This window comes from Scardinius erythrophthalmus, assembly GCF_964197995.2.
Source record: "Scardinius erythrophthalmus genome assembly, chromosome: 12".
Lineage (NCBI taxonomy): Eukaryota > Metazoa > Chordata > Actinopteri > Cypriniformes > Leuciscidae > Scardinius > Scardinius erythrophthalmus.
In genome coordinates this window covers 21,757,601-21,829,689 of record NC_138232.1, presented here as the reverse complement: position 1 = coordinate 21,829,689, position 72,089 = coordinate 21,757,601, and the positions used below count along the sequence as shown (strand labels likewise).

At 37.6% G+C, this 72,089-nt stretch overlaps 2 protein-coding genes across 5 annotated transcripts in view; one reads left to right on the top strand and one right to left on the bottom strand.

Moving 5' to 3' along the window:
* Window positions 1-34,681, bottom strand: part of ntn1a (netrin 1a) — a 69,868-nt gene extending 35,187 nt beyond the window's left edge. The window contains exon 1 of one of the 2 annotated variants that reach the window (XM_081381761.1): window positions 33,078-34,681. In XM_081381761.1, coding sequence (XP_081237887.1) covers window positions 33,078-34,095 — 1,018 coding nt within the window. In that variant the 5' untranslated portion in view covers window positions 34,096-34,681. The remainder of the gene's footprint in view (window positions 1-33,077) is intronic. The other variant, XM_081381760.1, reaches the window with a different exon arrangement.
* A 2,940-nt stretch (window positions 34,682-37,621) lies between these two features.
* pik3r5 (phosphoinositide-3-kinase, regulatory subunit 5) lies at window positions 37,622-71,492 on the top strand. Of its 3 annotated transcripts, none has more exons than XM_081381555.1 (18): window positions 37,622-37,846; window positions 52,387-52,497; window positions 54,389-54,489; window positions 56,130-56,198; window positions 57,345-57,483; window positions 57,817-57,886; window positions 59,221-59,395; window positions 59,828-59,996; window positions 60,885-60,953; window positions 61,162-62,024; window positions 63,593-63,718; window positions 64,017-64,148; window positions 64,386-64,479; window positions 65,588-65,664; window positions 65,780-65,873; window positions 66,341-66,423; window positions 66,959-67,074; window positions 69,699-71,492. In XM_081381555.1, exons 2-18 carry the CDS (start codon window positions 52,398-52,400, stop codon window positions 69,844-69,846), a joined length of 2,625 nt encoding a protein of 874 aa, XP_081237681.1. In that variant the 5' UTR covers window positions 37,622-37,846; window positions 52,387-52,397; the 3' UTR covers window positions 69,847-71,492. The 3 variants fall into 3 exon arrangements, with proteins under 3 accessions (XP_081237681.1, XP_081237680.1, XP_081237682.1); XM_081381554.1 differs by lacking the exon at window positions 37,622-37,846 and adding an exon at window positions 50,345-50,404; XM_081381556.1 differs by lacking the exon at window positions 37,622-37,846 and adding an exon at window positions 50,400-50,453.
* The last annotated feature ends 597 nt before the right edge of the window (window positions 71,493-72,089 follow it).

Here is a 72,089-nt window from a genome sequence, read left to right as displayed (position 1 = left end):
TCTTGCTGTTTGCTTCAGTTAAAGCGGCTGTTGGAGATCTGGGTTACAATTTATTTAAGGTGTCCATGTTACAGTGTAATTATGCATTCAAGCACTGTGTAATAATTAACTTGGCATACATGTACTTACTATAGGGATAGGGTTAGAATTGGGGTTTGGTTTAGGGTTAGTTGCATTTAATCATGCATAACTAATAGCCTAGTTATTACCACAGTAACTACATGTAACATATGTAACAAGGACACTGTAAATAGTACACTGCTTTCATAGTAGAACAAAGTATGAAGAAGTCTCATACATAAAACAGTTTGGTTAAACTTTATTTTAAGGTGTCATTGTTAAAGTGTAATTATATATTTAAGTACTGAGTAATATTAAGCAATTACATGTACTTACTATAGGGTTAGGGTATGATTAGGGTTTGGTTGAGGGTTAATTGCATATAATTATGCATAATTTACTGTTATTACTATGGTAAGTACATGTAACACATGTAACAAGGACACTGTAAAATTAAGTGTTACCAACAGTTTCAATATGCTTCAAATATATACACAGAAAATGAGTGTATATAGCTATAATCTAATATCTACATTCAATTATATTGAGTCATAAAAATCATATTACACAATACTTAACATGTGCAAAAAATATATGTTTTCAAAATACATCAAGTTGGATTAAAAGCAATACTGGAGTTTTCCCAAGACCCTGACATTTTGTCAGTCACGCTGTCATTTTGTCGACAAGAAACATACCTGTCTGAGATTATTTATTCTTTATGTAGACAGCTGTCTGCACCTTTGTGAAGGAAAATGTAAACATAAAAAATTCCTCTTAAAAATATAAACAGCTATTAGCCAAATCATGACTCAAATCTGGAATGCTTTTAATGAGTCCCGAAAAAAAAAATGAAAACCTTTACAAATCACATGTTTAGAGAGTGAGTTACCACCTCTCCTCCAAAGTGAACGAGTGTTGGATTTCCAAACTATCACCTTGGCATGAAATAAACAAATAAAAGATTAGAGGAGTTGAGGCAGCCAGGAAAAGAACATGTTACCATTGGAGTCTTTGATCAGACGAACTGGTGTGGACACACTGGAGAATAACAGCGGGGGGGATCACGTCCCACACGTCAACAGTATATTTCTAACAGGACACACATTTCAGGCAGTGCCTCTCTTCTCCACCCAGCATGCTGAGAGAGCTGAAGAGCGTTGAAGCTTTTGTTTCCACCTGTATGTGAACCCCCGAGTCAAACGGACCTCGCTCAAGCCCTTTGAGTCCTAATTCAACACAAATGTGAGCGCTGTCAAACAGAGAATCACTCCACACGACAAAAACTCTCACATGCGCATGCACCCAAACACGCACAACAACCTGTCTTCGCTTTGTAAGAGCAGCCTTCATCCCCCCAACCCCCCAAGAAAAAAAAAAACATATTTATATGTATGCTGCTTGTTAAATTATGACATGAACTTTAAAAATCGCTCTAAATGGGTTCAGCCTATGTTTATCAACATAAACTCCCAGATCAGTAACACACTGACATTTAAATGAATAAACTGCAAATGTGTACATTTTTATTGACAACCAAACAGCGTAACCTTTTAATGTCATTCCAACTCCTGGGATGATATCTGCTGCATTATTCATCACTGGCTGCAGAATGCTGGGATTATGATTTATGTACCTCCGGTTCTTCATAATTATAAATTCATCCACATGGGAGCACAAGAGCACTGCTTTGCCTGACTGCTGGTGGTTAGTAATAAAACATGCTCAGTTTTGGCAATGAATTTAAGAATATGTGGATTTTGGAGGTTTCGAATAAACATATGCTTTAATACACTTCCAGCCGCTGGCTTAACATATCATATCAACACACACATTTCATCCTAAAATATTTCCTTCTCAAAACCTTCCAACCTCCGAAAGATGAGTGGTGGGTGAGCTGAAATGAGGAAACGTCCCCTCTCTAGTTTTGTATAAAAAATCATATTCCATTTTATCTTATACTTATCAACAAGAAATCAATAGTATCATTTTGGATTATAGATTATATTATTTTGTTAAGAAAAAGTCACATAAATGTATATTTTTAATGTATATTAAACTTATTTTTTAATTAGCTTGCCTATTATTTTAGACTATTGTATAGTGAATAATATTAACCTAAAAATGTCTACTGTTGAAATGTTCTCAGGGTATTCAAGTCACAAATATTATTTGGACCTCACTGTGTCACAGCATGGTTAACAAATGCTAGGAGATGGAGATCTATAGTTGCAGCAGTAGAACTTTAAAAAAGAAGCAAAATACTCAGGATAACAGGAGAAACGCCGGAGAAACAGAAAGCAACCATTAACGCAACCAGAACAGACAAAACAGAACTGAAACTGAGGACTATACACGCACGAGGCTAAATGAGGAACCAAACAAGACGCATGTGAACGTAATCAATTAACAAATCAGAAACCATAGAAACAAACTAGCAAAGGAAACCAAATCAATAACTATAGGCGCGTTTCCATTACAGATTTGCGCAAAACTTTTGCGATTTTTTCTAAATGTCGACAAAAAACTATTTCGAAATGACGGCGTTTCCATTAACTGATGTTATGCGACTAAACCTTCATTTTTTCCTCTCGCGATAAGTAAAATCATTCCAAAAACCATTGCAACGGACGTTGGGTTTGTATACTAATCCCAGCCACTGCACTGGCCATTATTATTAATCGAAGGAGATGTACCGGTATGTGTGTTTTCAAAGCATTAATGGTAAGGAACGACCCTTATTATACTGGTGAGCGGCACATGTGAGGTGTTTCTGGGTGTTTCTCCCTCATATCTGCTTCGAGGTCTTGATTGTGGCATTTATTTGAGGTTTAGAATCCATTATTCCTGTAATTATTTTGTCTTGAATATGAATTTAACAAATAACTCTGTCTCGTATTCTGTCCAAACACACCGCGTCATCTACGTCAGGTGACCTGCAAATGCGCAAAAACTGTTTTGCGAATTATTTCTTTTTCGAAATGCCTGAAAAACCACCTCATGCGAGTGTAAAAACTTTTTTGCGATAAATGCGAGTTTTTGCGAAATTGACGTGTTTCCATTGGGCGTATTTTCAATTCGCAATTTCAATTTGCGCAATTTGAAGGGTAATGGAAACACGGCTTATGACAACAAAGGAACTGAAAATACTCAAATTAAGAGTACTTGAACAGAAGCAGAAAATCTGTAATGCACTGAATCAAGGGGGCTGTTTACACCTGGTCACTTCATGCGTCCTTTCTGATCGGATAGTGTAACGCAAGTTGGGATGTTATTGCCCAGAGAGAGAAAAACAATATGTGGTGTCAGAGAAAAAGATGCACGAGAGAAAAGAGATGGCGTATTTTCCCCCGGTTTAATAAAATTACTTAAACGTCACTCTCGTCCGCATACATGGGGATTGAGTGAGAAAAAGTATACAAATAAACATTCAAGTCTGGTCACAAATATAAAAGGAAATAAAAGAAAGAGTACAAAAGTCGGTAGAGCAGTTATCTCTTCTCCTCACCTGTCAAATCTATTACTGACACTGTGCAGTTCTCATTTTACCTCAAATTACCATAAAAACACAAAGTGACCATTACAATATCTGATTTTCTAAAATAGTTCAATTTACATGCTCTCACATGTTTATTTATTAACATTTTGGGAGGAGTAAAATACATATGTAGTTTCAACAACCAGATGCATTTACACTTGGCCAGTTTGATCTGGAATGCATCTCTTGAGTGAACGCTTTATACATGGTTGTGGGCATGAGGTGCACTTTTAATTCATGTTTTAATTCTATTTCAGGTTATTTCAGTTTGTACATTACCAAAAGTGGTTATATCCGAGTGGGTGAGTTATTTACTTTGTAATTAGTCTATACAATTCTATCAGTGTGACACATTCAAGTTGATTTGTGGCACAGTTGTGACGGGATAATTAGCCAATTACAGTGATGCTAAGGCACTCCTTCTCTCATGTGAGCTTTTGCCTGTTTGGTGCTCTTTTCTCACATTCATGCAGGCTTAGCCTTAAACGAGTACACCAAAGAAGGAAAAAAGACACAGCTTTCCTCTGAAATTCGCTGATGTCAGTGTTGGGTCCCAATTTATGTTAGGTAGGCCTATGTTTAATTACTAACGTTTAAATCAATCATTTGATACAATGCACTTGCATGTTGTTGTTTTTTACATTATACTTGTATTATTATTATTATTATTACCTGCATGCATTAACATCTGTAATTAATTTATGTAATTACAGCTCTAATTACACTGTTGACCCTTTTAACCCACCCTTAAACCTACCCATACCACTAAACCTGTAGCAGCAAAAGCGTTTTTCAATACAACATTAACACAATAAGTACATTGTACTAATATTTTTGATTGAAGTATAGTAGTTTAAGACACCAAATATAAAGTGTGATCCAGTGTTGCTTTTGAAAACTGAGTGGTTTGCATATACATATATATATATATATATATATATATATATATATATATATATATATATATATATATATATATATATATATATATATATATATATATATATATCTATATCTGTTTCTGCTGTACTCTAAGTGTCAGGGGCTTTTTGTTCTTTATGCATAATGTTTTCTCCATCTTTATCTCACTCTTTCTCTTTCTTTCTATCTATCTGTTCTTTTGTTATGAAGATGTTAAGTAGGGCCAGTGTGATAAGAAGGATGGCTCCGAATGCTTGGAAACTAATAAGGGTTTCAGGTCAAGAGGCTCCTAAGGGTTTTATAACCACAACAAAGAAGACTTAATGGCCTCCACTTTCCAGTATTAGCACCCATTTAATGACCAGCTTGCCCCCTCGTTAGGGATGATCAGCTGTTCCAAACCGTGCACCACCCCTTGCATCAGAAGAGATAATCCAACTCCATGCTGTGATGTAGGAATACATAGTGTGTCAAAAGGTAGTGTGTCAATGTTGGTGCATGTATTTCCTGGCTAACGGAGGCATTTTGTATGACTTTGCATCAATAAGTGTGTGTGTGGAGGAAGAGAAAGAAAGAAGACAATGACAAGGAGAGATCAAATCCTGCAAGGACAAAAAAGGGAAAAAGCGAAAGAACAGCAAGGCATAAACAAAAGAGATAAACACAAGAGAATATTTCATTTCGTTTCTTTGCCTTGAATGAACTTTTGAGGATGTCTGTTTTGTGTGATTCACATTGTGAGAATTTTACAGAAGCAGAATAAAGCGGCCACCTCTATTCATCCCAGCTTGGTGAAAGCCTTCTGGGATTTATGTAGATTCCCCAGACTGAGCAAATCCAGACACATAAAGATGAGAAAAGATCCAGCTTTTGGGCGACGGCAGCACAGAAAGCAGAGTTTACACAACAGTACTGTAATTTCACTGCACATGTGCTAAATGAAATTGCAGAATCTGAATCATTATTTGCCATGAAAGCAGTTAGATTGGATGCTAATGGATGAAGTGTTACACTGAACATGTTTCCATCGTCCAAGACTTATGTTAAAAGGAAATTTATTTTATTACCTTGTCTGTCTTGGTTCATTGCTTTAAACATCGTAAAATTCTTCTTGAGCTACGATCATGAGCAACAAGACTAGGTAATTCATCACAAGATCTGAGGCATTAAACAAATCAACTTAGCATCAGTCCTGTTATATTGCCAACAACAACAATAATATATTTATGCTTCTCTCTGAAACGGTTCTTGTGTAGCCTTAAAGGAGAACTCCGGTCAATTTTAACATTGAGCTCATTTTTTTGTACATTTGGAGTGCTGTCAATACAGAGAACAACGACAAAAATCGGTGTTGCCTACACCGAGTTATTCTATTTTTAAAATTTGCACCCTGTTGACTTCAATAGGGCAAGTAGTAAGCCTGCTTTTTAGCCTCTTAACATCCTTTAAGTGTCATTACAAGTGCACAGAAAATGTGAGTGATTCCTTCCGAGTGAACACGGGTGAATCTGACTGCAGTAGATGTTAGAGATATTAATAAAAACGAAGTTAATTCAGCCAGCGCTCATACCTTTGTATGACGCGCGTGAACTCGACAATCGATTACTATGGCGTTCCACCGAAAACAGGATGTAAACAAAGGTATGAGCGCTGGCTGAATTAACTTCATTTTTATTAATATCTCTAACATCTACTGCAGTCAGATCCACCCGTGTTCACTCGGAAGGAATCACTCACATTTTCTGTGCACTTGTAATGACACTTAAAGGATGTTAAGAGGCTAAAAAGCAGGCTTACTACTTGCCCTATTGAAGTCAACAGGGTGCAAATTTTAAAAATAGAATAACTCGGTGTAGGCAACACCGTTTTTTGTCGTTGTTCTCTGTATTGACAGCACTCCAAATGTACAAAAAAATGAGCTCAATGTTAAAATTGACCGGAGTTCTCCTTTAATAGTACCATAGTCCATTGAGTAAAACCTACCGACTGAGAACCTGCAAACACTGTTAGCCAAAATGGAGTGGTGTCAAAAGGCACCAGGCATTAAGGCTCAGTGTCTGTTTGAGCTTAGTTCTGTGAAACTAAGTGATTGCTCAACTCCTTGTCACAGATATCACATTCATTTGGAATGTTGGCAATCTGAGCTATAGCATGTAGTCATACGTCGCTACCTTGGCACTCAGAGAAGAGAAAAGGGGAACTCTTTATGAAGACATTATCTTGTCAAATTAGTCACTTAAGTCATTGATAATGTTGCAGAGCTGTTGGTGTTGCAGAGCTGTTGGTGTGGCAGTTTTATGAGAAAATAACCATGTTAGAAAATGACAGTGATAATTCTTTCCCCTCAGGCCAGGGAAAGACCTCCTGAGTCGTATTGTATTGCTGTTATTTCTTATTAGTACTGTATGCCAAATCACAGGCCTAAATGTGCTTTGGAATTGTTTTGGGATGTCTCAAACAAACAAAGTAAGAAAACGTAAGAAAAAAAAGCACTTTTTATTTATTTATTTTATTGCATAAAACATATGCAAATGTGTATATGTGTTAAATATATACAGCTATTTAATGTAACAACTGCAGGCAATCTCTTTCAATATATAGTAAAAAGACTTCCACATAAACTATGATGGAAACGTCTCAGAGTTACATGTAACCCGGTTCCCGGAGATGGAAACGAGATGCTGCGTCATTGTGTTGACGCTTTGGGAACACCTTCACTCTGAAACGGTGTCTGAAGCATGTGTGAAATCTCTTCAATCCTATTGGACTACGGAGGTTCAGAACCACAAAGACCATAAAAGAGCACCTACGTCACAGAATCTCCAGATTCTAATTGTCTGAGAAAGCTGCACAGGCGTGCTTAAAGTATTGCAATGTGACGCTGTGTCTTGTTGACGCTATAGGAACATAATATCCACGCCACCATACTGAATCTATTGAATACATTTTCAAACTGTTGGTCCCCCATCCTGCTCCACAAGTCAAATGGCAGAGGGAAGAAGGCTTGAAGAACGACTGGATGAACAATCGAGAAAGGCATGTTCGGAATATTACCAGACCACAAGTGCAATATTATTTTGACCAGTCCAAGGGCACAATCTAAGCAACAGACAACTGAGAGGGCCTGCAAATCTCTTAACCTTTTAAGCAAAGTAATGCCAGAGACAGAGCCAACTTGAGAGTCAGAAACTTCTCAGAGGCTGACTCCAAGGACTCAAAGGGCCCAACAGGGCAGTGGACTGGAGCACACCATGATACAAGAGACGCCGCCTTAAGGCTTAAAGTTTCCTCATGGAGAGAGCTCTAGCTTTTAGGATGGCTTTTAGAACTCAGTCCTGGATGACCCTAAACACCTTAAATGAGTTAGAACGGCATCTTGACGTCGAGTTTTGAGGTGATAAGGTCAGGCAGAGAGGACGACTCTATACTGGTGTGCTTTGCCACCAAAGCAAACCTGCCGAAATAAGTCATATAACCTCATTCCACAAAGACACAACTGGCAGAAGTTACCACGATGCCACGCATTCTCCTGAGGAGGAAATGGTCCATTCGGTGCCCTGAAACAGGACAGTTGTGAGGGAAGAGGCCTACACTGTCTAGGGGGGCTAACTGCTCTAACAACTTATAATGTCCCAATACCCTCTGTAGGGACGGGTGCCACACTCCAGCAGCATTGCTGGTTGGAGACAGGTGAAAACACCCACTGGAGACTGCTGCTCCCTGAAACACTGAAGTGGCGGGCTGGTGAAACTATCTCATGAGGGCATCAGAAGAGAGTGGACACTTGACTTTTTGTGTTGTGAAACATTCCCACCCATGGGGTGCACCCTCAACATCCTGTGGTCACTGGTGTTAAGTCTCTTCTAAACAATCTTTAGAGGTTAACCACAGAAACCCCCCCACAGTGACCATTTCAGTGTAGAGCGGCCAATAACACAGGCCATCTACTTGGGGCATGGAGGGCCAGTTCCGTGGCCCGGCGGTAGTATTCCTCTAAACCTCTCAAAGTGAAATCTTATCAGAAGATCAGCATGGTATGCCAGGAAAGCCACCACGGTGTGCAAGAACATGCTCTGCAACACTAGATCCGGGCCGCACTAAATGATGTATGATGCTCTGGACATTCTGAAATGCCAGTGCCAAAGCCTATCATCAAAACATCACCAACAGACATATGGCATCTGCCACCAATAGCTAGCAAACATGAAGTTTGTCAGAGTGTTTGTTTGTTCTAAATCTTAATAAAGTTTAAAGTTTCTACAATTTCCATTTAGATTTTTCTATTTTCCCTAGAAGTGGCAAAAAAAAAAATCTTGAACACACGGTAGGCTATTCCCTAGTGAAAAAACCTATACCAAAATGTATTTAAAATACATTTATTTCATACTAAGTATACTACAAATCCATAAACATATTTACTGACATATCGCTTTAGACTGATATAAATATTATAATTAACTTTATTTGGAGTACTTCTTTCTTTCTTTCTTTCTTTCTTTCTTTCTTTCTTTCTTTCTTTCTTTCTTTCTTTCTTTCTTTCTTTCTTTCTTTCTTTCTTTCTTTCTTTCTTTCTTTCTTTCTTTATATTAAACACCTAAATATGTAAATGTATTTGTAGTATGCTTAATATAAAATAAATGTATTTCACATGCATTTTGATATATTTATTTTTCACTAGGGGATATTCAGATTTTTCGCATAAATGAAATTTGCCACTACTGGATGTTTACTACTGGAAGCTACTGACACATAATGCAAGCTGTATCCACACACACTAAACCAACTTCCTTTTTTCCAAACTGCTATACCATATAGGCACTTTGAGACAGAGGCTCTTACACTACAGAAAGGAAAGTCCATCCCCAAAAACAGTGGTGACTCAATCCAAATGCTGTGGAGGAGGAATCGGATCGGTTATGTTTCCACACCCTCCGGATTCAAGGATGATTCGCAAAGTTTTTAAGACAGATGACGCCCAAGAAATGAAAGCCCTTGTATGAGAAGTCGGCTGTTGTCTTAGGCAGCAACTCTACTCCACAGTCTACATCCAGTTTACCACCTGCTGTGGTATTTGCATTGCAGCGCTAGTTCCCTAAAACTCAAATAACTCTGGCGTTTTCTGTAAATGGCTTTCGGGAAATGGCTTCTGGGATACCATGATTGGTATTGGCACTTTTTAGTTAAGCGTTTACGGTATCTTTACGGCCAGGAAATCACATATGAATGCGTTTAGCACAAAAAGGGATGGTCTTTATTGATAATGATTGGACCACATCTGATTATTACAATGTCTTTACAAATTTAAAAAACCTTAAAGTCATCATGAAATCAAAACGGACAATTCCTATTGTTTATGGAATACTGCAGTATTTATTATAAATGATTCATCCATGCACACCAATGGACAAAATCCTTTCCTACATTTTCTTCTGGTTTGAGAAGCCATTTCATTGGGATATACATCACAATAGGGAAGAAAAGAGTCCTTTCGTGCCGAATTTAAATATTAATGTCAGGTTAAAAATAACACGTTTCCAAATCATATCAAATCGAGCAAAGTTTTTAAATTTTCATAAAAAAAAAATATGTACATCTATTACACTATACTTTGCATTGTATTACGTATACTTAATTATATCCCCTACTTAATTATGAAAAAACTGGTAAACGCTGCTGCATGAGTGTTTCTAATACAACGGCAGAGGGAGTGGCAGCAAAATTTGCATCTTTCTACCTTCTGACACATTATGCATCTCTCAATATTTATTTTTCTCCTCCTTTGCAAAGTCATTGAAACACTATATTGGATTTGGTTTCTTTTGCTGTTGGGGCAAATAGGAATGCCAAAATTATATCTCTTGTAGTTTACACTATAGATGTTTACCAATCGTTGACAACTTCTGCTTCTGAGAAGTAGATGTAAAAAGGGTCCATTCAGTGCGATTACCTTTCATGTGACTGACTATCTGTCCTTTTCTCTCTCTATTAGCCTCATTAGCAGCAACAATTTGGCCATCACATCAGGTGTGAGGACTTTAAGCCTCTCTTTTTCATTTACCCCCCACACACTTACATTCTCAAAGTTCATTCACACCAATGTGGTGGGAAGGTCTCAGGGAGATCAGACCTTCTGGAGCAGATGTCATTAGCGCGTGTCACCTCTCCGATTTACCGTCCTCGCTCAACGTTAACAAGCGTTCACGCTGTTTTATTGGAACACAACTCCACTGCACCAGATTTTTCAATAAAATTTATAGAGCATGAAAATGACTTCAGTTGGGCAAGGAGGGACTGCAGTGGAACAGGGGAAAGAAAGGGTATGAAGGGCTGGAAAGACCATGGGAAGTCTGTTGGCCGATCGGAACAGATTGCCTGGAAATGACCCCTGTGTCCATCAGCCAGTGAGAGGGGGAGCACTTCAAACATTTTTCAAGGCTCAGCCCTCTCAGTGCATTGACCTGTCTAAGTGTTTTAACAGGCTGCTAATTAGTAGAAGGAGTCTCATGGGAGATATTACCACAAACCGACAGGCAAAATACAAATATTGCTATGTAAACTCTGCACTGTAGCCAGCCTTGTTAAGCAGTGTAGCCATGTGTATGAAAATCCGCTTTTTTCTAAACATGCTTATAAAGTGTTCATTCATCAATGTTAATTAGGAAATATTTGATTTGTATGGTCTCTAGCTCCAGTTGATTTATAAAAAATAAGGTAAAATTTCCATCTAAAGATGATAAATGAACACACAGACCACACGTACACACACCCGCTGAGGTCTCAGTGCAATGCCCAGGATAGTAGAAACATATCACAGCCAGAATACAAATATAATGAGACTAACTTGTCTTCCATCCATTTCCATTGTTCTCAGAAGTGCTACTAAACCCACGATCGGGCGGTTGTCCAAACCTTCATCAACAGCGGGTTGTGTTTTTTCTCCTCCCTGCCACATGTTCGGCACACCGTCTCTCCCAGTGTGAGCGGGGAGCAGACAGGAAGCCCCTAAAACTGTAAATCTAAAGCCCAGGTTGCCGATTCATCCTGCTATGACATGTTTATTGTTCTTTTTCTAACCGTTGTCCTCACTCCTCCGCCATTTTTGGATGACGCCATTCTCTCCCTACGACTCCAGAATCACTTAGCGGCCTTCTTGAAAAGCTCATTGTGGTGTAATCAGCGTTTTTCACCATGTTAAAGTAATCAGACGCTCAGCATGAGCCTTCAGAGCGCCTAATTGCGTGTGAAGAAAGCACCTCTGTGGCCACCGGCCACGCGTTTCCCTCAAGAGATCTTCCACAAGACAGATGGTCAAACCAAATCACATAGCTATTAAATCATTTTTATCACATATTTTATAAGGCTAACAAGGGTAATTTTCTATGGTAATCTTCAGTAATTGATAAACAATGTGCCCTATAACCTGCTTCAACCCTTATCGTTGCTGCGGCACAGTGACATTCCGCAATTACACATCATTATCTGAAGGGTCCAAGTGTATTTAACTGGGGAAAATTGGGAGCCTGGCAAATGTGAATATGATCGTAATTACTTTCTTTTGGGGAAATTAGTTTATCCAACAATAACAATCGCGAAAGTCAGAAATTGAAACATATTTCATCAGCTGGTTTGTTCCACTTAAATGGCTTCAGACAATGATTGAATTTAGTTATTGTTTCTGTAAAGGTTCCATAACTGTAATTACCACAATAAAATGCCCATTATACTGTCCCAGTTCCATCTGGCATTGCAGTATATATGGTGGAAAACCACTTGCTCTGTTACCTTGAAATACTTACAATAACTTACGGGGAAAAAATAACTTCTTTCCACCTGTTGTCAAACTTAGAAATACTAGCCACATTCTGTCCAGATATCCACCTGCCGAGAGCCATTAGCAAAGCCAAACTGTGAGCTGCAGAGGCAGGTGCAGGTTTTATTGTCTGGCAAAGGATTGGGAAAATGCAGATGCCTCTCGCTGATAATGGCAGAAGGTGCAGGCGGTGACACTGTAACTGTCATTAAATTATAATTACTGCACCACAAGGCTTAATGAGATTTTAATGTATCTTGAACAGACACCCACTGGGAAAAAAAGGTAGCCTTAAGCAATGTGAGCTACCTAAAATGAAATGATGTTCAGGAACAACAAAAAGTTTCACAAAAACATCAATGGCTTCAGTTGTGTTTCTTGATTCGGTTTCCTACGTCTATCACTTCATTAGTCCAGACACGAATGAGGTCAAAGGTAAGCTCTGCTATCTCTGTAGGTAAGCTCTGTTAGTCTCCTGTGCTGTAGATAAGCAAGAGAGGGATAAGATAACGTCACTTCAGATATACCGCACGATTCGTGATGTTTTTTAGGAAAATCATATTACATCAGTGGTCTAATTTTGTTTCGCTTCAATGTAATGCGTCATGCAAAAATCAAACAGACAACATTAACAGTAAACACACAAGATGGAATACATTAAAACTTCAAGAACTCACACAGACTAAATTCCTTTACCTCTTGTGCATCATAACTCCCCTTGTAAAAAAGAAGTGTGCTTAATTATATTGAATGAGCACTTGTAGTTTAATTCAAATAAACATAAAAATAAACTTGCTGATAATATATGAATGAAATAAAAGGCCTCTTAAGTGTACTTAATGAGAGTGCACTTTCATGAATATGTTTTTTTACACACTTAAGTACACTTTTAAAAGTGCACTTTATAATAACGTTATATTATTAAGTGTTTTTTTAAAAAAACCTTAAGAATAAAGTTTTACTTTAAGGTTAAATAACTAAGTTTTAATAATCTTTTGTCATACTTTAAAGAAGTACTTGAAATAATACTTTATTCTCATCAAGTGAAGATGTGGATCTGCAATGTCAATAGTAAATGCTTAGTAAAAGTTCAGTAAATGCTTCAACTGTGTGTGTTCAGAAGATTCTGGTGGAAAAAAAAAATTCTTTACTGAAATAGGAGGAGTCACCTGAAGTTTAAATTTCTTACTCTTATCATACTAACACATTTATAACAGAAACAAACACAAAAGATGTAAATGAAAGAAATCCGGTCCAATGGACAGAACAGATGTAAGCATTGGATTTACTCAGTGTCTAGGGATGATGCACTAGTACGATAAAAATCTCTGTAGGCATAATACAAGTTCATAAGTGTGACATATCAATATGTGTGTCCAGTTAGGGTGACCAAGAAAAATAAAGCTGAGGTGCAATTTCCGACCAACTGTCTGCACCAGGCCCATCAAAACCTGCAAACACGGCTGCCGTTACCATTCTCCTTTAATCTAACTCCACTCCTCTTTTTAGTCCTCACTCTGTTTGTTTTTGGGGCTCAGCGATCTCTCTATTTCCCACCCATCACTATAGAAACCAGATACTGTATCTCAGCCAGGGCTATCCTGTGGAAACAGAGCTCACTTTCTCAGATAAATAAACGGTTACCGTGAGGCCGCGGGAGGATTGCAGGGAAAGGGAGATCAGGGAGGAGGCAGCGCAACAGGGTCAGGGAGCTGTGAAAAGCGGCAGGCGCGCTGATCCTTATCACACTCTCAAAATGCATCTGTGCCCCGGGAAGTAAACATCTCTACCAAACCTGACCGCAAGGAAAATAGATACCGTAGAGGTCATTTCCTAAAGAGTTGCTGTTTTTAATTGAGTTTGTTCATTTGATTGAACATGGCACACTTTATCAACATGACTACCACCTGAGAACTAGTTGTTGTTGTTTTTTATTTCTATAATATTATAGTATTTATTGATATTTTGAATTAGCTTTTTATTTTTCTATTTTCATTTTTTTTTTTTCATTTTTTATATACAGGTATATATTATAAATTATATTTTAGTGTATAATATAATAAATTATATTTTAGCTTTATTTTTATTTTGGTTTTAGTTTAAGTCAATTTTAACAACTTTAAATTATTTTATTTCAGTTAGTTTCCAGGCAAACAAATCTTTCTTCATCTAATATTTATATTTTATTTCAGCTTTATTTCATTTAATGAAAACCATTGATTGTTTTATAGTTTTAGTTAACAATAAAAAGACTTATATATAAATAATATATAAGCACTTACAACAAGTCCTCTGTGGGCATATTATTTAAACTGTAAAGTTTTTTTTGGGGTCATTTTAGTGTTGTATTTTGAATATAACTTTACACAGATAAGGTTACCAAACAATTTTCAAATATGAGTATTTACTCATAGGCAGTGTTGGGTGTAATTAATTACTAATTTAATTACTTTTCCCTTGAAAAAGTAAGGCTCTTCATTTTTCTGTAATTGAACGGAACTAATGCTAGAGACTGTGGTCTTTAGCATCAATGTTAGCGCGCCCGCCTCCCATGCCAGAGACACTGGCGCGAATCCCACTCGGGGCGGGTCGAGTAGGAGAGGTTATTGGTGCCGTGACCCGAATGGGAGTAAGGTTAGGGTTTGAATCCTGCTTGGAGCGGGTATATATAACAATAGTGGATTTAACATCAATATTTTATTTTAAAATGTATGTTTTTAATGTAACCTTCTCCCTTTTACACACTTTGGTCAGTTCAAGAATAATTTATGCAGTTGTAAGTTGTTTTTTTTTGGAAGTCTTTGGAAGTTTCGTGTCTATCCTTGTATTGTTCAACTGGTCGAGGTTGATATGGGATTTATAAAGTAATTCGTAATATATAATTCAACACTTTTTATAGAGGGTAATTAGTAGAGTAATCTAGCTAGTAATTAAGTACTTTTTTTAGAGTAACTTACCCAACACTGCGCCTAGGTCCCAGTCAACCATATTTTGGCATTCTTCAAAGAAATCAAGAGAAGTCAATACTTTTTTTTTTTTCGCTTCCATTTGATCTTGTACTAAACCCAGAATAATTCTTTAAGTACTGGTCTCACTTTGGATTAATCACTACAATTTACATGCAAAACAAACAAACGAACCAAACTCTGACATGAAGCAGACTCAGATCCACACCAAAGTCATCTTAAAACATATCTACATTCCATCTATAGAGGCTAAAAATAATGTTTTATGTTGCAGTGTGTTGTAACCTACCCGTTACACATATCAGCTAATAAAAATTCAGAGGAATGTTTGAAGCAGTCTCGTTGAGCTTACGGTTAGACACTCTCTCCTGCTGCTGGACTCCCTCCAGCCCTTAACACAGGAGGAAATAAATAAAAAGGGCCATCGGATTGATCATCCAAAACATGTCTTTTATCCCAAGCCAGAGCCCTGTCCACCGGACAGCATAACATATGGAGCCTCAGTGAAAATATCTGGAAAAGCTAAGATGAACTGAACTGGGTGCCCAGAGATATCTTCTGTGATTGGCAGCTGCCTGTGTCAGGAGCCCCACAGTCTGGTAGGAAAAGCATGACTGCTCTGGCCTTGTCTAACCACTGTCCTATTTTTTCACTGCAAGCAATGCATGGTGGTCTTTAAAAAAAAAAAACAATAATCAGCAGTTGAGAATGACCTCTTCACAATTTCATTTCCAGCCAGAAATAGTACCTTGGAGTATCATGTCATAACACAAACATACTTAAGTGATTTAAACCTCAATTTCCTTATCAGCAAAAAATAAATAAAAAAATGATTGGTCTTGGTTTATTTGCTTTTCCACATTTTAATGAAGAACAATAATATAAGTGGTTGTGCTTGAGCAAAAGTGAGTTTATCACCCCACGTCAGATTCCTTCTCACATTTCTCTATTTCATCAAACATTATGTTGTATATTTAGAACGGTGTTGGGAAAGTTACTTTGGAACTATTGCTCAAGCTGGAAGCTGAAGGCAATTCAGGCAGCTGAAATAGCAGTTAGTTACATTTCAATTTACAAACGACATTAAATCAATTTGCTAATTTATATTTTGCTAATATATTTTATGTAATTTAGCAAAAAAAAAATATAATATTATCTAATTATCTAAAATATTGTTTAGATGAAAATGTTAAATGTTTATGGGAACAGTACTAATATTCATACGAGTCATAACTTAGTATTTTGATATGAGGCAAAAACACCTTATTTTAAATATCCACTGTAACTGAAAATGTATTTTTATCTGTGCATAACCGTACGAGATAACCCCCAGTTGCAATTTTTATTTTTTCATAAATCAATATACAGATGGCAACAGTGACAGTCCATAAGAGCAGTCCATCATGAAAATGAATGCTTAAATTCATAAAAATATAGCAAAATATGCAGAGCAAGCAGAACACAATAGCTAAATGATTTTTTTTGTGTGTTATTCAGAATATCATTAGAAATATTCCAATCATTTCCATTCCAATCATAAATTCTATAGTGCATGAAAACCTTTTTCTGGAATTAAAATTTAATGAGAATAGACCTTGATCTATGAAATGAGCTCAACAAAATGAATCTATTATTGATTATGAAAATTAATCTTTTTTGAGTTGAACACATACATACAGGCAGAAACCAGGAAATAGTAAGATAGTCATGGCTGCACTTTTTATAGGACCTTTCCAGCTGCTCAATAGCATGGACATTCATTTTGAATGAAATATAGAGCATTTTCTTTAACGACATTCTGTGTTTTTGCACATTATTTTAAGTAGGTCCATGCAAGTCCATGCGCTCATTGATTTGCAATTCAGTGCAATATAGCATTTTTCCATGGAAATATTCTATAGTCTTATTTAGGATCATCATACACATGCTTTGAAAGCAAAGTCCAATATCTGCACCATACTTCCACCACCATGTTTGTGTTTGTACTGTACATGGCAAACTCATTACCACATTTTCCTATTACTTTCTCACAGCCTGGTGTTCAAGGAGGTCAGGGGGCAGATGCACTTTCGGCCTTTTTCACAGACTTTGGGAATCCTGGATTAAGTAGGATCAAGTCTGGTTAATTCAGATGACCTGGCAAACCTCCGCTCTTTAACTGGCAGTCTGGTTATTTCGTTATTAAATTGTGCTCATTAACATTCCTAAAAATACATCTATTGAAATTCATAAAAAAATCGCCATATCGAATACCTATATATTTATATACTTTATTGTATTTTAAGTTTCCAGCTAAAAGATCACTAGTGGCAGTAAAACAACAACAAATTGTGAAAAAATAAGCTCAAATAAGCTCGAATAAGCCATATGTATGAATTTTCTGATGTAGTAAACTTGCTCAGTAGCTCACCTAATACAGCATTGTACTTGCAATGTGGAGTGAGTGCAAGTCCTGTGAAAAAAGACTTGTGGAAGCATGCTAAAATGGCAAAATTCAAAACAAAACAAAAATCTCACATTTGTTGACTACCAGTTAGGTTTAGGGTATGTGGTACATTATTTTCAAACCTTCTAGTACTATTCACTGGACATTTCATTCCCAAACTGCCACGATATGTACCACAGCAGCATTATAAAATGGTTCCAGCTTCACGGATAAAGTCGGATTAAACTGAACAAGCTTTTAGTGCCTCTAACTGGACTTTTCTCTTTGAAATTGTCACGGAACATGCAAAAAGCAATGTAATAATATCATTTTTCAAAAATGTTGCCACGGGCAGGTTTTTCCAAAGCCTGTGTTGGTATTTTATGTAGTATTGGCCTGAATACTTTGTCCAAAAAAACAGATTCTTTCTGTTTGCTGGGATTTTCTTAAATCTTATCTAAACTAACCCATCAACCTTGTTTTAGCATTCTGATGCCAGTACATACATTCATAGTGTCGAGTATTAATCTAAGTCAATACCCTAAAGCCATGGCTCTGTGTATAGTTGAATCTTGAACAAGCCTCTGCAGATCCAAACCACGAACAGTTACGAATCAAAACATGGTCATGTTCAAGTACCACAGTTTGGGTAAATAAAGACAAATTCGCTTTAAATGAGGCAAGAAGAGCTCGGTTTACCTCAAACCAAGACTCACCATCTCACAAAAGAGGGTCAGCAGGCTTTTGGCTCCTTACCTCTGTAGAAATGCAAATAGAGTTATCTAATTTATCAAACGTTCACAGTGCCGACATCTTCCAGTCTCCCCTGCACTATCTCAATATTTGCCAGAGCACCTTATAAAACCTGTCATTAGTTAGTGTTCACCTTAAATCCTGTAGTATATTTACACTACTACATCCTTCAGAACATACTTCATAACTTTCCTCTGAGGTAGGGCAAAAGCTCTGCTGGGGTGTGTGAGGGGGTCCGGGACAAAGTGCATAGTTAAACACACGTAATTTCATACAGCCATTAATCACAGAGAGGCGGTTGCCGCGGGAACTGCTGCCTCGGGGACGATGCGCTCATGCTCACCACTGGTGGTCCTGTCGACAGACCTACCGGACTCATCGAACCTCAAGTGCCAGGGGTCGCACCTCAGGTGGTAACCCAGAAACAAGGAGCGAGAGAGATGCGGATCTGTTTTTTCATTGATGTTGTTTCTGCACCGAGAGGAAGTAGTCTGCGGGCAATGCTGTACGCTGCCAGCTCTGCGCTGTTCTACGACTAAATTGAACTTAATCTATACATACAAACATTATAAGTTCGTTTGGTCCTCTAGTTTCAGTGGACATGCTATGTTTAAAAAAAGTGCTGATATTTCTGTTGTCTGTATTTGAAGCATTCATAGAGGCCGTCAGTTATGAAATATTGCTTTTGGAACTATTTTCATTAGTCAAGCAAAATTAACTGGCTATATGTTGTGCTCAATATTCACTTACAATTAGTTTATAGAACTACCGTAAGTCTGAAAAATATTATATGGAACTGATATTGTAGAAATAATACATAAACACTGTACATGCACCCTTCCAGTTTTTTTTATTTTGTTTTATCTCATTTTTTAAAAATGTATTTCCAAACTTCAAAAGTAATATTATTATTTGTACAAAATAACAGCACTGTACCCGGGCTCTTGAGACCTCAAATGTTAAAATAAATATTTAAATAAATAAGTAAACAGAATTTCAACTAAACATGGGGTTTAATTGAATCATATAGTTGCATTATGAACTGTGCCAGAGTATATGTTTTTTTTAAAACGTCACACTTGAACTGTGCCACATTAGAACAAGCCCTTCTCTCTCTATCTTTCTCTGCTCATTTCCTTTTTGTCTTCACTGTATGTTTGGTTTGGCTAAGAATCCAGCCCAAACACTTGCCCTCCACCCTAAGCGGAGGTCATCAATTCAGAACCTATACCCGGGCAACGGTGTTTAAGAGAATACATGTCAGGAGAAACGGTCGTGCCGAGCAGTGCACATGGTATGTGTCAGTGTTTCTGCACTGTTTACAGCTCTGTTTATGATCTGTGTTAACAGTGTACTGACACTTTAACTGGCTTCAAAACAGCCGCCAGCACGAGGGCCATGAATCTAGAGCGGCAGCAGACCTGCGTTTCACCTCATAAGGAAAGAGTAGGGAATACCTCTGTCATCTATGCAGTTGTTTGTTTAAAAAAAAAAAAGGATTTCTATTTTTTATTTCTATTTTTTGCTCTCATTCCTGTTCTCTTTTCTATTATGCTTTATGTTTTGTTTTTAAAGTTGATTAAGAGATCCCAATGAGTAAAATAATAATGGTTCTAGTTTCACGTTACATTATCACGATTTCCACTAAACATTTAGCCTATGCAGCACAACTGTTTTCAACATTGATGATAAAGTTAAAGTAAGACTCTCGGCTAATCTACGTCTACCTATAGGTATACAACGCCTATCACAGCATTCCTATAAGGCCCATTCAGTGTTATTAGCAGCTTTATCACGTTGCTCAGGAGCTAATTACCCTCCTCCATACCCAGCTCCTCCTCTCGTCCTGTCAGACCTTGGCCTTCTGATATTCCTCTTTGAATCAGAATAATTTTAACATTCATTTATTTAATGTTAAAGGGGGGGGTGAAACACTCATTTTCAGTCAATCTCATGTCAATCTTGAGTACCTATAGAGTAGTACTGCATCCTTCATATCTCCAAAAAGTCTTTAGTTTTATTATATTTATAAAGAAAGATAGGCAGTTCCGAGTCTTTCCGGAAAAAAACGAGCGGCTGGGGGCGTGCCGTGTGGGCTGTGCTTACGCGCCGATAGCTAACAACACACAGACATTTGAAGCAGACAAGCAGTTTTACTCACCGCCTGCGGTTCCAACGCACGACCGTGAACCTTTATCATTGGGACTGCTCCATCCTTAAGTATTAGACGATCTGCAAATCCGGCGTCGAACTGGGCTTTGTTTATAAAACAATCATCGTCGAAATGCAGGGAACAAACAGTCTTGCACAACTCCGTTGATGCTCTGGAAAAACAAACTCCATCCACTGGTCCCTTAACGCCGGGTTCTTTGGGAATCTGTGCAGGGTTGTCTTGCCCTGGCAACTAAAAACCCACTTCTTTGGTGACACTGACTTCCCTAAAGCCGAGCACAGCGCTGTGATGATGGGCGAACTGCTTTCGCTCTCTCGCTCTGGTCTACGGTTGCGCGGGCGCCCGCGCTCTTCCGATAGAAGTGCCCTTAGGACCCATATAAGGAAATTCCGCCCCATCTGACGTCACACATGCCCATACTCGAAAAAAACTTTTCGAAACTTGTGACAAACCGGAAGGAGCATTTTTGGCACAGAAATACTCCTTCAAACGTACAATTTAATTTTTGAAACTTTGTCCATGTTTAGCATGGGAATCCAACTCTTTATCAGTGTAAAAAACTCAGTATGCATGAAATAGCATTTCACCCCCCTTTAAATTATTAAACATTCAATTATTGAGCATTAATGATATCTGCTGTACATTTATGTTGGTTCTGTTCTGTTTACCCTATGTTATTCCTGCTCTCCCTGCTCTTATCTATGCTAGGCTGCATTGATGCGCAGGGAGTTCGCGCCCCGAACAGAACCATACCGCCAATCCAAACTGTTCACTAATTGTCAATCATCTTTAACGATAGTGGTCCTGACAGGAATAAAAAATGTTACTTGAGCATCATATTAGAATGATTTCTGAAGGACCATTTGACACTGATGACTGGAGTAATGTCTGCTGAAAATTATTTTTCAAAATCCTGTATTTGCTGATACAGGAATAAATTACATTTGAAAATATATTAAAATAGTCAAGTTACAGCCCCAAAACTTTTTAATAGTTGTGTATATATTTTCAGGCTAATAAAATTGTATTTGTCAAACAGAACATGAGCAGATGAACAGGCACATTCTCTTTGCTAAATTTACAGTATACACAAGAATTTGGTTTTACACATAGAGGTACAGATGTTTGTCATAAGCTCGTCACTCTGACTCTATTCAACTGTTTCATCCCTGACTGTAATCTTAGCAGTACATTCTCCTGGCAGACTAAATGGAAAATATCCGGCTGATGTTTATTCTGGCAGAGTGTGGTGACAGAGCTGAGGAACTCTTTCTTGTGTGTACATGTTACCTGTTAGAAACTGTCATTGATTTTTGAGTGACAGTTCTATTGTGACAGAGTGTGAAGTATATATATATATATATATATATATATATATATATATATATATATATATATATATATATATGATGTAATACAAACTAAATAAGTAAAAAATAATTACTTTAAAAAACAACTGCCAGTAAATGTGTAATAAAATAATTCACAATAACGATGAAACAAAATGTTGCAGTCTCCGTCTGTAAAAAGTAAAACTAAGAATTGCTTTGTGCCAAACAGAACAATTTCTCAATTGCTCACAATCATCTGTCTCACTGAATCTTCATAACATCCCTCATTTATTCCTGTGCTTTGCCAAACCACAGCTGAGAGAGGCTGACACAAGCTTTCACTATGGAATAAAAGGCTCAATTAATTCATTTAGTTGTTTCTTCGCCTCGAGGGCCAGACATCAATAGGCGAGCAGACAATCCTCTTCTGTGCCTTCTATAAACAATGCCGGCTGGCGCTGACAGAGGAAACAGGTATCAACAAGGGTGAGTCTGAACAGCACTGCAGCACTGTGATTTAAGAGAGGTGTTAATGCCATCAAGAGTGAAGTCAACTGTGTCTTACCCTAAAGGCTCACGCAGAAACAGCCAATAAATTACACAATTGTATGATATATGAGAGAGCTATCCTTCTAGTGCTAAAATTCACAGCCAATGAGCAGGTCTGTGAACTTGTAAAAATAAGCTAGAAATGAATAAGACACACCTAAGACAAAGACATGCAATGGTTGCACTTATGTTATTGAATGAATACTGTAAAAAGGTGGTTATGTTGGGAAGTGGCCTATAGCGGTTAGGACATATTTCCCACATGTGTGATGCTCAAGCAGGCACTGCAAGGTATTCTCCATCCTATTCTCATCTCCTCACCTAAAAATATAAATCTGGAAAAAAGACCAAAATTGATAATCCAAAAAAAATGTTGAGGTTACCAATACTTCAATTTTACTAAAGTCACCACGAAATGACAATTCTTATTTTTTATGGAATATTGCAGTATTTATTATAAATGACTTCATGCACATCAATATATTTTCTAAATGAATGTACCCTCATAAGGGGACCTATTATGCCCTTTTTCAAAGTCTGCATTTTGTTTTAGGGATCTACTAGAATATATTTTCATGCTTGAATGCTCAAATACACATTCTTTTTTTTATAAATTTTTAAAATATATTTTACATTATTCCATTATTCCAGCACCTCTCTTTCCAGTCTGTCTGTAACAGTCTGACCAATCTCTGTGAAGCCCCTCCGGACCAGTGTGTTGTGATTGGTCAACTGCTTCAAGCTTGTTTCGGATATGTCAAAGCCTTTACCACAACCGCAAGTTTCAACACACTACTAACGCAACTCAACCAAACCTCACCCCTTTTTGGTGTGTGTGTTGGGTGGAAATTATTTAAATGAGGAATATTGTGAACATGATGACACAGCGACGTAGTATAATACTTCACTGAAACCATAAATAGACATCATACCATCATGGAGGAGATAACAGATCTGAGATCCTGTTTTCTCTGAGACAGCGGCGCCTGTGCGCTCTACCCTTTCCCCATATATTTGTGGGGGAAAGACAGGCTGCATATTGGCCTTCTGCTCTTCTCTCCTATCACCGGGCCCTGGCCTGGAGCGGCTGTGAATGGTGCCGGCTCCTGGATACTGCAAATGATTAATTCTCTGAACACCGCAGACTGTTTCTTGACCTCCTGGTATCTGTCAACAATGGTATTGACCGTGTCGTTTAATAAGGCAGAAGGTGAGATCTGGGCATCCAGAAGCAAAGTCTTATCTCTTTCCTTGATCCCTATGAGGTTGAGCCATAGGTGCCTCCCTGTAACCACCATTGTAATCACAGCCATTAAGTGGCTGATAGTGCAGACCGTCTGCTTAGCCACATGGAGGACAAGATCTGTTGCCCTGTGAAGCTCTTTAACTGCCTCCGAGGGTAATGGCCATGATCCAATTCTTTAAGCAGGTCAGCCTGGTAGGCCTGCAAGACCACCATGGTATGTAGGGACACACCAGCCTTACCCACAAAGGCCGAAGTGGCCCTACAAGGCTTGGTGGGTAAGGCGTGTTTCCTCCACGACGAAGCACTTGAGAGGTAGAGTGCAAGCGTCTCTTCCACCCTGGGCACCGCCCCAAACCAGAGCTCTCGCATACAAACACCGTAGAGTATGTTGAGGGGGCCTGCGTATGCACTCACGCAGTACGGATTCCTCTAAGACCTAGACTCCACAGTGTGAAGGTCAGGGAGGAACAAAGATGGTGGTGTGGAGGTTGCTCTTGGCTAGATGTAAGGTAGCGGTCATCAAGTTCGGCCTTGTGACCTGTCTCTTTTCAGCAGGCCACTCCAATTTCAACTTGGCCAGAGCGCGAGTAAAAACCTCGAGTAGCTTCTTGCCTGTCTGTCTGCATCCAACTTCTCAGTTCCTCATTCTCATCGAAATCCTCAAGAAATCGTAGAGCGAGCTTCAAGATCCAGAATGGGGTCCGCAGAGTCTGTGGACAGGGTGAGAAAAAGGGCTCGATTGCCTGTCTTACGCTCCTTGTCTGCCAACTCTACCTGTGAGCCCATTGACTGAAGTCACCGAAGTCGCCGAGGTGCCTTGGCTGCCATGGGACACGAGTCACAGGGTGCAGAGGCTTGGCTCTCTTCTTTTTCAAAGAGAGCAGGACCGGAGCTTGGGGAGATAGAACTTGTCAAAATGATCACACATATCCTGTACTTTTTTCCTGGCATGGTGGAATCTAACTCCTACCTTTGTCAAACGCATACACAAGGCAGCAAACACACACTCAAACACGCAGCTTCTGAAGACAAACAAGCTGGCAACATGCTTATATGGCGTCTATTTATGGTGTCATGGATGTACTAGGCTATGTCGCTGTGTTGTGCTTCAGACACGGCTCACCGAAGCATTCCCACAGCGTTAAGCCATGACGCGTGTTGAGTTACACTGGAAAGGAAACAGTACTTACTGATATAGAGAATAACTCCCTTTGGAGTGGACTTTGTGCTTTGTAACTTTGCAGACCTTTTTCATTCCCAAACAGCAATATTATGAACTAAAGATGTAAATGTAAAAAAAAAACACAATAGGAAATTTAATCAAAATAACTTCCCCTTCTCTTGCAACAATATTTCTCCTCTTCTCTTCTCTGCTGACATGTTTACTGGCGCAAAGGTGGGACAAACTCACATGAGATCACAGCAGATGCAAACCACAATGAACCAATGATCCAATCAAATCCCTCCCAACATTTTTTCTTGTTTGAGAAGCCGTTTCATTCCTCACAATAGGGAAGAAAAGACTATTGCAACTTTTGCTTCATGCAGACTTTAATTTTTTTTAAATAATTTTAATGAATAAAAATGTTATAATATATATATATATATATATATATATATATATATATATATATATATATATACATACATACAGTATATTACTTATATTAAACAATCCGAGTTGGAATCATTTACTCTGTGTGAACACTATCAGACTTCTAGACAGGAGACACTATGTTTGTGTTGTGAGAGTCAGCCAATTTATCCTCAGCTGGTTCCCGTCAGTGATGTGGAGACTGCTTTATTTCTGTATCACACTAACAATGCAGACAATGAAGGATGACATTCCCCATGTTCCTAAGAAACAACTTTGAATCTGTGAAGTGATAACATGAACCTGCCTGAAATTATAAAATGTAGTCATAATAAGTCATGATAAGTTGTAGAGTGTGTAGGAGAAGACGTTTGGAGGAGAAGCAACCCAGCTTCCACCAAAACACTCAAAAGAACTCGTCTTCATCTTGAAACTTTCACATTCTCCTTCTTTCAGAAACAAGCTCAAGGTTTCCTCTTCATGGGTCTTGTAATGGGAATCTGTGTTCCATTATGTATCAGACAAGTAATATCAAACAAAAGCCTCAAAAATGAATGTTGTGCCTTAGGGAGGCAGAGAAAATCCACTGAGATGCCAATATAAAGTCTTAACCATGCCGTTTTGTCTTGTATATGAGTGTGTTCTATGCAGTGATAATTTTAAAAATGTTGTCCATTTTCATACCATATGTTTGTGGGATTAAGCAGTGGCAATTTTGTTCCACACACAGCAAACAAAAGAAAAAACTCAGTTGTTTGGTTCATGACTCTGAATCTCTGAATGACCTTGATTTTATTTACTTCACATTTTGTTATCAGTTTTGTGTTATAAATGTCTTTTCTGACAAACTGTAAGGCTTATGTATGATTCCCCAATCTTTAAATCTCAGAAATACAAACCAAGCTGTGTTAAAAATACAACCAAAAATAAACAAATAAATAAATAATCCAAAACACACCCTGGATGGATGGCCATTCCATTGCAGATTCCAATTAATACTATAAGGTTATTCAACATGTATACAATTGGATATTAAAGCGGGAAGTGAAAAATAACTTTTTAAAAGTCATAAACATAACATGATTAAATCAAATATCTGTAAAAAAAAGTGTGTCGGATCACTGCTGATCTTATACACAATCGGTGAGTATTATCAGGTGTTCATAATTAAACAATCAACAAATTCCAACTGAACTCCATCATAAAATAACAGCAATAGAAATAACACATCAGATACAATGCTCCTCAGAGTTGGAATTGAGTCATGAAAAAAATACTTTAAATGCCAGCTTAGCAGGCTTCAACTCTTGAAACAATTCTCTGTTCGTGAGCCGATGGTTCTGCCTGAGATACAGTACTTCTATCCTGTTGATATACACTTTCATACATTGGCCTGCAGCTGTCAATGTGTCCTTGCATTAAAAGCCATGATCATTGTATTTTTAAAAAAATGTTTAAGTGCTCCGACCACAGATGTACTTGTGGTAAGATGGGAAGACAGAAATTTGGACATTGTTAAACATTGTCAAACTGATGAATAAATTGTTTTGACTCCCATTTATAATCAGCCATGGTGTCCAGTTCCCTCAAAACTTGACAATTACCAGCAATCTAAAGCTAAATCCTAGAAAATGACATCAGATATACTTAATAGTATTCTCTCACAAACTGGGCACAAGTGAACATCCAAATGGCACTGCCCTTGAATTCACTCTAATTTGAAATTAAAACTATCCACTAGTACAAAGAGAAGCAGCATTATCATATTTTTACACATACCATCCTGTGTGCGTGTGATATGTGTGCTAACCCTTATGTTTCTGAGCCCGTGTGTGTGCGTGTGGTGGCGTCTAGGTAAACGAGATGCAGATGGCTGGTTTGGGCCTTGTGCGCTGCAGCCTGGCAGGCATCAGGTTGAGTTTGCTGCAGAGTGTTCGGCTCTAGAGCCAGGCTCTCTTCTGGAAATATACTCACCCCCCTACAGCAGAGCCTCAGCGTGGGCTTTCCGCCAGCACTGATCTCGCCAGGAGGTCTGGGCCTTCTCAAAAACACACAGCCTGCCTGCCCCACAGCAAGTTCAATGCACCCTTATATCTCTGGTTCTCCTGAAGAGGCTGGGCTTGTGCATCATAGTCTTGACTCCAAATTCTCAAAAAAAAAAAAAAGAACATTGTTTTTGATCACCGTTCCTGTCAAAAAAGCTGGCAGCCGGTGTGGAGTAACATGAAAGAGCTAATGAGCTTTCTCACTTGCTAGTGGAAAACATTCATGGTCATTGTTACAATCACAAACAGGTGGTTCAGAACTTCTAGGTGTTTGCTGTATTTTTGTTTGATGCATTTGCAGTGGATGAATACACTTTTCAAAATTCCTCCACAAGAATCATGCGCATGTTCACCTGCGCTTTACCAAACAAGCCAGACACCGGTAAACACTGATAAGTGTTCTGGGATATGCGGTCACTGGTTAGAGAAATGAACTGCTACATGTGTATGATGGTAATTCATCCCCTTTGAACAGTAGTGAGGTACAACAGTGATGCAGCAGAGCAAAGTGCAAAAGTTCTGTCAGGTTTCTCATCTCACGTCTCACCCTATTTTGCTTGATAGGTGGGACTATTTGATCCATCGGCAGCTTTGAAGATTAGAGATGTTGATTTATAAAAGTCATGTGGCAGCTAAAACATTAACTAGAGCCTTTTACTTTTACTGGCATAGACAAAAACACAAAGACAAAGATTACTGATGGCTGATTGTCTAAGAAATCTGACAAACATTTAACACCCTGTATCACTGAACTAAAGGAATTATATATTTAAATCCATTTTTAAAAAGTTGTTTATTAAATACAAGCTTTAATTTGAGCTTTTGTTAAAAGTTTCACCCAAAAAATGAAAATTGTGTCATAATTTACATTACATTTGTCATTACAAACTTACAGTTTTGTCCATACAATGAAAGTCAATGGGGTCCAAAACTTTCAAGCACCTTACAGCTTTAGCGATTTAAACCAAGTCTGATTCCAAACCATATATGTTGATGTGTCATTGACAATGAACATCAATGGAACTTGCATGTCACCTGACTTATCATAATAGTACAACCACCAGTGAGGTTTGATGCTATTGACATGTTGCCATATTTGATTTGGGCATACATGAGTTGATCAATGATTTGATTTGACTTGAGAGTAAATCCCTACTTAGGGATCGTTTGCCCCAAAATCATTTACTCACTCTCATGTCATTCCAAACCCGATTTTCGTTCATTTTCAAAATACGTGTTTGAGCTTCCATTTACCATATCCATTGTGTTCTATGTGCGTCAATCAATTTTTATATGCTAAATGCAGAGTTAAATTAAGTCTATTCATCATATAAAGCTATCATGTCTCTTCAGAGTACTTGGATTAAACTGCTCAATACATATGGATTTGGTTTACAATCTCTTTATGAACTTTTTGAAGCATCAAAGTTTTGGTGGAATGGACACTCAATGGAGGGACCGAAATCTCTTACATTCATTAAATATGTTTCATTTGTGTTTTGAAGAAGAAAAAAAGCATTATGGGTTTGGAATGACATGAGGGTGAGTAAATGATGACGGAATTTTCGTTTTTGCGTGAACTAACCCTTTATGTTTCTGGCTTTTCAACATATGAAGTGTATTAAACCACTGGAGTTGTATGGGTTGCTTTTATGCTACCTTTATGTCCATTTTGGAACTTAAAACTTTTGGACCCCATTGACTTTGAACACACTAATTGTATGGACAAAAGCAACTGAGACATTCTTCAAACATCTTCTTTTGTTTTCCGCAGAAGAAAGAAAATCATACAAGTTTGTAACAACTTGAGGATGAGTAAATGATGACAGAATTGAACTTTTTGAGTGAACTATTCCTTCACATTTGAGAAGACCAAATTGAGAGTACTTTGTTTCCTCTAAAACGTGAATAAAATGTCTTTGGAGATTAGCCTGATGGGTCCACCTAATTCATGCCTTCAGCACATCAACCTGCACTGCCAGTCAAGAATTTCAGAATCAGGCCCAAGAGAGCTTTAAACCACTTCCAAGTGTGTAGTTAATGTTAAAGGAGATCATGTGGTAACTATGTGAGAGAAATCTGTTCAAACTGGCAGAGTCATGTTGTGGTTTGGCATGTGTTAGAGATGCTAGGAGGTTAAACTTAACTTTGTGACAGAGAAACAAGCACATGCGGGAAATACAAGAGAAACGATTTGTATCCTGACAGCGATATGCTTTACTTCCAACAATAGAGGACAGAGAAACATCCCTCATTCGTCTAAAACCAGTCTGAGATAAAACACGAACTCTTCTGTCATCAAGATTTGATTGATTTTACAACATTAACACTGTTATTTTCCAGTTTACTGTGAAGCTGCTTTGAAACAATCTGTATAGTGTAAAGACTATACATAAATATGACTTGATTTGAAAATGATTTGTATGTAATGTAATAATAATTTGAATGATTTTTCCCAAGCATGAAGTGGCATTCCTATTTCACAGAATGGCCGCCTTCTCTTTATTTTGTATTCTTGACAGGCTTCAGACTATGGCTCAATGCATTAAGGAATTATGCTTCTCAATGGCATTAGCTGATCAATACGCTAAGGCCACATTAACGGGGCACTCAGGGGGTTACACGGCTCCTTTTCCAATCAGTTAAGTGCAGTTTAAGTGAAACCTAGGTCTCTTTGCAGTCCTAGTTATTGATCGCTATCTATTAAACACTCTCTCTCAACACTTTAAAACCTCCCTCATGTTCTCAAATCATTCTATCCAATATCTATATTCTTATGATATTTAGCAAATGGAATTCATAGCATCCCGGTTCAGCTCGAGCTTCTTTCCTTTCAGTAAGGGTTCAATCTAGTACATGAACATATTAGGACCAACAAAGAGAGTTACACTGAAATAATTCCCAGAATGCTGGAATGTTTATCCTACATACAGTAGTGATGAAAGAGGACCAAACCCTCAGTCAGATCATTTACAACATACGTTCCATATTTAGGCTTGGGTTATGAATGAGAGGTTGCCATAGTGTTTCTATAGGTGTTTGATTGCATTTTGCCCTCACTCGCACACAAAGGTTTTCCCTTGGGCTCTGCCCTCGCTCAGAGGTGTCACACGGCTCTTTCTTCTCCTGTTTAAGCTCTGTTTGCTTTAACGTTGCCCACCCCTTCACTCCTCTCTTTTCACTTCTTCACTCCTTTTCATTCTCTTGCACTCTCTTTTCATTTCGGCACTGGATCTGATGGCACTGCGCTCAGGAAAAACACAGCCGAGGAATGTTCGGCAAAAGCGTCGGCTCGCTGACAGCAAGATGGATGCTGTGAGTGACGATCTTTTGTGCCCCATGCAAGACACACTCATGAACGCCCGGTAAAAATAAAGTGTCAAGGATACAGGGGAGCAATTCATGTCTCCTGTGTGACAGTGGCATCTAAACTGGTTTGTTTACAGTTATAGTGCATAGATGCATAGGGCTTACTTAGAGAGATAAGAATAAGAACAAGCTCTTCTCTTAAGATGAGTCAAAACAGTCATTGAAAAATTCAAATTTTGCTTCCGAAATGTGTGATTAATGATAGATGATGATTATCAGGCTCGTTTCATTATGATTCAGATTATGCAGGACCAGGCATTATTTGCATGTCGACTTGACAGTGCACCCTCAATCCATACAGACTGCTTAAGTCATTCTGATATTGAACTGAATTTTTAAGTTTTCACATTGACAGAAAATCAGCAATGAAAGCTGTATCTGCTAAAGACATAGACTCATTAAATAGATGTAATGTATTCAAATAGTATTATTCTTCATCGTGTTTTAAGATGCAGACAGTTTTATCCAATGAGGTATAGCTTTTTTTCTTCCATATATTCTATTTAACAGTATAGGCAAAGTAAAAACACTGAAATACAAGAAGGGCATTGTCAGTATTAATCCTATTTTATTAGAAGGGATGTTTTAATCTACAGGTATTATGCATCTGCTGGACCCATATGCACTTTTAATAACCCAGAGAGTTATCTTATCCTTCAAGCTGCTGATAAAGAGATTGATTTAAAGGGGCTTCAGCTTGGTGTAGGCCAGCTTAAGAGTGGCCAAACAATTCAGGGCAAATTATGACTTTTAATTTAGTTAATAAATGATGTTCTTCGTTTATTAAACTAAGCATTATGGTTTAATTTCTTTATTTTTGTGGCCTTAGCAATAGGATAAATATCCATATTCCCCAGCTAGTTTCTCATACAATGGTAATGTGTATTACAAATATCTGTGAATACAAAATATATTTTTACAAATGCTTAAAAAAATATCAGTAAAAACACTCGGTAGCCTTTAAGAAGGTTATAATATGTTCAATTTAAGGAACTAATATGTATATTTTTGGTACCATTTAGATAGGCAATACTAATATGCACTCATTAGGTAAAAGGTGTAGCTTTTGAAAGGCCGTTCCAGTGATAGTTTTTGTACTTTTTTTTTTTTTTATTCCTGAGAGTGAATAATATTAATATGTAAATAAATAGTTAGGAACCTAACCAGCGCTGCTGATATAACTCAATTCGATAGTTTGTAGCCTTTTATCTGTATTTTGTTTGTGATATAACTCGAAATAAAATCATTTAATTTAAGCCTAACTTGAAAGTGATCTTCTGGATATGTCTGAAAATGTATTTTAATGACAGTGATAAAAGTGAGTGCACGGGCCAAAACATGAGGCGGCTCATTGGCAGACTTTTATCACATTGCTCTTTAGACGACAAAATGCTGTTTGTTTTTAAGACACCTGTTCACCTTTTTTCTTTTTCTTTTTTCTTTTTTACAAATTGATTTTTTTCCATTATGCGTGTTGATGCCGGATATACGATTTTCTTCTCCTAAACTAATAATAAACACTGGATATTATTTAAACATTATTATTATTTAAACTGTATTGAAATATCTTGTTTGTAATGCTTATAATACAAACATTAAAACGCATCTTAACAAGCTATAGCCTACTGGACAACTGACAAACTTGTCTTTTTTCCTCCTTTTTTCTTCTTTTTTAAATAAATATATATATTTAACGCATTATTTTATTTTCCGTATAGTGTAAGCGAACTTAAGTTTCCAAAATTCCCATTTGTTTTATTTTAGAATAAACTTTTATTTAATAGTAGCCTAAATAAAACAGACTGCAAAAGCAGACCTTATAATGAAGTTGAACATTCAGTAATTATTTTCCAACATTTATTCAAACCTCAAGATGTTCGATGCCGCGAGGTTAATAAAAATCGGCTATAAGATCATGATAGCCTGTAATAATTTATATTCGTTTAACTCAGGACTGACAACAGTATCTTCAAACCATTATTTCAAGTCTTGTAAAAATGAGAGATTTTGATTATCTTCCTTCCTCAAAATCATCGCGCTTTCTCCATAAATCTGTCGCCTATATTATTATATAGCTAGGCTACTGTAATGGTCCTGAAAGATCCATTCACTAGATGCGAAATGCTTGAATTTCAAAAAGAATACACCCGCACTTTTCACTGGGCAGTCATGGCTGGTTTCGAACTCATCTCAAACAAATTGTACGTGCGACGAAAGATCAACGATTTATCTTTGGTGATTATGTTCTCGCCGTAGGCGCTTTCCAGAGATGCTCAGAAATAAAGAGTTGGACCTACCGACACATTCGTTGGCTTCTCTGGCGGTTGCGCGCTGCCAGGGTCGGTCATAGTGAAACGGTTTGCATCTGTCACACTCTGGTCCGGCTGTATTGTGCTTGCACTCGCACACTAGGTTTCCATCCCGGTCTTTGACGCACCGTGACGCGTGTCCATTACACTTACATCTGCCTCCGACCTGCAGGTCTGACACGGCGTAAAAATAGGAATCTCTGGCCAGCTCCGAGTCATCCTCATTTTCGTCTCCGAAAGTGTGCAGTCGGCTGAAAGTAACCTTAATGTCAGTGGCAGTCACCCAGTCCTGAAGTACTGGTGAATTGTCAAAGTCGTGCGCGGAAGGTCGCCCGTCCAGGGTGCTGAACGCGATCAAGCCGCCAGAGAGTGGGTGCATGTCGGTGTGAGAATCTGTGCAGATAGCCTCTTGCTCGTTTTGCTTAGTGATCGTGGCTTTGCTGGGCTTGTTGAACATCTTTCTACACTGGGTCGAGTAATACTGGAAAGGCACCCAGGACTTGCCGTAGTCCATCGATTTAAAGATACCCATAGACTCTGGTCGGGGTGAGCAGAACTGCAAACTCACGTAGGTCACTTCGAATTTCTTGTTTAGGGATAATGTTAAAGTGACGTTTTGAGGATACTGGATGTAATTGTCCGACTGCCAGCAGGTGAGATTATGAGGATTGTTCAGGTCGGTTAGGTAAGCAGGTGGGTGATATTTCTTCGGGTCCGACGCCTCGCACGTGTGGCAGTTTCTGTGCCTTTCATCCCCTTTCTCAGTCACCACACAGTACCGACTCGGTGTTTTGCCGCAGGTGCTGGACGCGCGCACTTCCTTCCCGAACGCCGCGTTCACGAAATCGGGGATGCATCTTCTGGGGTGACCGTTCTCGTCGTAACACGGATCCGGTGGGGAGGTCTGAGCGGCGAACATGCTCATGCCGTATCCGCCGACAGTCCCGCTGACCACACAGTAGAGAGTCACCAAAGTGACCAAAGCATCCGAGACCCTCAACATCATCACGCACCTTCCTCAGTCTCTCTGAGCTGAAACACAGCCGTGTCCTAATGAGAAGATGCGTTCTCTGTTTGCAGATGTAACGGGGGGAAATCAGTTGACAATCTGAGCGAGATCAATCCACAGCCGCTATGACACCACGATCAAACCGGTGCCAAATAACAAACTAATGTGAATCTGAATCTGAATTTGAATCTGACTCCAACACATGGGCAAACTCCTGGATACCTTATCTAAACCACTGCGGAAAATCCGGCAATATTTAGCCTACACTTTCGCAATTAAAGAAAATCGCAGTGGAAATCTCCACACAGTTTCAATGTACCTCCGTCAAACAGTTCAGCAAAAGCAGAAAGTCACAAAGCAATCTGAGTTCGTGCTGGCTCTCTTTTTCCTGGAGTAATGGACTCGCGCTTTCACTTGTCTGGTTCTTGAATCTCCGTGCATGTAGAGGATATAAGAAGATCCCGTTAGTTTGAGCTCTAGTGAGATAGGAGACACTCACGTTGCCCCGCTCTCTCTCTCTCTCTCTCTCTCTCTCTCTCTCTCTCTCTCTCTCTCTCTCTCTCTCTCTCTCTCTCTCTGCTCTATGGAGAAAGAGTCGGACGCGTCTTTTACGCAGAGCTTTGAGCTCATTCATCTACAGCAGTGACACTCGAGAGAACAACGACATCCACTGGTAGATTATCAATAAAACCAGAGCAGACGAGGAACAGAAATAAAGAGAATAGAAGTTTCATTTGTAATTTAGTTACAGTAATAAATATTTAATGCAATTTGCTCTATAATTGTGGCGTATATTTAATTCATAAAAACTACAGGGCAGAGAAAGATGAACACAACGCTATTTTTGCATATATTTTTTCTGAGCCTCATTGTGCCATGCATTGGGAAATTAAATGTGGTTTATTAATGAGTTTCATTTTCTGATAACAAACATTTATTTTATAGGCTATAGCAGCCAAAGTTAATGACTTCCTTTGCATTTGAATGCTGTTCTGATTGCATATTCGGATAATGCTCTTATTAAAAGAAAACCCCGACTTTAAACCTGGTAACTTATGGTTATCCATGAGCTAATTAAACAGATTTTGCAGAGGTCTTCACATTTGTAACACTTTTTAGATCAGGTTGATGAAATCCTTTTCTCGCTCAATACACACACGCTGAAGGAGGACAGCCTATGCCATAAAATTACCATAAAGTAGGCTATTGCTTTTATTAAATACATTTTAATTATACAGACCAATTACAACAAAAAGTTTTTTTGTTGCATTATTTAGCCCACTATAGGCCTATTTATGATTTTTTTTTTTTACAGCGATTATATTTTATAAGCATATATTTGTGTGACACATTGGCTTATCCAGTGTTTTTAAAAAATATTGTCGCTATGGACATAGGCTATATGTAAATTTCATCAATGCAAATGTTATATTTCTGAAAAGAAAAGAAAAGAAAAGAAAAGAAAAGAAAAGAAAAGAAAAGAAAAGAAAAGAAAAAAAATAATAGTTTTCGATGTAGCTGCTACTCATCGTGAATGGATACATCCAATGAAAAGCACACGAGCGGTCTGCCGTTGCTATAGTAACCTCAACAGGATATTCTATTCGCGACTGTGGTGCTATAACTCCGCCATAACATCGATGTATCGAAATAATGTTCTGAATCCTCTACAGTGTGTAGGCAATAGGTTATGCAAATACAATAGGCATACCCAGCTCCTATTTTGTGCACTTTCTGGGTTTACTCAAACTACCGAGTGGGATTATGACCTCTTAAAAATAAAGGTTCCCTAAAGTACCTTTCAGTGAAAAGGTTTTTTTTTTCTTTGCGTGAAGAACGTTTAAAATTTTGAAAGAACCCTTTTCCATTATAAAGAACCTTTTGTGCAACAGAAGGTTCCATGGATGTTTAAGGTTCTTCATGGAACTACATAAGACAGTAGGCTAACCTTTATTTTTAAGAATGTAGAACTGCTTTTAGGCTAGACTATGTTGTAGGCCCTACTCTTTGTTGAGTTAGATAGATCCCTCTGAGCCATTTTCTAGGCTAATTCTCACCCTGAGTGCAGTATAAAGACTTTATTATTTTAAATAAAAGTTGTCTCAATTGTAACAAGGGCACAGGTCAAATGCTCCAACTAGCGCGCCTCCAAACATTTCAGGAATAATGTTCAGCTCTATATGAAACATGAAATCAAACGGTCATTCAAATTCACTGGTTATCTCTAGTAGCGACGTCAGTCAAGCTTCGCCTGAATTTGGATGATTGATTCGAGATGGGAACTGAACAGGGCTGCGCTTCTCAAAAGCATTGTGAACTAAATTGGTAACAATGCCATTTGGCGGCAATGGTTCAACGATATACTAAGGCTTATCGATGCTTTTTGGAAACTCATGTCAGGTTGTTGGAACTAGAAGACTCATGCGCAAATAGCATGGGTGTCGGAATGCGTTTCAAGTCTGAAAATTCATATCGATTATCCATGTGAATGTAAATAAAAACAGAGATCATATCATCAGGGTTATTTTAAAGTGATACAAATCGATTTTCTGGCTTTAATTTGAGGAAGTTCAAGCTCAGAACGCATATTCAACAGAATGGTTTACGGGTTTTTGATCATTTAAGTTGTAGGCCTACCCAAAAACCTTTCCCGTTTTATTCATACAACACCAATCCACTGGAATCTACAAACACCTGGCTACTTTCCATGTTGTTTATTGGTCGGCTAAGCGGTTGGACCACTAGATGGCAGTATTTCATTTTCCACTTAGCCAAGCTCATCCATTCCTAACCTATGTCCCATTAAACAAGTGGCACAGGCCTATCTTTTGCTATTGTGGATCTACCATTGCATATTCTAACTTAGAATTCTGAGCTTCCTGTCATGATCCTTCTGATTGGAAGGGTTATCAGCTAAGTTCCTTCTTTAGAAAAACCACACAATATTCAATGAGTTCCATCCATTGTGATGTCTGCCTTACTATTCAGCTGACTAATGTGTGTGCTGTGCGATTTTTGAGAAGGGAAGAGACAGAGAGTGACTGAGACATTCTTACTGTATAAAATGCAAATTGTGGCTTCGGGGGAAGTTAAGATGTGATCTTACTCTGAGTATAGAGGCTGAGTCGGCAGTTAGACTTAAGCACACTTAAAACACACTTATGTTATTCAGACAATAAAACTAGTAAAAAATCATTAAGAAGAACCTGTTACCCTTTTAAAGTTACATTTTTAAAAGAAAACAAATTATTGTTGTTTTGTGGGTAGGCCTATACTCTTACGTTTGAGAACATTTTAAACACATCTACATGGCAGTTTAAAATTATTTTTCAGTATTCTCAACAAAAGCTGTAATTTCTAAGATCAGCTGACCATTTATGGCGAATTGCCATCCACGGCATAAATAAAAACTAAGGCATCTGTCAAAGAACAAAAGCCGTGTGTGTAAGCTAAACCTCCTCCCACTCACGAACACATGTAGCCCATGTCTTCCTCTTTGAGTTCTTCTGCACCTTCTCTCTCTGAGTTCCTGTTTAGTGTCAGTAAAGCGCCACAGTCGTGCTGAAGACTGCTCCTGTTGTTGCTGCCGTCGTTTCAGCGTCTATGTAGGCTGATGCTGAAGGATGTGGTTACATTTCCATCTCTTGTCATCTTAAGTGCTGGATTACGCTTCGAGGACACCGGTTCCATCTCACCCCGCATGCTGATAAGAGGCAAAGAAATCATGGGAAGAGGCTAACATCTCCAGGTAAGTGATTCCTGTGATGCATTCCCGTATCATGATGGTTAAATCTGAGCTCAATATAGCCTTGGAAAAGAATACAACTCAGGATAAGTTTAAGTCATTGAACTTGACGGTGTGCAGATGAATTCCAGCTTGCTCGTGATTCACTTTAGCCAGCTTCAGAGGGGAAACACTTTTTGCATGTACCAGCTCAAATGTTCACAAGTGAAGACCCCCATTTATCCAAGACCCTTTAAATTGAGTTTTTTAAGACAGAGGACGCTCAGCTGAGGATGTCAGATGGAAACTTTACTATTCACTGATTCTGTGCAGTGACGCATGCAGGACAGCTGAACCGTATACTGTTGAATGATATTCATCTACCTGTATGCAACACAGTAATGCAGTCCTATAGGGATATGACAGCATTGCTGTGCGGTTATGTTACTTTACATGATTATATTACTCAAACAATGTAGCGCTTAAAGCAATCTTTTTCTGTCTTCCTCTGTGGTGCATGGTCAGATGTAAAAACAGCAGCTAAGTCTGAGATCTTATCACATTCAAGCAACAGACTTACAGAAGTCGTTCTAGTTCTCAGAGAAGATGCATTAAGATTATATGGGGGGTGAATGTCAACGTTTGAAAATATTTGTCTTCATACATATGTACAGTATGTCGATTGGTTGTCAGACCCACAAGTACAGCTGATGTTTCAGCTCTGTAGATTCATGTGCTTTGGATTCTGTTAGACTGATGCACTGAAGAACTCATAGTATTTGATGCATTCATGTGATGCACTACACACATATTTTCAAGTTCAAGGGTCTGATATTTACACATGCAGCTGAAAAAAAGGATATTTACTTTACTCTTGAAATCATTTTACTTGCAAATTAGTCTTCTATTTAATACTGTCTATAATATTCAAATGGTATATTTATTTTCATCGCTGCCATAGCACTCTGGAAGAAAGTTCATAGTCACTCTGCAAGAGCTGGCCTTTAGTGTTTTGGTTGACTACAGCTTTAAAGTAGCGAGATACTTCTCCTTTTCATGCATAAACAGCATCCGACAGAAACTCTAATAATACATACAGAAGGACTTTTTTTTTTTAGGCAGTCACGCGCTTGTCCATCAGCAACTTAAGAGACAGGAATGTCAAAATATGTTACTGTTCAGTTTAAACCACAGGAAGGTGGGGTTGGTTCATTTCAACTAACAGATAAATGGATTTTGCATATTTGTAAATGTTTCAGTACAGTACAACAGAAATTACTACAATAAAATAAATAAATAAATAGGCTAAGTACAAACATCTACTTGAATAAAATAACAGGTTCTTCACTTAAATGGGGGGTGAAATGCTCATTTTCACTCAATCTCCTGTTAATCTTGAGTATAGAGTAGTATTGCATCCTTCATATCTCCAAAAAGTCTTTAGTTTTATTATATTTATAAAAGAAAGATAGGCTGTACCGAGTCTTTCCGGAAAAAAACGAGCGGCTGAAGGCGGGCCGTGTGGGCGAAGCTAAAGCTGTGCTAACGCGCCGAGCTAACAACACACAGAGAGACATTTGAAGCAGTTTTACTCACTGCCCGGTTCCAACGCACGACCGCGAACCTTTATCACTGTGACTGCTCGATCCTTAAGCATTAGACGATCTGCAAATCCGTCGATCTGGGCTTTGTTTATAAAACAATCATCGTCGAAATGCAGGGAACAAACAGTCTTGCACAACCTCCGTTGATGCTCTGGAAAAACAAACTTCATCCACTGGTCCCTTAACGCTGGGTTCTTTGGGAATCTGTGCAGGGTTGTCTTGCCCTGGCAACCAAAAACCCACTTCTTTGGTGACACTGACTTCCCTAAAGCCGAGCATAGCGCTTTGATGGGCGTACTGCTTTCGCTCTCTCGCTCTGGTCTACGGTTGCGCGCGCGCCCGCGTCCTTCCGGAGAAGTGCCCTTAGGACCCTTATAAGGAAATTCCGCTACATCTGACGTCACACATGCCCATACTTTGAAAAAAACTTTCCGAAACTTGTGACAAACCGGAAGGAGCATTTTTGGAACAGAAATACTCCTTCAAACGTACAATTTAATATTTGAAACTTTGTCCATGTTTAGCATGGGAATCCAACTCTTTATCAGTGTAAAAAACTCAGTATGCATGAAATAGCATTTCACCCCCCCTTTAATAACAGATCATTGGCCAAGCTTAAATTCCAGTTAAAGGGATAGTTCCCAAAAATGGAAATTCTGTCATCATTTACTCACCCTCAAGTTGTTCCAAACATGTATGAATTTCTGATCATAAAATACTATATTTTGAAGAATATACTATGGAAGTCAATGGGGTCCATCAACTGTTTGGTTACTGACATTCTTCAAAATATCTTCTTTTGTGTTCAGCAGAAGAAAGAAATCATACAGGTTTGGAACAACAATGATAACAGAACTTTCATCTTTGAGTGAACTGTCCCTTTAATCTAAATTCTGCTGGAAGGCCACAGATTGTGCAACTAGACTGTGGAAATGAAACTGGATGAAAGTTTCAGTGGTGACGATCATCAGCATGTGTGTCATTGCTTTTAAACACTGGTCAGCCTGTAAAATGTCACTGGACAAAAACATGTCTGTGCTCAGACTGTAGGAAAGTTATAGAGTAATGTATTAGTTCTATGTATTAGTGTGTACATCTATAGTGTAGTGGCCAAAAGTGATGTCATGCTTAGGAAAACTTCAAACTTTTGATGACATCCTCACATCCAAAAATTTGTTAAAGATTTTGTAAGCATATTGCATTTTTTTCCCTTTCTTTTTTTGTGATAACGCAATGAAACCTGCCAAATTGTGCTGACATAATTTTTGGTCAGGCTGTCATAACAAATTATGAACACATGCAAAAACAAGAGAGAGTACATCTATGTACACACTAATACTATATAGTATATAATAGATATACATAATATACATATGAAGAGTTCAGATGCAAAAGCCTCTAAGTGCCATTTGACATTTTCTTCTAGAATGATAATTTTTATCAAGCTTGTATATTTAAGTTCATTAATTTCACTTAAATGGCAGTGAAGATTACCCATTAATTGTCATTTAAGTGAAATTATTGAACTTAAATATACAAGCTTTATAAAAATGATCATTCTAGAAGAAAATTTCAGATGGCATTTAGAGGCTTTTGCATCTGAACTCTTCATATATACATATAGTATATAATAGATAATATGTATAACTAATGTATTTGTTCTAAAGCAGATTTCCAAAAGCCATATTCAGGCACAGCGATTATGCATTTTTTTACATTACACTTGTCTCTGTCTAAATGGCTGCCATAATACATGTTTTTGTCAGCCAGCTCCTCTATGTTCAGAATTCGTTAGGTTTGAGTCATAATTTGAAGTGAAAGTAACTCCTTTATAATCAGACATAGGCGTTGGTTATGTCTGACATGAAAGACATGCTAAAGTTGTTTTGTGTTAAACCTCTTCCTGTTTGTATATGACAGTAGGGTTCATATCTTTTCAATCAATTTCATATTCCTCACTCGCACTCCTGGAATGGACAAAATGTGATCCTTTCCAAATATAGAATGTGCTTTATTTATTCTACATTTTAATATTCCACTGGCACACTTATTTATCCACATCATATACACTAGAATCAAATACTCAAGCTGATTATGACTGAATCGTATCGGCTATTTATGATAAAAGGAACTCAGAACACAGAAATTCTATTCAAATAGACTGGATACAGAACAATAATAGTGCGTACATTCTGAATATGTACACTACAGTATTACATCTTTAGACGGGGACTTGTAAATTTCACAATATGGGGATTTCCATAATTTTACTTGGTAAAAAGAACATCCATAGGAATAAATAGGTACTCAGATCTTTCTAAAGTTGTTTTTCATCATCTTTCTATAATAAAAATAATATCTAAAATATATATCATTTAAAAAAAGATATTAAACATCATATACAGTACACATTAGACATACAGTAGTGGCCAAAAGTGATGTCACGCTTAGGAAAACTTCAAACTTTTGATGACATCCTCACATCCAAAAATTTGTTAAAGATTTTGTAAGCATATTGCATTTTTTTTCTTCTTTCTTTTTTTGTGATAACGCAATGAAACCTGCCAAATTGTGCTGACATAATTTTTGGTCAGGCTGTCATAACAAATTATGAACACATGCAAAAACAAGAGAGAACCAGCACAATTTTAATACCTGATTATGTTGTTGTCAATGTATGCTCTTTTTTTTTCTTCCTGTGAGCTTTTTTTTGTTTATTTTTTTCCGATTTTTTTGTCATAGAAAAATAAAACCTGTACCTGTAATGTACCCAATTTTTTTCTCAAATAATTCTGTCAGATAAATACCTTTACATATTTATATTTTATGAGGGAAGAACAATATTATATATAGCCTATATATATATATATATATATATATATATATATATATATATATATATATATATATATATATATACACATACATACATATATATATATATATATATATATATATATATATATATATCCTCGTCCTCGTATTTTGATGGTTTTATCAAACTTGTAGGGTCATTCGAAAAAAAAAAAAAAAAAAGCCCATCACTTTTGCCCACTACTGTACACAAAATGATAAAAAATATTCAAATGGTTTCATATGCAAAGCAGCAAAAACTAAACAAAGTAGAACATTTTATTACTAAGAAAAATTCTATTTTAATTGAGAAATTTAGACCTTTTTTTCACAACGAATTTGCTTGTTTTATACAGCACACTACCTCTCAGTTCACTGTTCAATACAACATGCTCTCAAACTGAGGCGAGTGTAAAGTTCCCACAGGTACCAATAGAGGCTAAAAAGGAAAGAATAGAGGTCCTCATTTCCGCCTAGACAGGAGCAAATCAGCATCCTGGTTCTGGTAAATATTGCTCTGTGATAGATCCCCTGCATCCTACTGTATCTGCTCAACCGGGCCACTGTGTCGGTGGCAGCATATAAAAAGGAAGCACTTACCATTGAATGTTGTCACCATTGTTCGACTGCTGTTATTTCCTAAAACGATCACGGCGGGGGGAGTTTGTCCTTATTGTTGTGGGAGGGAGGGATGTGGATGAGAAGACTCTAGGCTCACAGGAGAAGGCGCATTGGGGATATTGGTCCCCATCAATCAGAGACTCCACACAATGAGCGTCGACCCCCTCGCGGTGTGGGAGTCTATCACAGCGGCCGATCGCACCACAACAATGGAGCAACACCTGTTTCCTCGGCAAAGCTCGGGAGCAACCTTCCTGTACAGGGCTGTTGGAAATATGATCAGGAGAAGGAGCTAGCTGAGATGAACGTTCATTCTGGGTCACAGTGGGAACGTGAATCAGCTGAGATGAAGAGAGCATCTCATCAGACATGCTGTTAGGATTTGAGGTTATCTTAAATATGGGATTTATTGTCCAATGTTCGCACTGTCCCCGTTTCATAATGATCATCTGTTTAAAAGTCTCAAAAAGTTGTAGTGTATGGGGTATTGTGTTGTTTTGTTCACTCAAATAATGCTGGGTAAAATGGCTAAAACTGAATTTAATGCTTGTTTTTAGAATCAAAACACACCTTTGCTGACTCAGGATAATGTACTTCAAGCAAAGGCCCTGGTTGCATTTCACTCATTCTGTTCATAGTCTGTGCACCTCAAATGCCTCTTTGCTTCACATAGGAAGTTTGCTGGGATTGTGTTTGTGTTGCCCAGATGAAATCATCCTCTCACATAAGAGGATGTGAACACATCCTTTTACGTGTCAACAAGGTCACTTCCACATTTTCAGAGGTTGCAAAATGAACAAAGGGTAATAGGCATCTGACTGACTGATGGCTGCTGGTCACTTGTTTGCACCAGTTTGATCTTTTATTATGCCACTAATTATGATTTTATTATGAACAGTGCTTCTCTGGGGGCCCTCAGCAAACTAACAAAGGGACTGCATGATTATTAATATGATTATTAATATATTAAATATTAAAAATAATCCCAAATAATATAATTAACACTTTACAATAAGGTTTCATTAATATTATTTAATGTATTAACTAAACAAACTAACCGTCAGCAATACATGTCACTGTATTTGCCCATCTTTGTTAACGTTGGCTAATAAAAATCCAGCTGTTCATTTAGTGTTCATGTTACTTCACAGTGCATTAACTAATGTTAACAAACACAACTTTTGATTTAAAAAATGTATAAGTAAATGCTGAAATTCACATTAACAAAGATTAATAAATGCTGTAGAAGTGCAGTTCATTATTAGTTCATGTTAACTAATGTAGACAACATTAGTTAAACAACAAACAACTTTTAAACAACAAAAAATTAACGCAACAGTTTGCATATTTGTTTTTTTTTTTGAGTTATGACAACTTTGAGTAAATTTACATTCAACCAATAATCTACATTGAGTTAAAGGAACTTAATTTGTAGCTTAAACACATTTTTTTAAGTTGATTACTCAAAAACATTAAGTCGCTCCAACTACCAGAGTTGGAATTAATTAATCTATTTCAGCTCAACTTATTCACTTAACTTCTTTAACATGTATATTTAGTGAACAAGTAAGATATTACTTGTCACTGGCATTAGCGCAGTCATTGCTTAGTCAGTGTTTATCCTTCAGCACAATGGTAACCAAACTTCAACATTACAGAAACTCTGTTAAATGTCAAACACAACAGCATTAAACACAGGTTTTTCCCTTCACTAAAAACAACTTTTCCTCCTTATCCAGTCTTATGCAAAGCATGGGAACTAAAATTTCACTGCCTAATTTCAAAAGTCATCAAGACAATTTCATTGTTACTACAACCTAATAAAATAAAAAAAGCCAATTAACGAAGAAACTTGAGTTTAAATTACAGACGATATTAAATGCACACTATGTAAGATTGTTGGATTAAATTTCCAAAAACCACTAGAACAGTGTTATATATTTTGTTGAGTTGTGTACTTACATTATCCCAAATGTTTCTAAGAATGTTTAAATACAGAGAAATAAGCAATTTTAACCAGGAGATGACATCGCCTATCAATGACATCATAACTGAGTTACCCATGATTTCTGGTTTTGTAGAAACCATGGAAACACCAAAGACACTTTAATATTTTACGCATTTTATTAGACAGATGAGCAACTGTTTGGCTATAGTACATTCATCAACAGAAAACTAATCATTGTTATATAGCTAAACTCAGTTAGTCTTTTTGTTTAAATCTTGTTTTCTTGATTTACCGTGAGTGCCATTTTTACCACCCAATATCAATCTAGCTCTCTGCAGTGTGCAAAAAGTGTCTCATATAGTCGCCTATGAGCGAACACACAGTAGCCTTATAACAACTTTCAACACTCAAATGTATCTAATATGATAAAACAGCGCTGTGTTAACCCACATATACGCATGACCGAAAGAAGCGGACTGCGGCATAATAAAAGCTCTACTGCTCTCGAGCCATGTGTCGTGCTTGTTTCTCATTTGCAATTGCTCCAACGGCCTCGTTCCGCTCCAAAGGCTTTCGTATCATTAATAAATCTTTAATACTGTAACGTAGTGATCCACTGGAAGTTTGTAGAACCCAAGTGCAGTTTATTCAAAGATCCAAAACATAAAACATAATACAAAACAAAGACATGGCATGGCATGGCATGGCATGAAACTCACAGACAGTGGTTACACAGCCAAAATACAAGACAAAGACACATGCCAAACATGAGGGCTTAAATAGACAGACTAATGACAAGACAAGAGACACCTGTGAACAATGATCAGACAATAAACCAATGACAAGACACATGGCAGGATCACATGGCAAACAGGGAATCACATGACAAGACACAGAAACATGACAGAGACAAACCAAAACGTGACAAATACCAGTCATCCATGAATATGATTTCTGCCCGAGTCCCGTCATATTCTCCAATGGCTGTAGAGATGAAGACAACAACTTCCATGATTCCGCAAAATCAAGGCGTCTTCAAGCTACGTCTTTGTTTTGAATAAGCGACCCCTAGCAGTGAAAAATTACATAGTGTGCCTTGAAGTTGTTGTAATGATCAACATTATTATGTCAACAGAACTCTAGAAAATAATGTTTGCAACTTAAAATGTTTAATTAAAACAATAAATTAGAGTTTTTAACTTGCAACCATGCATTTATTTAAGTTGGGGTAACAGGTCCCCTGAATTACTTTTTAGAGTGATTCTGTGACAAGAGAGAAACACAAGATCCAGTTGCAAATGAAAAGGCAGTTTATTAAGGAAACAGAAAAGATCAAGGCAGGATGGACTGATGAGTTTGGCTGCTAGAGAATCAGAAATATATTTCTCCATGGCCTCCCTCTCCGAAACAGAAAGGGAGTATAATCAGCCCTTAGGCGTCCTGCTATAGACTATATAAGTCTATAGCAGGACGTCGTGAGGACGATGCGGAGGAAGAGAAGCAGCTCGAGACTTACTGAACACTTCCTTCAGGCCAAGGTACTCGCTGGGCACAGAACAAGACACAGAAGAACAAGCAAACACCAAACAAGACGCATGACAATTCTCGCTCCAAGACATGACAGTGTTCTGACGCCAGTTTATGTGAGGGTTGTGGAGTGTGAGCCAGGGGTGACCCAAGACAACAGGAGCAAAAGCAGAGCCAATTAACAAAAAATGAATCTCCTCCACGTGGCTGCCTGATGTGATGAGACTCACCAGTCCGGTAGTGTGTGATGGATAACAGAGGTCGTCCACCCAGTGCATTAACGGAGATGGAATGAGTGAGTAGAACCACCGGAATCTTGAGTTAGTGGGCCAGGTCTAGGTCCATGAAATTACCTTCCGCCCACTAAGGCATCACAAAGATGATGCGTAGCAGCCCATTGCAGTCTGACTGGGAGGAGAGTGGCAGATAGAGAGGATTTTTTGTAAGGAAATGCCACCCATCAGTAACCTCTTACCTACTGACGGGCCTTGACTTTTACGGGACACTTCACTGCAATGTGTCCCACAGCTCCACAATAGAGACACAGTCCCTGTGTCCTGCGTCGCTCCTTCTCCTCCTGGGAAAGACGAGCTCTACCCACCTGCATGGGTTCAGGATCGTATGAGGGACTGACCATATCGCAGGAAGTGGTGAAGGGGAGATCCTCCATTGCTGGAACCAGACCTCTCTGGACACGATGATCTCGACGCTGCAGCCGTGCGTCCACTCGGATGGCCAGATCAGAGCCATAGAGAGAAAGAGTTGCGACACTCCCATAGACCTCCGTTGTAAATAATGGCGGCGCTTTTAACCGCCCACTTCCGGGATTTGAAGAGCGGAAAAGTTCCAAACACTGTAATTTTGGCGTTGGACACCATTCACTTACATTGCTGCGCGTCGAGTTGTTCCAGAGTTAAGTTGTTGAAATATCGACCTCTTTTGAATTGTCAACTGTCTATTTTGTATCAGAGGCCCTTTGCGATGCTTATACTGGTCTTCATTTGTACATGCACAGCGTAATTATTTATATTTTATGTTAGTTGTTTAAACCAATTTTCAAGCACTGCCTGCTAGCTAGTTAGCTAGCGCGACTTCGTCAGTTAAGAGTTCGGTAATGAATCGCTGCCACCTTTATAGCAACTTTTATTTAATTAAATTTTTTGGGATATACTAACTTTTCATTATGTTTTATTGTCTTGAGTGAAGCGGCTTGTGAGAACAATGCTGGACCTCTAGGATTGTTATGGCCATCACCAGTCCTGTCTGTTTCATGGATCACCTGCCCCTGATTTTTGCTTTTCTTTTTCACACAAGCACACATTTTTTGTTGTCTGTCATTGTTTAATAAAAATAGTTTATTTGAAAACCTTCATTTGTATCAGCAATGCTTAAATTCGTTTTTAATCTGTTATAGTTTTGATAATGTGTATGGCTTAATAATATTAAAATAATATTCTTAGTCTTAACATGATAATGTTTCACGTTGTGGTCCTGGGGTGGCCACTTTCATCAGAAGAAGTGAGCTAGCTTAAGCGAACTCTGAACGGACCGCCACGGCAGACCTCTTTGCGTGATCACGAAGGTAGGCTAATGGCTGAATCAAAATTTATAAGCAAAATCACGGGAATCAATAGCCTAATACAGCCCAGTTGTGCTAAAATAAATATCATGAGACGTCCATCATCAGATGAATGATATGGAATAGTAAAGTTAGAGCCGCTAAAGCCAGTGCTACTACCATGCGAACATGAACACTAAGCTTTTCCCTCCGAAAATATAGCCTAAAATTTGTCTCCAAATGCAAAACTGACATTAACAAAATGCAATAACAGCTGAAAAAGTACTTGGGGTGTGTTTTATTTTATATGTACCGTTCAAAAATGCAATCGCTGCTGTCTGTCCCATAGAAGAACATGACAGCCAGCGTATGTTGTGGAACTATTGGGGCTTACATGAACCACGTGACAGCCATAGCGGCGACATCAAAGAGTGTCGCAACTCTTTCTCTCTATGGCTCTGGGCCAGATCAATCAAGTCATCTAATGCTGTGGGTAACTCCAGGGCGTAGATCTCGTTCTGGATACGGTCGGCCAACCAATGCAGAAACATGTCCCACTGCGCCTTGACATTCCACTTACACTCCGCAGCCAGCGTGCGGAACTCGATGGAATAATCAGTAACAGTCCTGTTACCCCGACGTAGATCTGCCAACCAGGGGTGCCGCTTGCAATTTTGGGCCCTGTGAAAGCATATGATGTTGGGCCCCCTATCGCACCCAGTCCATTAATAAAATCGTTCTCTGTGGGCCCCAAAAGTGCATGGGCCCTTAGAATCATCCTTAGAATCCACAGGCATGGGCCCTTAGAATCATCCTTAGAATCCACAGGCATGGGCCCTTAGAATCATCCTTAGAATCCACAGGCATGGGCCCTTAGAATCATCCTTAGAATCCACAGGCATGGGCCCTTAGAATCATCCTTAGAATCCACAGGCATGGGCCCTTAGAATCATCCTTAGAATATTGTGATAGTGGGGATCTTTGAGTCAAAAAGGCTGAGAACCACTGAAATAGATGAAAAACATGTTGAAGACATATTAATAAAGAAAAATACTATGGATATGGAGGTCAATGGCTAGCGTCAACTGTCTGGTTACCAGCATTCTTCAAAATATATTCCTTTGTGTTCAGCAGAAGAAAGAACTATTCATTTTGGGTGAACTATCCCTTTAAAGTTTTGTCAGTAAAAAATGCAATGGTGCCCTTCCTCTAGTCTTTTGTTTGACTCCATCGAGTCTAAGTCAAGGCTGAGTGTGTGTAACAGAATGTGTAACAAGATCAAAGACGTTTTGACACGGCGGGTTTAACTTAGAAATTAGACATTAGAAATGATTTGATACAGGAATTCAATTCATATCATACATGACCTGCACCATATGTCTCTGTGTACAAATATAAATGATTTACAACGAGTAATCAATTGGAAAAATCCACATTTCACATCTGGGTTGTAATTTAATTTGCACCTGCCATCTGTTAATAAAGGTGCAACTTTCTGTAAAATTAGTCAATGAAATATCAATCATGTAAACAAAGCTTTTTGTTCACTGTTATAATGGAAATGGCAATCAAAAGTTCAGTGATTAATTGGTTCCTTCCAGGCAAACTGGTAAGGCTGTAATAGAGCTCCATAAGGTCATTAAGGCCATATCAAGCTGTTCCCGCTATTGCTCGCAGGCCTATTGTTGGGCTTGACAACAAGTGACTTGTAACAATAACAGATTGCCTTAAATAACCTTTAATCAGAGACCAGTTACTATAACTGCTTTAGGTTTCGTTTTTCATCCGGTAACTTGTTAGGCTATATATGATTGGTAGTTTTAGCTCTCTTAAGTTGCTGAATGACTGACAAATCAACATGTGGGTTTTAAACTCTTGAGCTAACACCAGTAAATTCCCCCCAGCAGTGACCACAAAAAATATTATGATAATGATATATATATGGATTTCTGTTGCAGAATGATTGCATTTTGCTGCTATGGATAAACTCAAAATCTACATCCTGTGTTTTATTAGATCAGAAAAAGCCCCTGACATCAGATAGGAAATCAGCTTAATCTATTTTCAACACTGTTCTGCTTTCCTTAAATTGACATACAGTCCTTGAAACATATAGGTTAGGCCTATTAAATGTTTTTAATATATATTCTGTTTTTTAATATATTATTTTTTTCTCGTAAAACATTTTATCCATCATTCAAACTCTCAGTTTAACCGCAAAATAAAACAAAAATTGCGATTATGTGCGGCATTATCTAAAATAATCTCACTATTTCATAATGTTATTTATTTTAGACGTATAGGTTCCCTTGTAAAATAGTTTGTATCACAACAAACCTTTGCACACAGCCCTTATAAGCTATATTGTGCGGTGAGCTTCTCGGTTTATGCAAATCGACTTTATGACGCATGACGCTCAATGGGACACACGCTTAGCGTGTTAATGCAAGATGCAACGTGAATGATGTTTGGTGAGTGATGATGAGCCTTGTGGATGCGTTAGACAAGTGTTTACAAGCAGTTAAGTGAAGCAAAAAGCTTGACTCTAGTTTATCATCGAAAAATATTGGTGGTTTGAGCTTTGGGTTTAATGACTCAGAATTCATATCTCTTTGAATGTTTGTCTATGGTTTGGGGGATTTTTTTGTGTTTTGACATTGGGGAAGTTTACTCTTAAAAATACAGCAGATGTCTAATATGAGCCAGAGCCACACTTATATTACATTCAAGTTGATATTCTAATATAATGACCTTACAACCTTAATTTGTAGCCTATATTAAAAACGTGCGTTCACACATAACGCGGTTTTTTTTTTTTTGCGTTTAAAAACAGGAGGATAAGAATTAGAATTTAAAAATTAAAGTTTATTCAAGTTTAACTTGAGAGCTCGTTTTTACGCAAAGGCAAAAGTCCAACACGTGAGTGTAGCTAGTGTTTGTTTACATAGAAAGACTGGGAAAGCAGCGCATTGGAATTGATAAAGGATAAAGGGATCATTCTGTCATCATTTACTCACCCTCAGGTTGTTCCAAACCTGTATAAATGTATTGTTCTGTTGTACACAAAGGAAGATTTATAAGAATGTGGGAGACTGAACAGTTCTGGGGCACAATTGACTTCCACAGTATTGTTGTTCCTACCATGGGAGTCAATGTTGCTGCCCCAAAGCGGCCTGGTTACAAACTTTCTTAAAAATATCTTCCTTGTGTTCAGCAGAACAAAGACATTAGGTTAAGAAATTAAATATACAGGTTTGGAACAACTTGAGGGGTGAGTAAATGATGACAGAATTTTCATTTTGGGTGAACTATCTCTTTAATATTTGTAAGGATTCTATCTATATCTCTGTCACAGCTGCACTTTAAAAACTGCAAATGTCAGCCAAAGTTGAAACAAGATGTCAAGTTATTGCGAATTTCAACTTTCATTGGCCACTGACTCACTGGGAGAAAAAAAAATACCATATGTGGTTCTTTGCATTTAGGGAAATTAGTCTGGTGGAAGAGAAACATATTTGTCATGTTTTAATGTCATTACTTTACTCCTTTACTTTACCTCTATTGGGGGATTTTTTTTTTCTCTCATAAAAGGATTATTTTGATTTCAAAACTTGCATATGTAGCCTATATCTGTGCATGATCTATGTTTATCGACAAAATGATTTTTTTTCTATTATTTTTTAACTCCGCATTTTTTATTATCCTGTGGCCGGTTGCATAAACTTTTAAGGCTTGTCTTACATTTTTTTCTTCAAGACTGGTAAAAAAATGTTTAAGGCCATTACACAAAAAGGTAGATTGGTCTCATTACAATCTGAAAAGTAAGAGCCCTAATTAATTTACTAGTTGGTCAGCCTAGTTCTTAACACAGTCTTTTGTTTATGCAACTGGTCCCTGTGTTCCCAAGGCAACATACTAGTGTTGTTTATTGCTAGATGGCAGGTGCCATACCTCTAACAGTAGATGGCAGGAACTTTAAATGTTATCAGGAAGAAAAACAAACAGTAGGCAATCCCCGTAATAATCCCTAAACAGGATAGTTCTCTTGAAATTCTCTGACATCGGGTAGAACATTTTCCTAAACCTCAATATCATTTACAGACATGCAAAGGATGCTGTGTGTTTACTTCCCTGAAAAAGACACATGCGTCTGTTTGTCTATGCAGATATCATTATCTGGAATGACAGATATTTTATTACACATGCTGCTGCTTCTTTCAGGTTAGACAAGCTGTGTTATTGGATGTACAGTTAGAGCCAGACTGAAACCTCAAGCATAGAAGCGTAACATTTTTCTTTGACTGATCTGATTGAAATTTTTCCATGGACATATAAGGAAGCTGTTCAGCTGTATTATGTAATATTTTCTTGGTATTGTATTTACAGATCGGATATAGGAGGCAATGTTTTGCAGCTTCCTTTATATGACTTTAGTTATTATGTTTCTTTATAGTAACAGTCAAGATGCAGCACACCTCGTGCACAGAGGACCGGATCCAGCACGCTCTGGAGAGATGCCTGGATGGACTCCGGCCATCAGAAAGCCTGGCACAATCCTGGAACGGTAAGGCTTACCCTCTACTGCTGTTGATGATGATGGGTCGCTGTTGGTTGACATCACTGTTTTTCATTTCTTTCTTTTTTTACTTCTGTAATTTTTTCTCAGTTTTCTCAGTAACTTTTTTCAGTTGAGCTTATTTCACTGATAGGGATATAGGCATGATTTTGCATTTGGGTTGGCCTGCTGGCTAATTGTAAATTGGCTTTTCAGTGTTAATTCATGCAAATAATTCAGTGACAACAATCTTCTCTGTTTTTTTTTTTTTTTTTGTCTTCCCCTAATAATTTATTCAACAATACATAGATTTAGTACATGCATATTGTGACAAATAAACCTCTTCTATGATGGGCATGTTTTAAATTTTTTAATGAAATTTTTGTTTTGATATTTTTTGGGGGAGCATAGAGTACAAAAAAAAAATAGACAATTAGATATACTCATACGATTACCCTAATATTAATATAATAATATTATAGAGAGAGACCCCTGCAGATCATCATGACTTTGTGTCAAGAAGTCTTTTAAAATATCTCATAAATAACATGTATGATAACATATTTTCCTTGCTTTATCATAAAAGGGTCCATCTTTATCTTTTATGATAAAGCCAGGAAAATATGTTACGTCCCACACCTGCACTTGATTGTAGCATTTAATTGTGTGAACAAAACGAAACGCTACTTTTCCACTATAAAAGTAGTTTTTAACTAAATGGCCTCAAAGATAGCATAATATAAAGCTGTGATATAATAATATATTGGGATAGTTGAATTAGGCCTGATTTGTTTTTATTTCTCTGTTTTGCAAAGGTCATGAATATAATCTTCATTAGTTGTGTATTTGCCTTGGTTGGTGTTTTTATATACCAGGAAACTGGTTTTTGAATTAAGACAAGAAAAGATAACACCCGTCACATTTACCGATAAACATTGTTATAATGTTGTTTGTGTAAAATGTTCTGCGTAGTGTGACACTGTTGATAGATTCAGAAAAAATATGTTATTCTCAAGAGTCTGTTCTAAAGGAAATGTATTATTTTACACCTTCACCTTCAGCAGTTTTTAACTAAATGGCCTCAAAGATGGCATGATGCATAGCCGTGATATACTATCATATTGGGAGAGTTGAATTAGGCCCGATTTGTTTTTATTTCTCTGTTTTGCAAAGGGCATGAATAGAATCTTTATCAGTTTTGTATTTGCCTTGGTTGGTGATTTTATGAACAAGGAAACTCGTTTTTGTATTAAGACAAAAAAAGATCACACCCGTCACATTTACCGATAAACGTTGTTATAATGTTGTTTGTGTCAAAAATTCTGCATAGTGTGACAGTGTTGATAGATTCAGAAAAAAAGATGTTATTCTCAGAGTCTGTTGTGAAGGAAATGTATTATTTGACACCTTCAGTTGAGCAGGAAGCTGAGATGCAGTTTGTCCTTCGAAAGTAGAATTGGTATCAGTCACTGCAGATCTGTAAGAAAGCTTTCAGTGCTCAGCTCTGCATTGTTCATGTTCTAAATATATGAGGTTCTGAGGTTACACCAAGTTCTATCACTAAACCAGTATGATCTGTTTACGCTGCTGCTCTCAATTTGTACACCGCAGTGAATATGTTCTCAGAATTCTAACCAAAACTGCACATCACTGTTTAGAGCAGGGAACCCGTTGACCCTAAACAGCGGAGATTTCAGGGCAATACTCAGTATCGTGTAATTAACCAGTCCTTTCCTGTCTGATGTGTGTGTTCTTTATGTGTGCTTGACTTATTTGGTGGTGTCCGGGTTGTGTGGTCACATGCATACTATGAGGGACTTGTTTACTAATATCATCTTCATCTGAAGTTTCACAGTTAGGGTTCTTATATGTGCATATCTATGTTTGTGTGTTTGTGCAGCTGGTTGGTGTATGAACCGCTGGAGTCTAGAAGAGCTGTTAAAGAGAGACCCAGAGAACTTTCTCATTCTGCTGCAGCAAATTCTCAGAAAAGCCAGAGAGGTGAGTACGCATTTAAACACACAGCTAACTGAACAGAATACTACACCCGCATAGAGGTGATAGTTTCTGTCACGTTTGTGTCTATCCATACCCTCTGTGTTGAGATCTCTATGCCCCCTTGTGGGCTCTACAGGATGTGACAGATAAGATCTAATCTATGCAAAGAAATGGGTGTTGTTTATAATTAAATTAAAGGTACACTATGTAACTTTTTTTTTATGAACAAAATTAGCAACATTTAAATAAGGAATCAGTACATTATCAGTCCTTATTCCAAAATGTATTTTTGTTTTAGCCTGATTCACTATGGTAAGCCTATTGTAAGTGTTTATTTTTTTAGACCTGACGGGACGGTTTTCACTGGAAATTGCGTACATACGTCACACACCGCCGCGTGTCTCGTCATATCTGTAAATAGAGAAAAGATGCTCCGGCTACTTTGACGTGTATATGGTGTGGGAGTGGCATAGGTTAGTTGTCACAATGAGCGAGAAGGTTGACATGGAGCACGCTAAGTTTCGAACCTCCGGGTTTTCGGAATCACCCAAAAAACGCAGACAAAAGGAGACTCTGCTGGCAAAAAGAGAATGTGTCAGAGCTTGCAATAAAACGAGAATCAAAAATGGCTTAACTTTTTGAAGATGGCGAGAACTGAGGGATATTAAAGGGATAGTTCACCCAAAAAAGAAAATTAGCCAATGATTTAATTACCCTCAAGTCATCCTAGTTGTATATGACATTCTTCTTTCAGACGAATACAATCAGAGTTATATCAAAAAATATCCTGGCTCCTCAAAGCTGTATAGTGGCAGTGAATGGCCGTTTCTGTTTTGAAGTCCATAAAAGTGCATCCATCCATCATAAAAGTGCTCCACACAGCTCTGGGGGTTAATGAAGGCCTTCTGAAGCGAAGCGATGAGTTTGTGTAAGAAAAATATCCATATTTAAAACTTTAATTTTAGTAATGCGACTTACTGCTGATATTTACGCTACGCCATGAAGCACTACGCTACTTCCGACGTCATAAGTTTCGCAAGTTGCGCTTTAGGCGTAAGCAGACTGCGAATGTTCATTTGGCCGGAAGCTAGACTTTTACTTTGTAACGTGTTAAATATGAATATTTTTCTTACACAAACTCATCGCTTTGCTTCAGAAGGTCTTTATTAACCCCCCGGAGCCGTGTTGAGAACTTTTATGATGGATAGATGCCATGTCATATACACCTAGGATGATTTGAGGGTGAGTAAATCATGGGCTAATTTTCCTTTTTGTGTGAACTATCCCTTTAAATGTTGTGAAAGCGAGGAGATGGTGTTTTTATTACTCAACAGGTGAGTAAGGTATTTTATTGAACAGATAAATCGCCAAATGCAGAGTTCATTGTAAAGCATTATTGTGAAGGGTCATATTCACCCGCACAGTCATGCAGAGCCGAAGCACGACCAAAACAATGTTCTTCCACAAAATGCATGCAGTTTTGTTTTTTAAACAAAGAGGGGCAAAAGTTACATAGTGTACCTTTAAAGTTTAGCAAAATTTATTTATTTAAAATTATGTATAGATGTGATCAAGAATACAAAGTTTGTCTGTAGGTGGTATGTAAAGGTGGTGATGCTGTATATCTTTCTCTGCTGTTTTAGATTCAACTAGACTGTCATTACGAGCTTGTGGCCCCCTTGGCTCTCATGTTTGAGTCCACACTCCTGCAGGTAAAGTGTCCTGGACACTGAGTTGATCATTCTTGAACAAATTTACCAAAGCCTTGTAATCAGAAACTAGGAATTACTTCTGTTTTGTGTGTTCTTTGTAATTTCCTCGCTGGGTTTCAGTTGAGCTAATGTCCCTCACAGGGACATAGACAGGATTTGCTTTCTGGGTGGGGCTATTAACATATTATAAATTGACTTCTCCGGTTTAATTGACACGAATAATTAATACACATACAACTCAGTGACGCAACACTCAATCTTTTGTCTGCATCTAATATAAAAAAAAATGAAAATAAAAATACATATAAAAGCAATTCTTACATACAGTGACTTAAAAACACATCTTCTATGATGTGGATGTTCTTAATGTTTTTTTTTTTATGTTTTCATTTTTTGGGGGAGGATAGGTGATACAACTATCCTAATATTCTAATGATAGAAAAAAACTTGAACCTTATTGTCTTCTCATCTTGGTTGTTTCAAACCTGTATGAATTTATTTCACAAAAAAGATGATATTTTGAAGAATGAATTCAGACAGTTGATGTACCCCATTGACTTCCATAGTAGGAAAAAATATACTTTGGAAGTCAATGGGGCCCATCAACTGTTTGGTTACCAACATTCTTCCAAATATATCCTTTTGTATTCAGCAGAAGAAAGAAATTCATACAGGTTTGAAACAACTTGGGGGTGAATAAATTATGACAGAATTTTAGCTTCACTGCTTATTAATACTAGAATTTTTCAGTCAAATTCAACTAAGAATTATCTAATTAAAAATAAATTGTGATATTAAATTGTGTGAATCTTCATTTCATTTCACTTCACTTCATTTCACTTCATCTGTCATTTATGAAAACCTTGAAATAAACCAAGTTTAAGGAGTTGAAAAAATATAAAATAAACCTTAATGAAGAAATATTTACTATTCAGTTTTTCATCACTAATCAAAAAATATGAAATTTCTGTACATTTTTCAGCTTTCCATTCAAAATGATCTGCTAATAATGTGATTTGTAGTGCAATATTCAGTATAAAATCAGAAAAATTAAAAGAAGCAGCCTTTTCAATCAGACTTTTGGCTTTATCTCATTTACCCAGAAGCTGATGTTATTGAAATCACATGTCTTTTTTCTCTTTGCAGGTGCCTTTTTGTCCATCTAAAGGAGAGATTCTGACAGAAGCTTGTGAAGTGTTTCATGGCTTCCTAGCGTGGCCTGAACCCTACTGCAGTGTGTGTCGTAGCCTGCTCTCCACCTTACATCAAGAGCTTAGAGCTCCAGGTAGCACATTGACATCAATACACTCAAGATAAACCATCAGGCAACTGACTGCCTTAATAAGGACCAGCTAGTTAACCTTGTCCCAATCTGCTAATTCATCATTTTAATCAAGAAAAAAGTGATGTAACATACTGCCCCTCAGTGGTTTCAAGAAGCATTGCAATTATTTTCAAAATAAGTCCTACACTTGTTTTTCCGTTTTAAGAGCACTAGTAGTACCTTAAATATTACTTAAGGCACACTCTAACGTCAGTGCATTCACTATGAAGTTGATTTGTTACATAATGTTAAAATCTGATGAAATGTGTTCTTGTGTGTGTTTGCTTGAATCAGGAATTTCGTACCACAGACTGGTAAGAGAGGAACAAGGCCTTGCCGTCTCCAGTCAGCGTTCTAAGATCATGTGAGTGTGTTTCCACAGAAGCAGGAGGAAATCCTGTTGTGTCAGTTATTGCTCAGCCCTTTGTGGTTGTAGTCTTCACCTCTCGCTTCCTGTGCCAGTTCTTGGATATCCAGAATTTAATTGTCATATTATACAGTACGTCTGTTTTAAAATGAAATTATGACATTGGTCACAATATTGCAAAAATTGCCCTGCTAGTGCTAACAGTAAGATTTGTTATGAGTATCTTAACAAATCCTTTTCTATGTGAAATTTAATCTTTGTGTTCACTGACAAAAACGTGCACCATGTTTTTTGGAGTAATACCTTGTTTTTTTATTTATTTGAAGTACCCTGTAAATACCATGGTATATGAATATCGTAATTATTCAGTACCATGGTATAATTCAATGGTTCTCAACTAGTAGGACATGTGTCGAATGTCTGTTTCGAAAACAATACTTAATACAAGTAATAAAATATGAAATAAGATAAGATGAAAAGAAACTTGATGTTGAAATCAAAAATGTGTGCATCATGTCAATTTTATTTGTCATGTGGCTATCATTTATTTGTCATATGGCAAATACAAATATAAATACAATATTTAGCCTGGTATTTGACACTAATGCACTACCATTCAAAAGATTGAGGGTTTTTCTTTTAAGGAAATTAATACTTTATTTCAGCAAGGATGCATTGCATTGTTACAGCACAACTGTTCTCAACATTGATAAAATAAGAAATGTTTCTTGAGCACCAAATCAGCATATTAGAGTAATTTCTGAAGGATCATGTGACACTGAAGACTGGAGTAATGATGCTAAAAATATCCGCTTTGCCATCACAGGAATAAATTCATTTTTAATTATAATATTTAATTTAATAATCTTACATAAAGTGACTTTCACCTTTTGCAAGCTTGTCACATTGTAAAAAAAAAAGAGTACGGCCTGTAGACTTAACACCTAATACGCACGCACATGACGTCACCGTTTTCACAAATTTGAGTGTTTGTATTTTACACGGAGACTATACCGTTTAACAAAAGTGTGCATTTTTAAGTGTGTAAAAGTGTAAATGGATGGTCAAAATGCATAAAAAGTTTTCAGTTTTTTAGCTGAAAACAGTGTTGTGTAAACGGCCCCGTAAAAAAACACATTCAACCCAAACTTTTGTACAGTAGTGTAGCTAGGGCAAGTGTCTAGCTGAGTTTAGCTCAAACCCTAACCAAACACAACGAACATATTAATTAAGGTGTTCAGAATTACTTAAATTAAGCTTATTTGTGGCCACGACTGCTGTGTTTGCTCAGTGTTTCTGCTTCACTACAGTGATGTTTTTTTCTGTTGCAGTACGGTGTTGTTGATGAACCCGGCTGAGGTGCCTGCTGAGTTCCTGTCTGTGGCGGAGCAGCTCAGTGGAGCGGAGGTCTCACAGAGAGAGAGTAGCGTTACACTCATTAAACACAGCTTCCAGGCAGTGCTGGGAACTAAATACCCACTACAGTCCATCAGCGGTGCTCTGCAGGTACACCTCACATGGCAAGATGTTTGCTGTTTTTATGGGCTCCAAAAGTCTTGAGTTGATACAGAGTGAATGTGTGCATCAGATTATGATTGAGTGTGTGTAAAGTTTGGGCGTATCACTCTGTGGGAGTCAGGACATGTGTGATCTGCTAGGGTTGGTTGGTTGATGTGGATGTGTGACCAAATGACTCATATGTGGGTTGGTGGGTGGCTAATGGAGAATAAATAGCGGGTTGAGTGGGAGTAATGGAGGGGAAAATCTTGTTATAATACTTTTACTTGCAAAAGGTGAAATTCACTTTATGTGAGATTACTTGGAAGTTAGAATCAGGGGTGACTTCCTTTGAAACACTGCTAAACATTCATCAAATTCTGACTTTGAATGACTTGCAACAACATAAGAGGATACATGACTAAGTTGATTCCTTTTCAGTTCCTTGGTGACGATGAGTTGGCACAGGTCCTGTCCTCAGTGAGTGATCTTCTAGAGTCTGCAGCGGCCATGACAGATATAGCTAAAGCCCGAGAACATGTGGAGAGTGGCCTGGAGGCACTGCGTGAAAAACTTGACATACCAGCCTTCAATGGCACGATGTCAGATGGTACAATCTCACTTCCTACTTCTAGCCCACCTCACAAATTCCATTTTTCTGGGGACGTGGCCCGCTAGGGGGGCTTAGCAAACTTCCATGGGGCCAATAAGTCTTAAAATTATTTAAATGTAGTTATATTAACATAATCTTAATTTAAAAATGCTTTCATTTTACCATCAATAACCATTCACTAGCTATCAAATATATGAATGAAGAAAAATATACTGTATAATACACACATAGATTATGCTGCATCATAGACTATCTGGCCAAAGTATGTGGACACCCTCTATTTAAAGCATGTGGCTATTTCAGCCAACATCTCAACAAACATTTTAGTAGAATAGCCCCGTTTTTGTTGCAGAATGACAGTGTGCCTGTTAAAAGAGCGAGGTTCATATTGAAACGATTTACGGAGTATGATGGGGAAGAACATGACTGGCTTGAGCAAAGACCAATCCCACTGACCACCTGTGAGATGAATTGGAACCTCAGCTGCAAACCCCGCATAATCACCTTATATTCTGTTGACTGAATAGGATCAAATACTTGTAGCCATGTTTCCCAGAAGAATGGAAACTGTTATAGCAAACTCCCTATTAAAGCCAATGGCTTTGAAATATGTGGGCATCCACATACTTTTGGCCATTTGAATTTGTGGTCTACATCCTATAGGGTTTCATGGTTGCTGCTTGGTTACATACTACTCTTATTTGTCTGGGCAGCAGTAGTACATATTACCTGGCTCCAACTCTTAGAAACTTAACCAAGATGGATGGCCAACATGAAGCAATAAAGCTGATGGCATGATTTTTCGACTTGGGAAACAGTGGTGTGTTGGGTTTGGAGTGGGCTGGTGATTAATGAGAAAGACTTGTGTTGTGTTTGTGTCACTAGGGGTTCTTCAGACGCTCAGCCTTCCAGCAGCCAAGTGCTACACCTTCCATTGGGACAAGGATAATTTTGGTAGGACACAGAATTCAAGCCAGTCCCATTTTTTTCTGCTTATTCAAACATTTGTTTGGCTGTTTTGGAATTATTAACATTATAAGATTGATTTCCAGTCGCTTTGATTTAGTTTAAAATATCATTAAGGGGGTTCATGAGTTGGAAATGAATCCTCCAGCTAATAATGACCCTCTGAGCCATGATTTTCCATCTTGTTTTTTGCTAGATGTTCTAAACGACCTTCTAGACATAGAGTCTGAATTGACCTTATCTCAAACGTCTGAGGGCATGGAGGAGGAGGATGATGTAGACAATGTCGACGTGGAAGATGATGAATATGATGTCTTGGAGGAGGGGTTTGTATCAAACGGTTGCGTTGACTATCGTGCCTCAACCTTCTCCACTGTCTCCTCCCTTTCCACTGCCTCCAAAGACTCAATGTTCTCCACGGTGTCGGTCGCTTCCTCCGAATACTCTCCCCTCTCCACGCTTTCATACTCATCTCAAGCTTCGGGTACAGACAGTGACTTCTGTGAGGACGCAGAGGAGGACAGTCTTAGTACAGCATATGTGTCCAAGACCAAAACCACCGCACGACTTTCCAAGTGCCTCTCACGACTCTTCAAACCTCGCAGCAGCAACTCTCTCTGTCGAGCCAAGAGCCTGGGCACCCCTGAGGCTAAAGAATTAGTGATCGTCCGCTCTAAGAGATCCAATTCTCTGCCACAGCAGGTGCGGCTGCGGAACTCTGATTTCGGGTTACCAGTGCCCCCCCTCTCGCAGCTGCAATACGTTTGCTACAGGAGAAGACCCATTCTGAGTAGCGATGATGAGGAAGGGCCAACAGGGGCCACTACGCTCAGAGTGGTGGTGTTTGGGGCAGATCATGTGGCAGGGAGGGTTGCCCGTGCCTATGGCAGTCTAAGGAAAAGAGAGAGAGACTGTCCGCACCTCACCAAAGCTTTCAGGATGAAGTTTTTCTTTGTGCCTGTACGGAGGGATACAACTCCTGCCAACTCTTCGTTGAGGAACTCTGGTTCTTCTCTGCAGCTCTCAGCAAGTCCACTGAAATCAGCCATCTCTAGCATTGTGAGTGAAATTACAACACTGATGCTTTGGTTTTTTCATGTACACTAAGGTATGCATATAGTGACGTGTAGGGCTGGGTATCGAGTTCGATACTTTTTAGGCACCGACCGAATTGCCTCGATATACACTATACTGCAGAGATGTCGAGTCAGCATTGCGGCGAGCTTTATGCGTGCGCTTGAGCGCGAGGCATATGTTCCGGCATAAATGAGTCTTTGAGTCTGTAAAAAGTAAAAAAAACTGAAAAAATAGTACGCAATGTCTTATGTAATGTAATTTTGTTAAAATGGATTTCATAAAATTGGTATTGAAAAAAGTATCATTCAGGAACCGGTATCAAAGTCAAGGTACCGGTATCGAAAACTTTTTAATGATACCCAGCCCTAGTGAAGTGTGTAAAATAATTGTCATCAGCATAATATGCATTTTGCATTCATTAGCTGGTCCACACAGCGTGTTGTTTCAAGTCCAAAAGAAATTAAAGAGACAGAAACAAACTACTGGAGACGCCAGAACAATAAACTCCCACACTGATGAGCAATTGCAATTCTAGTTTAAAAAAACAACAAAATGTTATCGTTCAAAAAATCCGGAGAGAAATAGTGCAGACATTGGACAACGATAAAACTAATACGCTTGTCTACCACCTGTGTTTGCTTCAAAACTGAAGTATACTTTGGGCTTTACGTTTTATTCATCAGGCTTAAGAAGTGACTGACTGCAAAAATCTCATCAATTTGGACAGGTGCATACACACTGCAGCCAAATTTTCACTTCTCTTCTCAAATGCTAATTCCTATTCGGTACACAGAATTTTACTGGCATGACAACACATTCAACCACCAAATTCACTTATGAAAAATTAGGTAGTAACAGCTGAATTTGCTTAAAATCTGCAAAGTGTGTACAGAACCAGTTGTTACCGTAGCTCTCACCAGCCCTTCAGTAAATGCAACTACTAAATTCACTATGATGAAAAGTAGCAAACACCAAACTGCTTATTCTGTTGCCATTCGTGTTTACAGCCACATGGCATGGCTGTAATTATCACTGCGTCAATCATTACAGTTTCACGTGTGGTTCCTGTATTCCAGACACACTTGAATCACCAATTTAGGAGATTTTTACTTCCACATTTAAGTGTGGTTATCTCTCTCAGATCCTTTAGTGTGTATGGGCCACATTGCTTAATTGGATATCAAACCACATCTCTGATGGTGTTCATCTGGTCTAGATGGTATTCCAGCCTGGCTAAGATATTCTGGTCTCTCTTGATGGTTTTAGTGGGAATTTGGGATTTTTTTTTTTTTTCAGTAGGTCATGCTGGCACCATTTAAAGACAAACTTAGCCAGGTTTGAAGACAGCTAGACTTAAACTAACCTAAGGTTTCATCAGACATGTGTAAGTAAATTTTTGCTCCTGGTCTAAGCTAAGCTTATAAAGTCCAACACTACTTGTACACACTTTGAAGTCAAAACAAAGATTATTTCTTTTTCATTCAATTGTTAGTCCAGACATTCACATGTAAGATTTGTATACAGAAACATTGGTATTAATTTATCAACAGGATCTCAGTGTGAATGGGATGGAGGACAGCACTAATGACATAGCTAATCTGCTGGGAATGCTGGATCCCTGGTATGAGCGGAACACTCTGAGCCTGCTGGACCTGCCCGTTAATGTGTTGTGCCAGGTGATACTCTCACGACTACACAAACTCATTCACATGAACAGAGAATGCATTCATTTCCAAATAATCAGTAAGAAGAACAAACATCAGTAAACCTTTCATTATATGGCAAGCAGTTTTCGGCAGGGTCACACACGCACACAAAAAAACCCACATCCCATAAAGCCATTCACATGAGGAACTTGCGTGTGTGAAAGTGTGTTTTGTATTGTTTTGATTATCACCATGCCCCCCTACCCCCCGCCCCATATCAAATGACTGATGAACAATGTATTTACATCAAATGTTCTTGCCTTAACAGCAAACATCAAAGATTGACTCGGACTTGTCCGAGGGCGCTGCTGAGGGGCGTTTACCAATATTTGCTGACCTGGTGCTCCATTACTGCCGCCTTGCCGCCCGCCCTGCCCTCATTCAGCTCTATCAAGCAGAGGTGAATAAAAACATGCCATTTCCTCATTCTGTGGCAGTTCCAGTCAAAGCCTTTAAAGTTGTACCATAAAAAGTTAATAAATATATAGACTTTTAAGTTATAAATCTATTATATATTATAGCCTGTCAGTATAGCCATCAATATGTGGAGCATCTTTCTCCAATGGGAGAAAATCTTTTATGACCATAATGCAATCCAATAGTTTCACAATCGTTTTATTCCTTTTCTTGACTATAGTTGACACTAGCTGGAGGAGAGAGACGGACTGAAGTGTTTATTCATTCTCTGGAGCTGGGCCACACAGCTGGTACAAGAGCCATCAAGGCCATGGGTAAGTGTGAACAAACAACAAGATATAATGTCAGATCTTTGTTTCTATGAATGGACAATTTCACATCATTTGATGTTTGCTTAGTATGTTTTCCTTTCCTTTCCTTTATTCCATGGGTATATTAAAGCAATCACCCGGACAATTTTCCTTTCTAAGCAATTATACACAAATGAGCCACTTTTAAACACACTTTTAAGGGGTGTACCTGGTCTGCGACAATGTTTCGATAGGTGGCGTGTCAAATTTACATACACATGAATGTTTGACCCAGGGTTTCCCAGCAGAACATTGCCCAGAGCATCACACTTCCTACCTCTATCAGCTTGTCATTGTCCCACAGTGCATTCTGGTTCCATCACTTCCCCAGGTAAACGGTGCAAACGTCCATGTGATGTAAAAGAAAACGGATCTTCAATTGCTCCAAGTCCAGTTCTGCACCTGATTGGTTGCGGCTACTCAGCCGTGTCGTTTCAGAGATATTCTGATCCAGTCGCCTTTCCTCCCTTGTGAAAGTCGCTCAGATCTTTATCCTGCCATTTTCTCCTGCATTCAACAGACTGATTATGATAACTAATTTGTTTGCTTACCATCTAATCTACCCATTCCTTAATATGTGACCTTGCTAGGAGATGACCAATGATATTATTTGCATCACCTGTGACTGGTCATAATTTTTTTGGCATGTACGTGCTCACCGTTTACACTGTTTACTTCTGTTTCTTTGCTATCTTGCAACCCTGTACAATCACCCTTGCATAATTCTGCCTGCATATGGAGGTCAAAGCGGCGCATGACAGTGTATTGAATCGCTGACACAAGTCATGCGAAAGGGCTTTTTAGTACGTGCACGTTGTCATTGTGCAGCATGCTGTTATCTGCATAATTAACTGAAATATTTTTTTGGGTAGTAGCAGATCTTCGCTTCTCAAAAGATATTTTTGAGCAACGGAAGCAGCTTTAAATTCAGACTAATTAAAAATGTTTATGCGTCATGAAAAAAAAGGAAGAAGAACTTTTCGGATCCTGTTATAATAGCTGTATTGTGTGTAGTTAAGGTGACTAACTTGACTTCTTTTCTAAGGAATCAAATCTTTTTATTATTTTGCAGGTGCTGCCAGTAAGAGATTTGGCATTGATGGAGACCGTGAGGCTGTTCCTTTGTCACTGGAAGTGACTTACAACAGAGTAAGACGAACCATTCCAGTGTTTTGATTAGTTTCAAATGACAATCCATTTTCATTTTAATGCAAGTAATCCCATTTTCATTTACCCTCTCTCTTTTTTTTGCCTTTGCTTTCAGATACATGTCAGTGGCAGAAGTCAGAAGACGATGTCAGAAAAGTCCTGCACCTCCATAAACCTGTTAAAAGCCTGCAGGAATCCTGAGGAACTAGGTATAGACAGAACTTTTTAAAACATATTTTAATTAGGAATGTTAATTGTTTAAATTTAAATTTATTGAAATGATGAATGAAATGAATTGATATACTGTAAAATTACTGCTGCACCGTAAAAAAGGAGTGCATCACTACACAGTAAAAATCCCATTCATTTTCACCATAGGGGAATTAACTTTTAATGATAACTTTAAAGACAGACCTACTGTGAGCTACAAGGTTTTTAATCAATTGTATATGCTTTTGTTGAAGCCATCAATTATTTTAACTTATTTATTAAGTAATCGTGTTTAACTGCAGAGTATACACATACAGTACTATACATATGTTTCCAATAGTTATGAATATAAATATTTGCTTGTACTGCACTCAAATGCTGCAATTTTTTTGCAGTTCTGATTGTTAGTGCATGTAAATCCAAATCGACCAAATCACAAGTGCTTCATTTATTTCTTTTTCTTTAGATTCTAAAATGGAGTGCCTTCATTTGACAATGACAGAAGTGCTGAAGAGACAAAACTCTAAATCAAAGAAAGGCTACAATCAGGTGAGCAGGAAGGAAGTATGGGAGAAAACTAAGCTGCGGTTTAAACAACCTGAAACAAACTTAGTGCAAACACCTTCAGTTACTTTCTCGTGTGGTTTCTGCAGCAATGTGTAGCAGCCGACAAACAACTTTTTTTTTTTACCAAGAGCAAACATTTTGGTTTTTATTTACCTGTTTCTGTACCGGTTTACACGACATGGCTGTTGTTTTTACACCCTTGTGTCTTTGGTGTCAGTTGCACTTTCATTTTTACAGTGCCAGTGGTTACTCTTTGGTTCAGTTACACCACACACTGACTGTACTCAATCTTGTTTTGTTATCAATTAAATCAAAAATATACTGTTTGTTACAAATGTTTGAAATAAATAAATGAAGCATAGAATATACTGAGTATGAAAATACACATATATCCTTTTCAAAGCTCTTTTATTCTTGCATCGATTCAGTTAAAATGTTTATGAATGTTAAAGTTATTTGGGAGATTCAAGTTACAGTATTTTAATGTTTTATTCAGATAATGTTGTTTGTATTGCAGCAACTGACCACCACACAAGTAAAAGTGGATAAGGTTCAGGTTAGCGGAACTTGCAACACCACCTTTGCAGTTTGTCTGGACCAAGATGAGAAGAAGATTTTGCAGAGTGTGACCAGGTACAGTTTGTTTTTGTTGGCTTTTTATGCTAAAGTTTGGCTAAAAAGAAAATATATTTATTTCCTTCCCAGCAGTAGTAGATAGACAAGTAAGACAAGTGTTTACATATTTATACTTTTACTGGAGTAATCTACTTTAATTACTGCGTCCAGTATGTATGTATATTAGTGCTGTCAGTTTAACGCGTTAAAAATATAATAAAAAAATCCTGTCATCCTTTGGCTTACTATATTATCACGCTCTTATTCATGCAAATGCTTTTAAACCATTCAAGGACAATAAGACACAAAAGAGAACGCAGTGCTTTACCGATCCTGTGAATCTCCTGTCTGTGTAACACACGCGACTCGTGCGCACAGATAGCCGCTTCAGACATCGCTTGAACGGACAAAAAACACTTAAAATAATGCAAAAATGCCAGTTTTGTCGAGTATCCTCGCAATCACAGTTAAATTAAAGGGATAGTTCACTTTGAAATAAAATTGTGGTATGTTTTAGCTTACCTCAAGGGCATCCAAGATCTAGGTGTCTTTTTTTCCGCAGTAGTTTCAATTTTGATATTTTTAGGTCAAACCGTTCTTGTCTGTCAGTCATATAATGCAGGTCTATGGTCACTGTCTCAAAGAGCATGCACAGAGTCCAAATTAAAACAATTCCCCATCGTCCAAATTAATCAATTCCCCATCGTAAGTACACATTGATGGCCTAAGATACGAAACAAGCGGTTTGTGTGAGAAAACGAACAGTATTTATATCGTTTTTACCTCTTATACACAGCCACGTCCAAGTGATCTGAGGGCGCGCACGCATCCTGCTGTGTGACGTGTGCGCAGACTGGTGCATAGATATATACACTAGATGTCGCCTTAAAGACATTCGTTCCAATGAACTGCCATAGACAAGGCGACATCTAGTGTATATATCTATGCACCAGTCTGCGTACACGTCACACAGCAGGATGCGCACGCGCCCTCAGATCACTTGCATGCTCATCGAGACACTGACCATAGACCTGCATTAAATGACTGACAGACAAGAACGGTTTGACCTAAAAATATCAAAATTGAAACTACTGTGGAAAAAAGACACCTACATCTTGGATGCCCTTGAGGTAAGCTAAAACATACCAAAATTTTATTTCAAAGTGAACTATCTCTTTAAGTCTTAAATTAATGTAAAAAGTTGTGGGAAAATATGTGTCAGCTCCACGTCATGTGCTGCAGGTCTTAAAGTGACAGCAGCCTAATAAACCTGCTACAGTCTGTCATTAAGGATAATCAAAGAACAAAATAAAAAGACTGAATAACATTTGTAGCTTTAATAAGAATTCATCTATATTTAATTTTATAATTATAATATTTAATTTATGCAGTGAGGACTGTGAAGTGTTTAATATCTTTATTCAATTTCTGTATATATCCTTGGTGTTAATGATACCTGAAAATCTTAAAGCACTGTTTACAAGGTTACATGGGTCAAAAACATTTAGCATTTTGACAGGGCAAGCAAAAATCTGAACTTGTCTGACTGGGCCAATAGAAAAAATGTTGCCCTGATATATTGAAGGGTACAGGTAAATGTGACATTTATTATAATGGGCTTATGTAAAGATTGTTTTAAGGTCACTTAAATTTAAAGTTGTTTAATATTTTTTTAAAGCCTAATAAATGTTAAAATTGTTAGCTTTCAATTATACTGTAATGTTATACTGTAAGACATCAGTAGCAATATTGGTATAAATGTAGAAAGTCTTTATTTTAAATAAGTTAATGACTTCTACATTAATTTGGAGATTAAATTTAAATTGATAAAAATACAGTATATATAATAAACTTTAATCGCAATTAATTACAGAAAAATGTGCATTAAAAATGTCCGTTTTAACAAATGAATTAGAGTAATGTGATTAATTTGCGATTAATTAATTAGCACATCATGTAATTAATTAGTTTAAATATATATATATATTTTTTTAAATCAGCAAGGATGCATTAAATTGATTACAAATGACAGTTAAACCTGTACATTGTTTAAAAAAAATCTAATAAATGCTGTTCCTTTAAAAAGAATCAAATCAAAGAATCCTGCAACACAAAAATATTAAGCAGCACAACCTTTTTCAACACCAAATCAAATCAGCATATTAGAATGATCATGAATTTCTGAAGGATCATGTGACATTGAAGACTGGAGTAATGGCTGCTGAATATTCAGCTTTGCCATCTTAAATTACATTTAAGAAAAGTTATTTTAAATTTGTAATAATGTTTCACAATAGAAGTATTTCATCCTTAGTTTCCATTAAGCCAGCAAAACGAGAAAAAAAATCAATAAAATAAGGAACAAAATCATGAAATGTTCATGTTTTACTGTGAGATGGAAACAAGCATTTGTCACTGAAAGTGAGTCAGTGACCATCACTGTTTGTCACAAAGTTTCATAATTCCATTGCCATAGAGACACTAAAAATATTTGTTATAAAACTAGTTTTGTGGCCAACAACCGGTAAACTTTTTCAGTGTACCAGCCATCGGCAATTACTTTTTGGACCCTGTATGAAATGTAAACTCCATTGAGCACTTCTAAAATGCCAAACAACCCAAAATGATTTCTTTCTTTGCAGGTGTGAGGTATCGGTTTGTTATAAGCCAGATAGTTCGACTGATTGGACGAAAGGAAGGGTGTTCACATCTCAGACCCAGTCTCTGCAGCCAACCTTCTGCTCTCTTCTTTGCCTCCCTATTGCCACTTTCAGTGGACCTCAGCCTTAAACCCCCGAGATCAGGCTTTAACTCAGACCTCCAGTCTAAGAAGCCTTAAGTCTGGTTAAAACATTCATACCAGTTTTGCACTTTTGGGTAAAAGTTCCCTTTTATTACATTATATGTGCATCATGTCTATGTACATGTGGGGTGGTTTGCTTCAAACTTCTGAGATTAGGATAATCGGATCAGAAGTTGTTTTTTCTAAGGGTACATCTTACTGAATATAATTCGGTGGGCAAACTGAGACAATTTTTGTGGACTTATGACTAACATCTGAATTTGGTTATGAGCCAAAATCTGAGTCATCCTTAACCAAGGTTTGGTATGAATGGAAATATGGGATGTTATTACTGGATTTATTTGGAACAAGGTCTGTCCTGGTTCTTATTCAACTGGCATGGATTTCTAACTACCAGAATACTCTTGTTAATGTACATATTAACCAGCATCCAAATAAGCACTCCGGACAATAATTTGTTTGTATATATGATGTAATTATTTTATGTAGCTATAATTAAAATTCTCAGGAAATATATATATACACACACATATATACATATAATGTATGTTGATTTACAGTCTTTCCTCTTTTTATTGTTTATTTAATCCCATTTCAGTCTTGCCAGAGAATTGAGACCGTCCAGCCTCAGATTATAGTCCTCAAAAAAATCTAATGTATTCAGTGATTGTTTTTGTATATATTTGTATATCTTCTCTGTTTTATTTTTGGTTTTATGACTTTAAAACCATTTGAAGCCTGTCTGGTTTAAATACCTCTTCTTGTAGTTTGGTCGGTTGGCCAATAGAGGTCCTTATAAAGCAGTTGTTGAGTTCTACCCATGTGGCCGCTGGAGGCTGAAGGCTAGTCAATAAAAAACCAAGACAGTTCATTCAGTACACTGTAATACTGGCGCAGTTTGTAAGTGAAACAAACTGAAATCTTTCTTTCTTTCTTTCTTTCTTTCTTTCTTTTTCTTTCTTTCTTTCTTTCTTTCTTTCTTTCTTTCTTTCTTTCTTTCTTTCTTTCTTTCTTTCTTTCTTTCTTTCTTTCTTTCTTTCTTTCTTTCAAAGCATATGTGAATATTTATAATCTAAAATAATCAGTATAACTGTCAAAATAAAAAAAAATTCTCCTGATTATTTTACAAACACTTAACTTGTATATATTTTAGCAAGCTTATCAAGCATCGGTGTTCAATGTACATATGTATGTGTTTTTATAAAAAAATAACATTTTTGAGGGATTTTACTCGCTCTCAGAGCAGACTGTTTTTAAATAATATTTGTTTATTAAAATGTGTAGGTGCAGTCCATACTACATTTCATTTTGGTGTGACAACATGTTGGAAAGGTGTTGTGTGTTGTGGGTACAGATTAATGACCAGTGCTACTGAAATGTACACTGTTATGCAAAATGTATTTTTTTTTTATCCTAGCATCCCAGAGAACTAACGCGGTACTTTTCATGTGTATATTCATGAGATGCATTCATTGTTTTTATATTTGTACACTGTAACATGTCAAATTAAAAAATATATTAAATAAAGTCCCATTCAAATTAAAATGGTTACATAATGACTAACAATGATATTATTGGCAATTGGCAGAAGTCTGCCCTAGTCACATAGTAATAAACCAATGTTTTACGCATTAGAGGTGATTTTTAATGCGCCTGTCATCACAAATTACATAATCTTTAAATGCTTGCTTTTGGTTTTTCCACTGTGCCCTGCAGTTTTTAGAGGCATTCTTATGATCAAATGTCAGGTTAAAAACTAAACAATGATACCTCTGTCTGCTAAAACAACAGTCTTTTCATGTTCCTTGTTTTGCTCGGGGTGTTTATGAACTGTTACCCCATTCTATGTTATTAGAAATATCTATATATATATATATATTTTTTTTTTAAAGTCACAAGATGACTGGCTATAAAAAAACAGCCATTAAGTAAAAGCTTGAATGTGCACATAAAAAATGGATTATGTCAGTTATGATGAAGTTCGAGGATAAATAGTACCTTTGTCAATAGGAAATAAGATCATTCTGAAAGGATTTGTAATGGGGTCAGCTCTGGATGCCTGTCTTCATTTATTAATAATAAAAAATTCTCACATGAGCAAGAACAAGCATTTCTCACAGCTGCTATTCTTCACAGCTATTCTTCTTAAAAAATAACATAGTAAATTGGTACATCTCACAAAACCGGTCAATAACATGTCTGAGTCATATTTTATTCCAAAATTGAAAGG

Bases quoted from the DNA above. Each gene is read 5' to 3' on its own strand.
- pik3r5 (XM_081381554.1), top strand. The intron at 52,498-54,388 runs GTAAGGCTTACC...GTGTTTGTGCAG, and splicing joins CCTGGCACAATCCTGGAACG to CTGGTTGGTGTATGAACCGC. The intron at 62,025-63,592 runs GTGAGTGAAATT...ATTTATCAACAG, and splicing joins AATCAGCCATCTCTAGCATT to GATCTCAGTGTGAATGGGAT.